The following is a 65,036-nucleotide window of genomic DNA, read 5'->3' as shown; positions in this document are numbered from 1 at the left end:
CCTCTTAAGATTCACATGCTGGAGGATTGGCTCCAAAGGAAGGGAAGGGAAAGGAAGTGAAGGGGAGGGGAGGGGAAGGGGAGGGGAGGGGAGGGGAAGGGGAGGGGAGGGGAGGGGAGGGAAGGGTCCCTATTAGAGCAACATGAATTCTGCTAAAATCAAACCAAGAACAAATATCATATTTATGGTGAGGCTTAGATGGAAGAATGGCGAAATCACTGATGCTTAATGAGACGTTTATGGGGACAATGCCCCAAAGTTATCAGCAGTTTGCAAATGGATAACTCATTTTAAGAAAGGACAAGATGGGCCCAGCGCAGTGCCTTATGCCTATAATCCCAGCACTTTGGGAGACCGAGGCAGGCGGATCACCTGAGGTCAGGAGTTAGAGACAAGCCTGACCAACATGGAGAAACCCTGTCTCTACTAAAAATACAAAATTAGGCAGGCACAGTGGTGCATAACTATAATCCCAGCTACTCGGGAGGCTGAGGCAGGAGAATCTCTGGAACCCAGGAGGCAGAGGTTGCAGTGAGCCGAGATTGCACCATTGCACTCCAGCCTCGGCAACAAGAGCTAAACCCCATCTCNAGCATTTGTGCACTTTCTGCAAAGGGGGCATTTGCAATGAAACTCCCAGTCCAACAATCCAAAACTCTGCTAATCTCTCCCTCTCTAGTCTGTTATGTAGGCAGGGAGGAGGAGGAGGCACCTAGAGTGATGGCTTTGGGTGATTTGGCCAGCTCAGACATTTCTTACTAAACCCTGGAGATCAGTGTAGATGTGCAGCTTTTGGTACTTGACTCCTCTGTGCATGGATATGAACTGCATTCAGCAATTCCACAGAAGGAGGGAAAGCAGTACCTGACACCTTGTTACACTGGGCAAGTTCACAGCTGCAAACAAGCTTGCATGATAACTCTGTTTGTGCTCGTATTAAATATTTTCTCCAAATTTCATCATGTAAGGAATGTGACTTAATGAATTTCCTGTGTAATAAAAAAAAAATGGAAACTGGCACCTGGTGTGGTGGCTCACACCTCTCATCCCAGCACTTTGGGAGGCCGAAGTGGGTGGATCACTTGAGGTCAGGAGTTCAAGACCAGCCTGGCCAACATGGTGAAACTCCATCTCTACTAAAAATACAAAAGAAAAAAAAAAAGGAGAGGGGTGCAGGCATGGTAACTCACGCCTGTACTCCTAGCAGTTTGGGAGGCCCCGGTGGCAGGATTTCTTGAGCTCAGGAGTTCAACGTAATGAGACCTTGTCTTAATTAAGCTTTTTTTTTTTTTTTTTTTTTTTTTTTTGAGACAGAGTCTTGCCCTCTCGCCCAGGCTGGAGTGTAGTGGCGCAATCTCAGCTCACGGCAACCTCTGCCGCCTGGGTTCAAGCGATTCTCCTGCCTCACCCTCCCGAGTAGCTGGGATTACAGGCACGTGCCACCATCCCAGCTAATTTGTTTTGTATTTTTAGTAGAGACAGGGTTTCAGCATCTTGACCAGGCTGGTCTTGAATGCCTGACCTCATGATCCCTCTGTCTCTGCCTCCCAAAGTGCTGGGATTACAGGCGTGAGCCACCACACCCAGCCAAGCATTTTTTTAACTTTAAAAAAAAAAAAAAAAAAAAGCCAGGCATTGTGACTCACCCCTGTAATCCCAGCACTTTGGGAGGCCAAGGGAGGTGGATCACCTGAGGTCAGGAGTTTGAGACCAGCCTGGCCAACATGGCGAAACTCCGTCTCTACTAAAAGTACAAAAATTAGCCGTGTGTGGTGGCAGGTGCCTGTAATCCCAGCTACTTGGGAGGCCAAGGCAGAAGAATCACTGGAACCCAGGAGGCAGAGGTTGCAGTGAGCAGAGCTTGCACCACTGCACTCCAGCCTGGGCAATTAGAGTGAAATCTGTCTCAAAAAAGAAAAATAATAAAAAAAAATATATATATATATATATATATATGTATGTGTATATATATATGAAAATTTAAAAAGGCTGAGCATGGTGGCTCACGCCTGTAATCCCATTACTTTGGGAGACAGAGGCAGGTGAGTCACCTGAGGCCAGAAGTTCAAGACTAGCCTGGCCAACATGGTGAAATCCCGTCTCTACTAAAAATACAAAAATTAACCGGGTGTGGTGGTGCATGCCTATAATCCCAGGTACTCAGGAGGCTGAGGAAGGAGAATTGCTTCAACCTGGGAGGCGGAGGTTGCAGTGAGCCGAGATCAAGCCACAGCACTCCAGCCTGGACAACAGAGTGAGACTCCATCTCAAAAAAAAAAAAAAAAAAAATATATATATATATACACACACACACACACACATATATAATATAATAAAATAAATGTTTGTGGGATTATAAGCACAAGTGACAGGTGGGGCAGCAGTAGAGCCTCATCAATATTCCTATTTACAACATATTTTGTACAGGGTGCCTATGAGAATCCCACTAATGCACCATTATCATCAAAGATCCTGGTGCAGCTCATAGGCAACAAATTGATACACTTCCCAAAGGTTTATAACATTAAACCTAAAATTATTTTTGTGGTCTAGCTTTCCATCATGAAACAATGGTAAGTAATACCGTTCTTTTCACCTTTTTTTCCTGCAAGCTACTATGTTAATAGTAGCTTGATACAAAATTTTAAAAGTACAAAAACGTAGGCCGGGCGCGGTGGCTCAAGCCTGTAATCCCAGCACTTTGGGAGGCCGAGACGGGCGGATCACGAGGTCAGGAGATCGAGACCATCCTGGCTAACACGGTGAAACCCCGTCTCTATTAAGAAATACAAAAAACTAGCCGGGCGAGGTGGCGGGCGCCTGTAGTCCCAGCTACTGGGGAGGCTGAGGCCGGAGAATGGCGTGAACCCGGGAGGCGGAGCTAGCAGTGAGCTGAGATCCGGCCACTGCACTCCAGCCTGGGCGACAGAGCGAGACTCCGTCTCAAAAAAAAAAAAAAAAAAAAAAAAAAAAAGTACAAAAACATGTTACAAAATTGAAAAGGTACAAAAGGTATTTCATGAAAAGTCAATTTCCCTACTTTTCATATCCAGCGACCCATTTTCACTCTCTCAAGGCAACCACTAGTTTCAGTTTCTTTTGTATCTTTCTGGTGCTAATTACACTTTTTTATGGATGGATTTTCTGTATTTTAATATACTTCCATTAAATATGGTATATTACACAAAATTTGTGGAGATGTATTCCTATTTAAAATTCCAATGGGATTTTTCGATTCCAATGGAAAATTTTGATCCCAATGGAATTGAACCTAGGTGCCCATCAGTGATGAATTAGATAAAGAAAATGTGGTGACCGGGCAAGGCTGCTCACGCCTGTAATCCCAGCACTTTGGAAGGCCGAGCAGGTGGATCATCTGAGGTCAGGAGTTCCAGACATGGTGAAACCCTGTCTCTACTAAAGATACAAAGAATTGGTGAGGTGTGGTGGCAAGCACCTGTAATCCCAGCTACTTGGGAGGCTGAGGCAGGAGAATCACTTGAACTCAGGAAGCAAAGGTTACAGTGAGGTGAGATCATACCATTGCACTCCAGCCTGGGTGACAGGGCAAGACCCCGCCTCAGGGAAGAGAAGGGAAGGGGAGGGGAGGGGAATATCCATCTCATGGAATACTATCTAGCCATAAAAAAGAACAAAATTGGCTGGGCGTGGTGGCTCACGCCTGTAATCTCAGCACTTTGGGAGGCCAAGGTGGGCAGATCACGAGGTCGGCAGATCGAGACCATCCTGGCTAACACGGTGAAACCCCATCTCTACTGAAAATACAAAAAAATTAGCTGGGTGTGGTGGCGGGCACCTGTAGTCCCAGCTACTTGGGAGGCTGAGGCAGGAGAATGGCGAGAACCTGGGAGGCGGAGCTTGCAGTGAGTCGAGATCGTGCCACTGTACTCCAGCCTGGGGGACAAAGCTAAACTCTGTCTCAAAAAAAAAAAAAAGGAAAAGAAAAAAATTATGTCCTCTGCAGCAACACAGATGCAGCTAGAGGCCATTATCCTAGGCAGATTAACACAGAAACAGAAACCAAATACTGCGTATTCTTACTTATAAGTGGTAGCTAAGCACTGAGTACATATGGACATAAAAAAGGGAACAACAGGCACTGGGGAGTACCGGAGAGTGGAGGAAGGGAGGGAGGCATGGGTTGAAAAACTGCCCATTGGGTACTATGTTCACTACCTGGGTGAGGGGATCCACACCCCAAACCTTAGTGACATGCAATTTACTCATGTAACAAACCTCTACTAAAAATACAAAAATTAAAAATTTTTAAAATTTTTGTGAATTTAAAATAAAAGTTGAAATTACTAAAAACAACAACAAAACTTGTCTTTCATTACATCTTAGAATGTTTTGGCCTTACTGGCCGGGTGCGGTGCCTCACGCCTGTAATCCCAGCACTTTGGGAGGCCGAGGCAGGTGGATCATCTGAGGTCAGGAGTTCAACACCAGCCTGGCCAAGATGGGAAACCCCATCTCTACTAAAACTACACAAATTAGCTGGACATGGTGGTGGGTGCCTGTAATCCTAGCTACTCAGGAGGCTGAGGCAGAGAATTGCTTGAACCCGGGAGATGGAGGTTGCAGTGAGCTGAGATCACACCACTGCACTCCAGCCTAGGTGACAGAGTGAGACTCTGTCTCAAAGAAAAACAAAGGTTTTGGCCTTTCTTACATTTAGCTATATATCTTTTCATGTGATTTATGCCTTTACAATTAGTTGTATTTTTTTTTTTTTTTTTTTTTTTTTTTGAGACGGAGTCTCGCTCTGCCACCCAGGCTGGAGTGCAGTGGCTGGCTCTCCGCTCACTGCAAGCTCCGCCTCCCGGGTTTAGTTGTATTTTTTAAAAAAAATCACTCCTTACTCTTAAAAAAATAATGTTCGGCCGGGCGCGGTGGCTCAAGCCTGTAATCCCAGCACTTTGGGAGGCGGAGGCGGGTGGATCACGAGGTCAGGAGATCGAAACCATCCTGGCTAACATGGTGAAACCCCGTCTCTACTAAAAATACAAAAAACTAGCCGGGCGTGGTGGCGGGCGCCTGTAGTCCCAGCTACTCGGAGTATGAGGCGGGAGAATGGCGTGAACCTGGGAGGCGGAGCTTGCAGTGAGCCGAGATTGCGCCACTGCACTCCAGCCTGGGTGACACAGCGCGAGACTCCGTCTCAAAAAAAAAAAAAAAACATAATGTTCATTGTGGCAATTAAAAAAAAAAGAGAGGTATGAAGAAAAAATCTCTTAATGAATTTCTTAATTTTGAATATTGATTGAAAGAGCTGAACTCTTTATTTTTTTATTTTATGTATGTATGTATGTATGTATTTATTTATTTATTTTAGACAGAGTCTTGCTCTGTCACCCAGGCTGGAGTGCAATGGCATGGTCTCGGCTCACTGCAACCTCAGCCTCCCAGGTTCAAGCGATTCTCCTGCCTCAGTCTCCCAAGTACCTGGGATTACAAGCACCCACCACCACACTTGGCTAATTTTTGTATTTTTAGTCGAGACAAGGTTTCACCATGTTGGCCAGGCTGGTCTCAAACTGCTGACCTCGTGATCCGCCCTCCTCGGCGTCCCAAAGTGCTGGGATTACAGGCGTGAGCCACCGCACCCGGCCAGAAATCTTTAATTTATTAAACATATTCCAGATGGGTTTAGTGGCTCAGGCTTGTAATCCCAGCACTTTGGGAGGCCGAGATGGGGGGATTGCTTGAGGCCAGGAGTTCAAGACCAGCCAGGGCAACATAGCAAGACCCTGTCTCTATGAAAACAAAAACAAAAACAAAAAAATAAGCTGAGCATGGTAATGCACACCTGTAGTCCAGCTACTCAGGAGGCTGAGGGGAGAGTTGCTTGAGCCCGAGATCGATTCAAGGCTACAGCAAGAGGGGTTCACACCACTGTACCCCAGTCTGGGTGAGAAAGCAAGACCCGATCTCAAAAAATAATAATAATAAATATAAAATAGTCCTATAATAGATACATTTGTGGGCAAAAAAATGAGCCATTAATATTTATTAATCTTTAAATGTTTTTGTAGGACCCTTTTATATTATCTATTAGGTTTCTATTGCTACATAACAAATTACCACAAACTTAGCAGCTTCAAACAACACATTTCTTATCTGGCAGTTCCCATGGGTCACAGGTCCAGGCACAACTTAACTGGGTCCTCTAATCAGGGGTTCACAAGGCTGAAGTTAAAATGTTGGCCATGCTGTATTTTCATCTGAAGATGTGACTGGGAAAGAATCTCCTTCCACACTCATTCAGGTTGTCGTCAGAATTCATTTCCTTGCAGTTGCAGGACTGAGGACTCCAGTGTTTTGCAGTTGTCTGATGGAGGCCACCCATAGATCCCAGAGGCTGCCTACGGTTCGCTGCTGTGCGACTCTCTCCGGGGCAGCTCACATGGCTGCTTCCTCAAGGCTGAAAGGACAGTCTAGCTTCCGTCTGCTAAGGAGTCTTATATAACATAGTGTAATCACAGGAGTGTTGACATCCCATTACCTTTGCTATCTCTATTGTATTGGTTGGAAGTGAATCACAGGTCCTCTCTACACTCCAAGACAAGGGCACCAGGAGGCAGAGATCACTGGGCTCTCCTTAGGGTCTGCCTGCCATACATTCTCTATGCAATTCTGATTTCTCCTTTGACATACAAATAGAGTTAGAAAAAAAAATGATAAAGAGCTTCATGACCATTTTATACCAACCTATAAAGGTCAACTGTGCTGCTTCAGGTCTGTCGCTTCAACTACAGACTTGATCAGGATTTTTAAAAATAAACATAACTTCCTGTATAAGCACTGTGCTAAAATCGCAGAAAGTAGGACCGTATCTTGGTTTTTGTGATAATGCTAGCAGAGTACACTCAAGAATAAACATAACGGCATTGGATTGTAAAGACTAGGGTGAGGCCAGGCGCAGTGGCTCACACCTGTAATCCCAGCACTTTGGGAGGGCAAGGCAGGAGGATTGCTTGAGCCCAGGAGTTCGAGACCAGCCTGGGCAACACAGAGAGACCCAATCTCTACAAAAAAGAAAAAACGTAGCTAGACATGGTGGCATGGGCCTGTGGTCCCAGCTACTTGGGAGGCTGAGGCAGGAGGATCACTCGAGCCTAGGAGGTTGAGGCTGCAGTAAGCCATAATCACACTATGGCATGCCAGCCTGAGTGACAGAGCAAGACCTTGTCAAAAAAAAGAGAGAAAGAAAGAGAGAAAGAGAGAGGGAGGGAGGGAGGGAGGGAGGGAAGGAGGGAAGGAAGGAAGGAAGGAAGGAAGGAAGGAAGGAAGGAAGGAAGGAAGGGAGGAAAAGAAAGATTATGATACCAAAGTGACACAAGTCGTGAGCTCTTGTGAGGAAAGTCATTGGCTTTGTAATTACCAAAACAGGTTTTGGAAGCACCCAGTCTTTGGTTCAAACTCCACTCATTTGCTGTGCAAACTTATTTCACTTGTTATTTGCTTCCATCTTCAGATCCTTGCACATGCAGTTCAATCGGTCTATACAAACTCTTTACCTTCATTTCTTATCTAGGTCTTCGCTCACATCTCTCAGGAAGTCTTTTCTGATCTTCCCTAGACTGTTGGGTGTGGCTAAGTTGCTCCATTACATGCTTGAAGTAAATAAACATTTGCATTCTTATTGACTGCCCAGCATCTGAACCTTCATCTGTGTTTGGGGACTCTTCACCAAATGAAGCAGCATCCATGCCCCACCACAGACACCGAAAATGCCAGATATTTGTTTTCCTACCTCCACAGCAGGGAGGAAGCTGAGATACAACCTAGACTGCACCAGTCAGTTCCATTCACAACAGACTTTGAATAAATAAGGATACAGTGAAATTAAGAAGCAGGGATAATCCATTGTAGTGAGGGCGCAGAGGTGGTAACACCCTGTTTCCAGAGGCAACAGTGTCAGGGATTTAGAACACAGCCTCGTGCCCAGTGTAGTTGGTCTGGATGCCAAATCCATGGAGTGTAGCCTAGAGAGAGCAGGAGTATTGTCATCACAGGACCAGCACCATGACTTTTAAAGGCCTTGTTCCTAACTTCCAAGCCTTGTTCTCTGGCCCTTCTGGAGTTTCATCAGCTACTAAATGCCCTTGTAATAAATTTCCTTTCTGCATATGGTAAGCCCAAATTGATTTTTGCTGTTTGTTACTAAGAATCCTGTGTGCCTGCTGCATCTGGAACCACCCCCGACACCACACTTTTTGTAATGTAATTGCTTACTCCTCTGTTGCCACACTAGACTCTAAGTTTTATTATCATTGGATCCTCAGTGCCCTGTAATCACCCAAGAAGAAACTGGTTGAGTGAATGAATGAAACTATTATTATCGGGAATAATAGTTTCTTGTTTTTTTCTTTCTTTTTTTTTTTTTTTGAGACAGAGTTTCTCTCTGTCGCCCAGGCTGGAGTACAGTGGCATTATCTCGGCTCACTGGAACCTCTGCCTTCCCAGGTTCAAGCGATTCTCCCATCTCAGCCTCCCAAGTAGCTGAGATTACAAGTGCCTGCCACCATGCCCAGCTAATTTCCTTGTATTTTTAGTAGAGATGCGGTTTCACTATGTTGGTCAGGCTGGTCTTGAACTCCTGACCTCAAGTGATTCAACTGCCTTGGCCTCCCAAAGTGCTGGGATTACAGGCATGAGCCACCACACCCAGCCAAAATAGTAGTTCTAAAGAAAGATGGTGAATGTTTTTCTAACAGGAAAGAAACTTGGACAACCTCCATCTCAATCATCTCATTTTACAAAGGAACTGAGGCCCCCAAAGAATAAATTATTTGCCTAAGTTTAGTGGATGAGTTCACAGCTGTTTTTTACTCCCAGGTCAGTAAACTTTCTACACACCATGATGCCTATAAAATATTATAGGCATCAATGTTTGTGTCTCCCACCTCCACCTTCATATGTTGCAGCCCTAGCCCCTCAAGGTGACGGTATTAGGAGACATGGCCTTTGGGAAGTAGTTAGGTTTAGGCGACATCATGAGGACAGGGTCCCTATGATGGAATTGGTACCTGTGAAAGAAGAGGAAGACACATCAGAGCTTCCTTTATCCACCATGGGAAGACACAGCAAAAGAGAAGCCATCTGCAAGGCAAAAGAGGGCCCTCACCAAAACCCAACCACATCAGCACCCTGATCCCAGACTTCCAGCCTCCAGAACAGTGAGAAATAAATGTATGTTTAAGTCACCTGGGCTATGGTATTTTGATATAGTGCCCAAGCTCAGACAAACATTTTATTTGATGATATTTTCACTTTAAGCTTAAACTTGGCCAGGCGCAGTAGCTCATGCCTGTAATCCCAGCACTTTAGGAAGCCGAGGCGGGTAAATCACCTGAGGTTAGGAGTTCAAGACCAACATGGTGAAACCTCATCTCTACTAAAAATACAAGATTAGCCAGGTGTGGTGGTGCATTCCTATAATCCCAGCTACTTAGGAGGCTGAGGCAGGAGAATCGCTTGAACCCGGGAGGCACAGGTTGCAGTGAGCCGAGATCTCGCCATTGCACTCCAGCCTGGGCAACAAGAGTGAAACTCCGTCTCAAAAAAAAACAAAAAACAAAAAACAAAAAAAAAAACAACAGAGCAAACTTAAACTGAAATATACATGCATTTATTGGTAGACAGTGCAGAAGGCAGGTTCAGGGGTTATGAATGCTAGGAAGTTTCAAGGATGGCAACCAGCATATGCATTCACGTTTGCTATGTGCGCCCAGGTGTGAGAGCCAGAGCATGAAAATTACTTCTGCTCACGGGGAGTCCACTACATACACTATTTTGTCCTCTTGGGAACTCTATAAAGTCGAAATTGTTATGCTACAGATTATTAAAACAAGAAAAAAACAGGGTCAGTAAAGGTAATTGAATTATTTTGCGTGCTGCAGCCAACCACCAAGTTGCAATGACCAAATCAAAACCAAATAAATTGCTCACTTCTGGCCCATCTCATGTCCCCATCTAAGTTACATCATTAATTTAAAATCCTGTGACATTTTTCATAATCTAGACAGGACTTTCCCTTCTTTCGTCTGTTTAAGTCTTGCCACTCTTCCTACCTCTCAGAGGGAGGAGTTCATAATAATAGGCATAGGCTATTAAATCTTCTAAGCATTTCAGATATCCATAAGTACACTGACTTACCATATTGCCATAAATAAGCCTAGGAAACCCTACTTCACAAACGGTTCCTTGTCCCTACATTAGGTAATCGGTGTGAATTTCCGTAAGTCTCTAAATTCAAAGCATTAATGAACTACAAATAGGCTTTTAACAATTGAATCCCGGTTACTATTCTAGATCTTTTCATTTATTTTCAGAGACACTTCTCATTTAAGTGGCACTTAGCAACTAAAAAGATTCACAGAGTGATTCAAAGTCGAGTATGATGTCCTCACTGTTGAAGGTTCATAGAATATTTTTTCTCTTTCCATAGTCTTGAGGACCAACGCAAACGTCTAGGGGATGTGGGATTCTTATCTGCTAACATATCTTTGGCATTAACTCCCCAAATCTTTGAATGCAAGGCACACTTCCCTGGCACTCTAAACCTCTAGTTTAGGGACACCCGCCGCAGAGCGGAATCATTCAAGGTCACTGGGGCAGCAGGTGCGGGACCTTAACCGGCGCTGCCTGGCCCGTCTCCATCTCCGAAGTCGGCTCAGTTATCCGCCCACTCTTGGGGGCTCAACGTCGCCGACCGCGACCTCGCTTGGAGACCCCGATCCGCCCGCCCTCCCGGTGGCCGGTCTTGGAACCGCGCTTCTGGAAGGTTCCTGAGTGGCTGGCAGTGGGGGCGGCTCCGGGACGCCGGGGCGGAGCCGGCGGCGGTCGGAGCTTCAGGCTACGCCTCCCTGGGCCGCTCCGCCCCGCAGGAGACGCTGTAGTCGGCGGTAGGCTGTGGCGCCGCGCCCGCTCTCGCCCGCTCGCCGGCCGGCTTTCCTCCAGCCGCAGCACCGGCGGGCCGCGCTCCGGGGGTCATGCAGCGCCTGGCCATGGACCTGCGGATGTTGTCCCGGGAGCTCTCCCTCTACCTGGAGCACCAAGTCCGGGTGGGGTTCTTTGGCTCGGGGGTGGGCTTATCCCTCATTCTGGGCTTCAGCGTCGCTTATGCCTGCTACTACCTGAGCAGCATTGCCAAGGTGAGCCGAGGGTGGCGCAGGGCCGCGGGCTGCTGCCGGGAGCGAGGGTCGCAGGCGCAGTGCGAGGCTGTGCGGCCAGGGAAAGTCGGCAGCCCAGAGGACAGGCGGCGAGCTGCTCCTGAGCGGCCGCCACGAGCGCGAGCGGGAAATCCGACAGTCCCCGCCCATTCGCCCGCTCCCTGGGGGGTCCCGGCCGGGCGGTCCTGGGAGCGCAGCCTGGACCCTGCTGACCTCCGCGCTGCGGCGCTGCCGGGTCGCTGATGGCGAAGGCGGCGGCGCACTCGGGAATGCCGTGGCGCTTTTGAAAATGACTCCCGGCAGGGCACGGTTGCTCATGCCTGTAATCTCAGTACCTTGGGAGCCCAAGGCGGGTGGATCACTTGAGGCCAAGAGTTCGAGACCAGCCTGACCAAAACGGTGAAACCCCGTTAAAATTACAAAAAATTAGCCCGGCGTGGTGTCGGACGCCTGCAATCCCAGCTACTCGGGAGGCTGAGGCAGGAGAATCCCCTGAACCCGGGAGGCGGAGGTAAAAACAAACAAACAGTTGCCTTCCCCTCGGGGCATTGGCGAAACCCCCGTTTCAGTCCTATGTGAATTATTTGCGTCAGCCCTCCAGAAAGAGATGTAATCGGAGGGAGCGCGCGCGCGAGCGACAAGTCTTTACCGGTTTCTGGTTTACGGTTGGCAGAAACTTTGCTCTGGGCCCTTCTCATACTGCTTTTCCCTTCAGAAACCCCAGTTAGTGACGGGGGGTGAGAGTTTCAGCCGCTTCCTTCAAGACCACTGTCCCGTGGTGACAGAAACGTACTACCCGACGGTCTGGTGCTGGGAGAGTCGAGGACAGACCCTGCTTAGACCTTTCATCACTTCGAAGCCCCCGGTGCGGTACAGGAAGTAAGTGAATTTCCGTTTTCAGTCATTTCTGCAAAATTACAGTTTTTTGTTTGTTTGTTTGTTTGCTTATTCCCAGTTCTTGGTTAATAGAATCTCTGCTTTAGGAAGTATATAGAACAGAAAGAGGGAATGAAAATGGAGGGTATGTCCCCGGCTCCACCCCCAGCTGCAGGAAAATACTCAAGTATTTGCCTCCTGGTCCCCGCCGTAACCCCCGACCTGATGTAAATAGTTTATTTTTAGGATGAGAGAAGTGTTTGGGGATTACTGTCTCGCAGTTTGTCATACATCTGTCAAAAAGACCCAGATCCTTTGATGATCTGCATTCATTCATTGATATGTAGCAGATACTGGGGGTGGGGGTGGGGCGAGAAGGATGCCTCTTAATTTGGGTTTTGGGCCATTGATTGGTGTAAAATGACTTCCTATTGACAGGCAAATGGGATCTTGATGATAATAGCCCTTGATGTGTTAAAGATACGGTCCAGGATTTATCAGGAACCAGATTCAAATGGTGCCTGTTATTAATTTCCCTTAGTCATTTATCCTTCTGGAGTTTATTTTGTTGCCTGGAACTTGCACTGTTTGTTTGGGAAAATTCTGTAAGTTTATAAATACTGTGTGAGAAATACTTTAAATTATTTCAGAAGAAAATCTTGAAGTATACTATACAGTATACTGTTCTGTATTATTGACTGCATTATTGAGTCCAAAGAGCTAGAGCAGTGGTCAGAGATTAGATCAGCATTTTACTTATTCAGACTTCCCTGTCGCGTTAGTTGAGTGACCTCAGTCAAACAAGGGTTGAATGCTGGGTGTTATAGTGAGTAAGTATTCATTTATCTTAATAATTCGCAGTTCATCTTTATATATGACCTTGTACGGAGGTTGCTGGAAATACTTGATGGTACTAATCTTCATAAAATCCTTCTAATGGCCGGGCGCGGTGGCTCAAGCCTGTAATCCCAGCACTTTGGGAGGCCGAGACGGGCGGATCACGAGGTCAGGAGATCGAGACCATCCTGGCTAACACGGTGAAACCCCGTCTCTACTAAAAAATACAAAAAAATTAGCCGGGCGAGGTGGCGGGCGCCTGTAGTCCCAGCTACTCAGGAGGCTGAGGCAGGAGAATGGCGGGAACCCGGGAGGCGGAGCTTGCAGTGAGCTGAGATCCGGCCACTGCACTCCAGCCTGGGCGGCAGAGCTAGACTCCGTCTCAAAAAAAAAAAAAAAAAAAAAAAAAAAAAAAAAAAAAAAAAAAAAAAATCCTTCTAATGAAAGAAAATGATATGTAGATCGAGATATGGGCATGTGTTCATGAATGCTGGAAAAATGTTATTTTTCGATGACCAAATAATGTCATGTGTTTAGAATTAAAACAGAAAATTAAGACATGACTTAAAACATGTAAATAGTAATGTCTTCTGAATTATTCCTTTCAGTGAACTTATTAAAACTGCAGATGGAGGACAGATTTCACTGGACTGGTTTGATAATGATAACAGTACGCGTTATATGGATGCCAGCACGAGACCTACTATCTTATTGTTGCCTGGCCTCACTGGAACAAGCAAGGAGTCATATATCCTTCATATGATCCATCTTAGTGAAGAATTAGGATACAGGTACCAGTAAAAGATTTCTTTTTTTTCACTTGATCCATTCCAAATGAAGTACAAATATATCTACGTGTTTGTTTCGGAAATACTTAGTACTTCTTGCGTAGAAAAGCAGTCCCTTAAGTTATTATTTTTCTCTGCATTCTTTTTTTCCTCTTTTTTCAGGAAGAGGCATAACTGAATCATCTCACAAGGGATGTCACTTAGCATAGTAGGCACCCTGCAGATTTAGGCTGAATTAATGAATGAAATTAGACTCATCAGAGCATTGACTGAGCCCTGCCCCCCACCCCCACCCCAATGGAGAGAGTGTTATGGAGGGAGAACAGCAATTACAAACCCCTGAGAGAGTACACAGTGGCCCTCATGGCACATTCTGGGGCCTGGATTCACTAATCTTGTCGCCCTGGCTCAGCTCCCAAGTGCAAAAAATATTCAGAATCAGTTTGTAGATCATCCCTATTTATCAAAGATGATCTCTGCCTCTTCTGACCACCTGAGTTTGCAGGTGCACTTGGCTAGTCTCCAGTTGATGATGCCACAGCTTTTCTGAGTAATCATTATTAAGCTCAGTCACCAGGTACAATTTAATTTTTTTGCAAGTGATTTAGCAACTTTAAGTTTCAAGTTCAGCTCTAGAATCTTAAAGTAGAGTCATTATAAAAGGTACTGTTTTTTTGTGCTGCAGACTTTTTTTTTTAGCTGATGGTAATTATTGTAATGGAACACTGTGAGTTGTATTTAAAGTAGAGTTGTATTTTTTGTTAAACTTGAAACACTTGTGTGAAAAGCTGATGGTACGTTTACCTTAAAAAAATAATTTTAGGGCCAGGCGCGGTGGCTCAAGCCTGTAATCCCAGCACTTTGGGAGGCCGAGACGGGCGGATCACAAGGTCAGGAGATCGAGACCATCCTGGCTAACACGGCGAAACCCCGTCTCTACTAAAAACACAAAAAATTAGCCGGGCGAGGTGGCGGCGCCTGTGGTCCCAGCTACTCGGGAGGCTGAGGCAGGAGAATAGCGGGAACCCGGGAGGCGGAGCTTGCAGTGAGCTGAGATCTGGCCACTGCACTCCAGCCTGGGCGACAGAGCGAGACTCCGTCTCAAAAAAAAATAATAATAGGCCGGGCGCGGTGGCTCAAGCCTGTAATCCCAGCACTTTGGGAGGCCGAGACGGGCGGATCACGAGGTCAGGAGATCGAGACCATCCTGGCTAACATGGTGAAACCCCGTCTCTACTAAAAAATACAAAAAAACTAGCCGGGCGAGGTGGCGAGCGCCTGTAGTCCCAGCTGCTCGGGAGGCTGAGGCAGGAGAATGGCATGAACCCGGGAGGCGGAGCTTGCAGTGAGCTGAGATCCGGCCACTGCACTCCAGCCTGGGTGACAGAGCAAGACTCCATCTCAAAAAAAAAAAAAAAAAAAAAATAATAATAATAATAATAATAATTTTAGGCTGGGCACAGTGGCTCATGCCTGTAATCCCAGCACTTTGGAAGGCCAAAGCCAGTGGATTGCTTGAGCCCAGGAGTTCAAGACCAGCCTGGGCAACATGGTGAGACCTAGTCTCTACAAAAATTAGCTGGGCATGGTGGCATGCACCTATAGTTCCAGCTACTGACAAGGCTGAGGTAGGACAATCAACTGAGCCCAGGAGGTAGAGCCTGCAATGAACTATGATCATGCCACTGGACTCCAGCCTGGATGACAGAGTGATAACTTGGGCAAAAAAAAAAAAGAAAAGAAGAACATTTTGATGTTTGATATAAAGGGGAAAATTCCATAATAGCTAACTCAATTTTAACAAGTTAATTCTGATCTTTTATAAATAATAGCCTATTTTGTCCATGAAGTAACATTCTCTCAAGAACTAGGATATGAAGTTCAAGAATTATATTCAAGAAATTTGCTTAGCAGTAGTAGGAATTCATCATCATTCCATGTTTAAGCACCATACAGTTAGATGTGAGGCTTGGTTCCTTTTTTTTTTGTGAGACCGCATCTGGCTCTGTTGCCTAGCATGGAGCGCAGTGGCATGATCATGGTTCACTGCAGTCTATTACTTACAGGCGTGAGTCAATGTTCCCGGCCTGGTTCCTTTTTTTTTTTTTTTTTTTTTTGGCTAAAAGTCATCCTCAGAAGGTACAGAAGATCATAAAGCCTTTTGTACATATTTAAATTACTGCTTCTAGATTTGGCCTGAGCTGTCTCCCAAGACTTAGAACTGCTTTTAAAAAACAATGTGGGCTGGGGGCTGTGGCTCACACCTGTGTAATAACAGCACTTTGGGAGGCCGAGGCGGGTGGATCACTTGAGGTCAGGAGTTCAAGACCAACTTGGCCAACATGGTGAAACCCCATCTCTACTAAAAACACAAAAATTAGCCAGGTGTGATGGCAGGCACCTGTAATCTCAGCTACTCAGGGGGCTGAGGCAGGAGAATTGCTTGAACCTGGGAGGCAGAGGGTGCAGTGAGCCGAGATCGTGCCACTGCACTCCAGCCTGGGCAACAAGAGCAAAACTCTGTCTCAAAAAAGATAAATAAATAAATAAATAATAAAAATAAAATAAAAAAAAATTGGGGCCCGGTATGGTGGCTCACACCTGTAATCCCAGCACTTTGGAAGGCTGAGGTGGGCTGATCACAAGGTCAGGAGTCCGAGACCAGCCTGACCAACATGGTGAAACCCTGTTTCTACTAAAAATACAAAAAAAATTAGCCAGGCATGGTGGTGCATGCTTATAATCTCAACTACTTGGGAGGCTGAGGCAAGAGAATTGCTTGAACTTGGGAGACAGAGGTTGCAGTGAGCCAAGATTGTGTCACTGCACTCCAGCCTGGGTGACAGAGTGAGACTCTGTCTCAAAAAAATAAATGAATAAATAAAAACAATGTGGTTGAAACTCCAAGGACTGAGTCTCATAAGCCCTGGAGTTGCCAGTGCACATACCTTTTGTCCGTTGCTTTTAAAGGTTGCCAGATTTTGGCCGGGTGCAGCGGCTCACGCCTGTAATCCCAGCACTTTGGGAGGCTGAGGCGTGTGGATCACAAGGTCAGGAGTTCAAGGCCAGCCTGGCCAACATAGTGAAACCCCATCTGTATTAAAAATACAAAAATTAGCCAGGCATGGTGGCGCATGCCTGTAGTCCCAGCTACTCAGGAGGCTGAGGGAGAATCGCTTGAACCCGGGAGGCGGAGGTTGCGGTGAGCCAAGATTGCGCAATTGCACTCCAGCCTGGGCAACAGGAGCGAAACTCTGTCTCAAAAAAATTTTTTTAAATTACAAAAGCAGAAACTGCAGGGCCTCTTGAGACCCAGGCTGAGAACTCCCACAGTGCTACTGGTCAAAGCAAGTCACATGGTCAGCCCAGAGTCAACGAGTAGGGAAATAGACTCTGCCTCTTGAAAGGAAGAGCTTCAAAATGTTTTTGCAACCACCACAGAAAGCCAGGCAGTTTTTTTTTTGTTGTTGTTTTTTTTTTTTTTTTTTTTTTTTGAGACGGAGTCTCGCTCTGTCGCCCAGGCTGGAGTGCAGTGGCCGGATCTCAGCTCACTGCAAGCTCCGCCTCCTGGGTTCACGCCATTCTCCCGCCTCAGCCTCCCGAGTAGCTGGGACCACAGGCGCCCGCCACCTCGCCCGGCTAATTTTTTGTATTTTTTAGTAGAGACAGGGTTTCACCGTGTTAGCCAGCATGGTCTCGATCTCCTGACCTCGTGATCCGCCCGTCTCGGCCTCCCAAAGTGCTGGGATTACAGGCTTGAGCCACCGCGCCCGGCCAGCCAGGCAGTTTTAAAGACCGCTAAGAATAAAAATAGATCTGGAAGTTTGGCACAAGGCTGAGTTGAGTCTTTGGGTACCAAAATGATCTAAGTCATTGGTACTGTAGCGTGGGATCTAGCAGATAACAGGGCTTGTGAAAAGCTGTGTAATATGAAGGAACGTGCTTGGGCTCTGGAGTCAAGCTGGATTCAGATGTTGGAACTGCCACTTTCTAAGGGACCCTGGACAGTTAGTTTAACATTCCTCATCACAGTATTCTCACCTACTTCACAGGGTTGTTAGAATGTGTAAAGTAGGCAGGGTGCAGGGGCCCATGCCTGTAATCCCAACAGTTTGCGAGGCTGGGATGGGTGGATCGCTTGAGGTTAGGAGTTCGAAACCAGCCTGGTCAACATGGTGAAACTCCATTTACCAGGCATAGTGGCGTGCGCATGTAATCGCAGCTACTCAGGAATCTAAGACACGAGAGTCACTTGAACTTGGGGAGTGGAGGTTGCAGTGAGCTGAGATTGTGCCACTGCACTCCAGCTTGGGAGACAAAGCAAGACTCCATCTCAAAAAAAAATAAGTGTAAAGTACTTGTTGGGGTGCCCTGCACAAAGTGGGTCTTTAGAAAATGTTTATGTCATCCAGCCACAGTGGCTCACGCCTGTAATCCCAGCAGTCTGGGAGGCCAAGGTGGGTGGATCACCTGAGGTCAGAAGTTAGAGACCAGCCTGACCCACATGGCGAAACCCATCTCTACTAAAAATACAAAGAAAAATTAGCTGGGTGTGGTGGTGGGCACCTGTAATCCCAGCTACTTGGGAGGCTGAGGCGGAAGAACTGCTTGAACCTGGGAGGCGGAGGTTACAATGGGCCCAGATGGTTGAACCCGGGAGATGGAGGTTGCAGTGAACTACTGCACTCCAGCTTGGGTGACAGAGCAAGACTCTGTCTTAAAAAAGAAAACGTTTATGTCTTCCTTCTCTCATCTATTCCCTGGCCAGGGTAGAAAATGTTTTATAGGCTGGGTGCAGTGGCTTATGCCTATAATCCCAGCACATTGGGAGGCCGAGGTGGGCAGATCCCCTCAGGTCAGGAGTTCAAGACCAGCCTGGCCAACATGGTGAAACCCCGTCTCTACTAAAACTACAAAAAATTAGCTGGACGTGGTGGCGGGTGCCTGTAATCCCAGCTACTCGGGAGGCTGAGGCAGGATAATCGCTTGAACCCGGAGGCGGAGGTTGCAGTGAGCTGACATCGCACCATTGCACTCCAGGCTGGGAGACAGAGCGAAACTCCGTCTCAAAAAAAAAAAAAAAAAAAAATTTATAATTCAAAAGAACGAGTACAAGCAAATCTACCTCTTGGGATACAGAAACATGTAGTTTCCTTGTGGGAGTACATAGATGTTACCATGTCTGCTATACATGAGCGTTTCAGTATCTTCAGTATGAATATCCCTGAAGCACAGGGAGCACTTGCCATCCTGTCCCAGTTACTATCTTGTGTAGAGGTTGAAGGTTTAGGGAGAGTCATGAAGTATGTCAGGTCACCAGGGAACTGTCAATTATTTACTGATGAGATATCAGATATGATATACGATTTAGACATTGGAGAGAACCTAACTCCCAGCATATGGTCAAAGGAGACATAGTGGTTTTTTATTAATGTTAAACCATTGCTTTTTTCCCTCTTACCTGAAAACTGACAAAAACAAAGTACTTTTCTGTTAAGGTTCTCTAATTCAAACTTCAGGATGGATGGGTTAGAAACTAGGCTTAAGTTTGTTTAAGATAATTGTGAGCAAAGGCTTTACTGTGTAAGTTAAAGGTAAATAGAATGAAGCTAGGCCTGGTGGCTCAGGCCTGTAATCCCAGCACCCTGGGAAGCCGAGGCAGGTGGATCACTTGAGGTCAGGAGTTTGAGACCAGCCTGGCCAACATGGCAAAACCTTGTTTCTACTAAAAATACAAAAAATTAGCCAGGCATCCTGGCATGCGCCTGTAATTCCAGCTACCTCAGAGGCTGAGGCAGGAGAATCACTTGAACCCGGGAGGTGGAGGTTGCAGTGAGCCAAGATCACACCACTGTACTCCAGCTTGGGCAAGAGTGAAACTCTGTCTCAATTTTTTAAAAAAGGGTAAATACGCTGGGCATGTTAGCTCACGCCTATAATCCCAGCACTTCAGGAGTCCGAGGCGGGTTGATCACGAGGTCAGGAGTTCGAGACCAGCCTGGCCAATATGGTGACACCTGTCTCCACTAAAATACAAAAATTAGCCAGGCGTGGTGGCGCGTGCCTGTGGTCCCAGCTACTCGGGAGGGTGAGGCAGAAGAATCACTTGAACCCGGGTTGCAGAGGTTGCAGTGAGCCGAGATCGCGCCATTGCACTCCAGCCAGGGATCTTTACTATTTTTCAAGTCCTAACGCAAGATCTATCTACCTTTTATGAAGCCTTTCTTAATCAGTTTTGCCCATCCTGACCTCATAGGGTTTTATTGTCTATACTACTTCTTGGACATTGAATCTTATACTGTCTTGTTTTATTACTTTGGTTGTAGTCATTCAACTGAAAATATGGTGCATATCTTTTCAATCTAACTAGATTGTACCCTCCTTGAGGCCAGGAACCTTATGTTGATATTTTGTTTCTCTACTACAGGCTCTAACGCAATCTTCAGTAAATATTATTGAATGAATAAATGAGTTATTCCAATGTTAATATTCATGTAAAGTTCTTAGAACGTGATCTGGCACATAGTAAACACTAGTAAACACTATCTGTTGTTATAGATAATAAATATATAGAAAATAAATAAATACATAAAAATTATAATTTATTACCTGAAATCAGAATCATATGACTAGCTGATGCCTGAATGTTCCTCTCATTCTACGCTTTGCTGATTATCATTTCTATTGTTACACTCAAAGATTTGGGGAATCTTAGAACTGAAATATTTCAGATTGCCTGATAAAATTACAGATATGGAAACTAGGCCTAGACAGGTACTCAAAACCCATGTAAGTTTCATTGCTTTTCTTAGGTGCCCAAGCTCAGAGTCTGCTACTTTTTTTGTTGTTTTTGTTCTTTGAGACAGGCTCTCCTTCTGTCACCCAGGCCGGAGTGCAATGGTGTGATCACAGCACCGCAACCTTGACCTCCAGAGTTCAAGCCTGAGCAGATTTGAGGCTCTCTGGTCCATCTCACTGTGACAGTGGTTCTCATCCTAGGGGCAGTTTTTCCCCCAGGGAACATTTGGCAATGTCTGGAGACATTTTTGGTTGTTATGCCTGGGGCATGTGCTACTGGCATCTAGTTGGTAGAGGCCAGAGATGCTGCTGAGTATCCTATAATGCACAGGACAGCACTGCTACAAATAATTATTTGGGCCGAAATGTCCATAGTACTAAAGACTGAGAAACTCTGTGCTATAGGTAGTCTTTTCCTTTTATTTAACCTTCATTAGAAGGCAGCCACCTGCTTCCCTGGTTAATGGGTTATCTTGTCACAGAAATTTCTTCTTACGAGATTTGTTCTTTATTTGATATTTCTTTTCTTTATATTTTGAGGAAAAAATTTATATAGTTCAAATATGTAGGAAAAATAAGCTTTGCAGAACAATTTCCCTCATATACATGCCCTTTAGAATTGTTTGAGGTAACTGTAAAAATTAATTGGAGATAGCTGTTACAGAAGCTTAACAGAGGTAGCCAGGTGTGGTAGCTCACGCCTGTAATCCCAGCACTTTGGGAGGCCGAGGCAGGTGGATCATGACATCAGGAGATCAAGACCATCCTGGCTAACACGGTGAAACCCCGTCTCTACTAAAAAATACAAAAAAGCAGCTGGATGTGGTGGCGGGCACCTGTAGTCCCAGCTACTCGGGAGGCTGAGGCAGGAGAATGGCTTGAACCCGGGAGGCGGAGCTTGCAGTGAGCTGAGATTGCGCCACTGCACTCCAGCCGGGGTGACAGAGCAAGACTCTGTCTCAAAAACAAAACAAAAACATACATGTGCATGTGTCTTTATAGCAGCATGATTATAATCCTTTGGGTATATACCCAGTAATGGGATGGCTGGGTCAAATGGTATTTCTAGTTCTAGATCCATTCATAATAGCAAAGACTTGGAACCAACCCAAATGTCCATCAGTGACAGACTGGATTAAGAAAATGTGGCACATATACACCATGGAATACTATGCAGCCATAAAAAAGGATGAGTTCATGTCCTTTGTAGGGACATGGATGCAGCTAGAAACCATCATTCTCAGCAAACTATCGCAAGAACAGAAAACCAAACACCGTGTGTTCTCACTCATAGGTGGGAATTGAACAATGAGATCACTTGGACACAGGAAGGGGAACATCACATACCGGGGCCTGTTGTGGGGTTGGGGGAGGGGCGAAGGATAGCATTAGGAGATATACCTAATGTAAATGACGAGTTAATGGGTGCAGCACACCAACATGGCACATGTATACATATGTAACAAACCTGTGTTGTGCACATGTACCCTAGAACATAAAGTATAATAAAATAAAAAATAAAAAAAACAACAACAAAAAACAACAAAAAAACAGAGGCTGGGCACAGTGGCTCATACCTGTAATCCCAGAACTTTAGGAGGCTGAGACAGGAGGATTGTTTTGAGCTCACGAGTTCGAGACCAGCCTGGGCAACATAGGGAGACCCCATCTCTACAAAAAAATTTAAAAATTAGCCAGGCATGGTGGCGTGCGCCTGTAGTCCTAGCTACTCAGGAGGCTGAGAATCACATGAACCTAGGAGGTTGAGGCTGCAGTGAGCCATGATTGTGCCACTGCACTCCAGCCTGGACAACAGTGAGACCTTATCTCTAAAGCAAAAAAAGAAGAAGAGATTAACAGACCTCTCAATGCCTTAGGAATAGTACTTTGACAGCCAACTCTTTTAGCTCAGTGTTCCCTGATGACTGTCAGGGTAGCAGAGGGGTTAAATGACAAGAGCTGGTTGCTCATTCCCAGCTGGAGTGGGAGAAAGGGCAGAATGGCAGCCTTCTTTCTAAAAGCTGTCCTCTGTAGCTGCTTTGCTCCCTCATTCTTCCTTATCTCGCTGCCCCATGTCCGAGGCTTGAAGTATACAATGATGACTGCTACTGATTGAACATTGTTAGGAACAAAGCCCTATGGAGTGGTCAGTACAATTCCTCCTCTAGCAAGAGCTACCAGAACTATGATCCACTTTCCAAAGTTGCCTGAAGGAAAACGCAAATATCCCAGTCTGCAGTTTAGAAGAAAATCCCAGATGTGTAGGCTGCTTTTTCATGAGTTTGCGGATCATCTTTTTCTTTCCCCTCACTAGTGCTCTTGCCTTCTCTCACTGGCAGTCACATGATGACATCTTGCTCCAGAAGCCATTTTAATCCTTATTTAATGTTTGTACTCTAAAGTGATTCTTTTCTGAATGACTGGGAGCTTCAAGTTTCAAGGTCATAATTAACTTTAGCACTGGTTCCTGTGTGATTTAGGTGCTTATGCAAGTAAATACAAATGGCCAACTGAAATTTTATTTATATCAAGACATCTTGCCATTGTTTTTAACAAGAAAAGATAAAGGAGTCACTGAGCCTACTCTGACTTTTCTGAATGTATTTATAGTTTATTTAAGATTTCTCTGGCCGGGCGCGGTGATGCATGCCTATAATCCCAGCAATTGGGAGGCCAAGACAGGAGGATCGCTTGAGCCCAGGAGTTAGAGACCAACCTGGGCAACGTGGTGAGATCCTGTTTTTACAAGTAACTTTTAACAATCACCCAGGCTGGCTGGGCACGGTGGCTCACGCCTGTAATCCCAACCCTTTGGGAGGCCGAGGGGAGACAGATCACTTGAGATTAGGAGTTCTAGAACAACCTGGCTAACATGGTGAAATCCCATCTCTACTAAAAGTACAAAAATTAGCTGGGCGTGGTGGCACACGCCTGTAATCCCAGCTACTCCGGAGGCTGAGGCAGGAGAATCACTTGAATCTGGGAGATGGAGGTTGCAATGAGCCGGGATCATGCCACTGCACTCCAGCCTGGGTGACAGAGTGAGACTCTGTCTCAAAAAAAGAAAAAAAAAGAAAAAAATTAACTGGACCATGGTGGTGTGCACGTGTGGTCCCAGCTACTCAGCAAGCTGAGGCAGGAGGATTGCCTGAGCATGAGAGGCTGAGGCTGCAGTGATCTGTGACTGCGCCACTGCACTCCAGCCTGAGTGACAGAGTGAGACCATGTCTCAAAAAAAAAAAAAAAATTTCTCTTAGGTGAGTCAGTAAAATGTAGTATTTCTAGCTTTCGATCAAATAGGATTTCTGAGGTTTCTAAACATTTCTCTTCTTTCAACTGGGCCTAATAAAATTTTCTATATGACTTTTCAGTTGCAAGAAAATTCCTTTGCAAGAACATAGCCTGCATACCACATTAAATGAAGGTGGTGTGCCTTGAGATCTAACCTTCCTGAGAAGAGAGTCAGAGTTGTGTATGTTCTATACAGCAGTCGGTTCATCGGTGCTTAGAACTTATACAGTGCTCAGCAGTACCCTCCAAGAAGAGATTTGGAATCTCAGATGGCCTTGATTGGTTGGATAGGTAATCAGACAAAAACAAAATGAATTTTAATTGTTATGAATATAGACCCACTAAATCAGTGAGAACCTGTGTAAACACAAATCAAGATTTTGTCTAAGGATGGTAAAAATACATATCTGGGGCTGTGGCTGCCTGAAAGTTAAATGAGAGTTAAATATTTTAAATACGAAATAACTTTTGAAACCAGCATGACACTACAACTACCATTATTACTAATAGCTAACTTTCACCGAGTACTTACTTCAGCCAACATTGACCTAAACCCTTTACATTGATCTGAGCCCATTTACCCAGCAGATGCAAACAGGATCAGAGAAAGCACAAGATCATCTTTCCTCCCTAGGTCAACTGAACAGTAAGCAGTAGCATAACAGGGCCCATCCCACCAGCTCAGGTGCCAGGCTGTTTGCAGCTCTACCTGTGATGCTTATACCTCATGTAAAATTCTGGCGTCCATGTTTTCTGAGCCTTAAGGAAACAAGAGCTGTTTCTTAGGATATAAATAGATACGTGTGAATGTTACAAATGCAATGGGTAGAAGATATATATTTTTTCTTTGTTTAAAGCAAAAACATGGCCAGGCACAGTAGCTCACGCCTGTAATCCCAACACTTTGGGAGGCGGAGGTAGATCACTTGAGGTCAGGAGTTCAAGACCAGCCTGGTCAACATAGTGAAACCCCATCTCTACTAAAAATACAGAAAAATTAGCCAGGCATGGTGGCAGGCACCTGTAATCCCAACCACTAAGGAGGCTGAGGCAGGAGAATTGCTTCAACCCCAGGAGACGGAGGTTATAGTGAGCCAAAATCACGCCACTGCACTCCAGCCTGGGTGACAAGAGCGAGACTCCATCTCAAAAAAAAAAGCAAAAACATTTAAATTTGACTTGTATTTAGAATTGTTTTAAAAACACTTATTGGAGGTCCACATATGTGCATAGGAAGAAGTATTCTAATCTTGGTAGGAAACATTAACATCAGTTTAGTATACAATTTTCTAATTTGAACCCACATGTGGAATTTAGAGAACTGGAATTTTATTTTAGCGCATTTAGATGAAATTGTCAAACATTATACCTGTAAGACAGATTTTTAAAATCTTTTAGTGCTGTAAATCAGTGTCAGTAAGATTAATATTATATCATGAGCAAGAATCATGTGTAGAAATAACAAAAATTGCTTTCCTGGTTTTTAGATGTGTGGTTTTTAACAACAGAGGAGTGGCGGGGGAGAATCTCTTGGTAAGTAAATTTAAAAGACAACAGTCTTAACTTTTTAAAGAATCATTTATAGTTTTATAACAAAAAAGCATATTCTTTTTATTTAAAATAACTCTTTGTTTACATAAGCAATACAAATTTATCATACAAAAATACAGATGTGGAAAAAAAGGAAATTTACAAGACCCATAATTACATAACCAGGGAAATTCCCTTAGTCTGTGTTCATTCAGATTTCATATATAAATAGAATTTATGTAATATATTTCTATTTTTATAAAATTTAAGATTCTATTTTGTAACTAAACTTTTGTATTTACTACATTTTAACATCAATAATTATTCACCTACATCATTTTTTTTCTACCCTCTCAACCCAGCTTTTCCTGACTCTGGGAAGAACTGGGAAGAGAAGGCCTCATTTTTAGTGCAAAACACATTTTCTTTAAAAATTAACCAATGCAAAACAAATTAATACAGTGATTTTTTTTTCCACTTACGAAATTTACATTTGTTATGAAACAATTTTGTATGTTATATTTGTGTTTTGCCAGCTGAAGTTTACATGGTGGAAATGTTATTGAAACCTTTTAAAATTTATACCAGGTCTTTTTTCCCCCCGTCTAATTCTGAGGTTTTGCTAGGATAGATCGTTCACCTCTTAGAAAATCACTCTATCTGATGTTTAAATCCGTGAGTTGGAATGAGAAATATTCCACTCGCTAAAATTTTCTTCAGCTTTTTAACTTTTTACAATCTCAGCAGGTCAAAGGCAATTCTACTAGGATTGAAAGAAACATTTTGGGGGTCATTGATAGAGAATGACATTAAGACTATAAATAATTAAGTCATGCTGGAAATAAAAATTTACAGTCAGGTCACAAATGTCAACACTTTATAAGAACTTGGGAAGAAAAAACCTCTTGTACTTTGCTTTACAGTGACTTAGGCACTGGAGGAAATGAAGATCAATACGATTTCGAAAGCAAAAGTAATAGAGTGTTATGGTCTCACTTAAGTGCCTTGTAATAAATAGTTTGATGTGAAGGTTCACATTTCCTCATTCAGTCCAGCCCTTTAGGAACCTCGTAGACAGATAGTACTCTAAAGGGGAAAGATTTGAATGTGTCACTGTGGCCCTGGCCCAGACAAATCGTTTTGAACAGCTCCTGTCTGCTGTGCATTCTTCTAGGACACAAAGCGGGGGAAGACATGGTCTGAGGCTCTCAAGGAGATAATGTGCTGCAAAGCCGAGCTCGTTAGTTCTTTATGAAGTGAGGGACAAAGATCTGTTCATTCAGCAAAGCCATGGTGTGTGCCTGTTAAATAAGACACTGTGCAAGGCAATAGGGTGAAGATATACATATTAATGAGACACAGCCCTGATCTTTAGGAGCTCAAACTTTAGTTGTGGGAGAGAGAGTCAAGTCCATAAAAATATACACAGTGCTAAGTGTAACAGTAGCCTTTGTTAAGGCTACAGAGCACAAAGGGAAAGAGTAACAAAGCGCCTTGGGGAGGTGGGAGAACTTAGAGAGGAGGTAGCATTCTGAGTTGGATCTTGAAGGCTGTGATATTGAACCTCCAAAGGGGAGAGAGAGGCTCTCTCAGCGCAAAGACCAAGGTATTATAAAGTGCATGCAATAGCAACTACTTACTATGGCTGGATGATGATGATAATTTTATCTAATATTTATGTAATCTGTAGAATGTATCAGTTATGTCTTTTCCTATTTAATCTTCAGAAATAGAAACAGCCCAATGATTTAGGTAAGTATAACCCCCATTATCCCCCATTTCCTTTTGGAGACAGGGTCTTGCCCTGTTGCCCAGGCTGGAGTGTAGTGGCACAATCACGGCTTACTGTAGCCTCGACCTCCTGGGCTCAAGTAATCCTTCCATCTCAGCTTCCCAAGTAGGTGGAACCAGAGGTGTGTGCCACCATGCCTGGCTGATTTTTTATTTATTTGTTTTTTGTTTGTTGTTGTTGTTGTTGTTGTTTGTAGAGATGGGGTCTCACTCTGTTGCCCAGGCTGCTCTTAAACTCCTGGGCTCAAGCGATGCTCCCACAGTGCTGAGATTCCAGGTGTGAGCCATTGCACCTGGCCCTGTCCTGCGTTTTACAGATAAAGAAAACAAGACACTGGTAGGTTAGGAACTTACCCCTCCCAATCAATGGCAGAGCCAGGATTCAGACCCAGATGATCTAACTATGTGCTTATGTTCTTGACCATTATGCTGTATGCTTTCTTACTATTCTGGAAGTGGCAGGAATTTTTCTAGAAGGGTAGGGCCAGATTTTGAAGAATCACATGTAGAATCCTAAGAAACCTGGTAGTGAATCATTGATATTTTGAAGCAAGGGCATAATTTGATCATGGTCATGTTTTAGAAAGAGAACCATGGCAGTGGTGTGTAGGAAAGAAAGAGATGGAGGGGAAGGAGGCTGGAGGCTGGAGGCTGGGAGGCCAGTTAGAAAGCAGTTACTACAGACCTACATGGAGTTTGGAGTTTGAAAGCAGATGGAAGGGGAATAAAGAAGAAAGAACAAAAATGAGTAGTATTCATGGGGAAGAAAATAGTGTTAGCTGTATTGTGGGAAGTAAAGACAAGGGAGTCAAAGGTAATATTTCTAGCTTGGCTGGCTGATGGAAGATGCTGGTATTTGAAATAGGAAATTAAGAAGAATTTGTAAGATTATGATGTAACAAAGATAACAGAGTCCGTTTTAGAGGGTTAGGGTGCTTTTAGATCATCTCGGTGGAAATTTTTAGTAAGTTTGTGGATGTACTGGACTGGCTTTCAGGAGAAAATAGGCAAGCAAGAGAGAGACAGACTGAGATCAGTGTGCAGGTAGAAGCTCAAGAGTAGTTGACATTAGTTAGGGCATGTGTAGAGTAAAAGGGGAGACTGATGGTTAGAAGCTTAAGAAACAACAGGCTGGGAGTGGTGGTTCACACCTGCAGTCCCAACACTTTGGGAGGCCCAGGTGGGAGGATCACTTGAGCCCAGAAGTTGAAGATCGGCCTGGGCAACATATTGAAACCCTGTCTCAAATATATATGTGTGTGTATATATATGATATACATATAAGATATATTGTGTATATATATTATATATAATATATATAATATATAGTATATATTATATTATATATAATATATTGTGTATATTATATATTATATATATATTTTAAAAAGAAAAAAACAAATAGGAAGGAAGAGAGAAAAAGAGAAGGATGCTTTAAAAACATTCTCTCCTTAGCATTTAAAGTTAATTAGAAATTTGCTTTGAAATAGTATAGCAACCCAGTAATTTTCAGCCCATAAGCTTTAATTGTATTTTTGAAAAACCTCCAAGAAGAATTCACTGAGTTCTAAGTAAGATAAGAGTAGCTGGGTCTCTGGAGTCTTACACAGTATGTCAGTTAAATTTTGATTAACTAGTACCCCCCAGCAAATATGTGTCTCAGAATAGCTAATAACACACTAAGCTGTTAGAGTTACAGTCTGGCAGGCAGCTTGGGTTTGTGTAGCAGAAAGGACCTTGGACTCAGTAAGAAGTCCCAAGTTCAAGTTCTGTTGTCACCACTAACCAGCTATAAGTGGTAAAGTACAAGTCAAATAACCTTTCTGTTTCTCTTTTTCTTAACTGAAATATGATAATAATGTGTACTTGCCACCTCACAAGGTTGTTTCAAGTTCACGTGAAATAATAAACATGAGGCTGAGCACGGTGGCTCACACCTGTAATCCCAGCACTTTAGGAGGCTGAGGTGGGAAGATCACTTGAGGCCAGGAGTTCGAGATCAGCCTGGCCAATATAGTAAAACCCCATCTCTGCTAAAAAATACAAAAAATTGGCCGGGCGCGGTGGCTCAAGCCTGTAATCCCAGCACTTTGGGGGGCCAAGATGGGCAGATCGTGAGGTCACGAGATCGAGACCATCCTTGCTAACACGGTGAAACCCCGTCTCTACTAAAAAATACAAAAAACTAGCCGGGCGAGGTGGCAGGCACCTGTAGTCCCAGCTACTCGGGAGGCTGAGGCAGGAGAATGGCATAAACCCGGGAGGTGGAGCTTGCAGTGAGCTGAGATCCGGCCACTGTGCTCCAGCCTGGGCAACAGAGCGAGACTCTGTCTCAAAAAAAAAACCAAAAAACAAAAAACAAAAAATTAGCCGGGCATGGTGCTACATACCTGTAGTCCCAGCTACTTAGGAGGCTGAGGCAGGAGAATCATTTGAACCCAGGAGGTGGAGGTTACAGTGAACCAAGATGTCATCACTGCACTCCAGCCTGGGTGACAGAGCAAGAATCCATCTCAAAAACAAACAAACAAAAAGAAAGAAACAGTAAACTTGAAATATCTTGTAAAATAAAACTTTTTAGGGCCGGGCACAGTGGCTTATGCCTGTAATCCCAGCACTTTGGGAGGCTGAGGCAGGCAGATCACTTGAGCCCAGGAGTTCAAGACCAGCCTGGCCAACATGGCGAAACCCCATCTCTATTAAATTTAAAAAATAATAAAAAACAAAAACAGGCCAGGCACGGTGGGTCACGCCTGTAATCCCAGCGCTTTGGGAGGTCGAGGTGGGTGGATCATGAGGTCAGGAGTTCGAGACTGGTCTGGCCAACATGGTAAAATTCCGTCTCTACTAAAAATACAAAAATTAGCCGGGCATGTTGGTACATGCCTGTAATCCCAGCTACTTGGAAGGCTGAGGCAGGAAAATCACTTGAACCGAGGAGGCGAAGGTTGCAGTGAGCCCAGATCGTGCCACTGCACTCCAGCCTGGGTGACAGAGCGAGACTCTGTCTCAAAATAATTTAATTAATTAAAATTAAAATTAAATAAAGTTTTTTATAACTCAAGGCATAATTGCTACTGTATTAACTCATTAGATCATTAGGGTATAAGAAGTATACATTTAATTAATTTACTTCCTTGAAATTCTTTTTTAAAGTACTTGTTCTAAAAGGATATAATTATAATTACCTTTGGTCATTCTACATCCTTATTATTCTTTTTTGAGTTGGATCAAAAAATGAGATGTTAATATTGATTATTAGAGTTAGCATTGATATTTAGATCTCTTGATAATCCTGCTTCTGTCTTCAAGCTAAGAACAATTACTGTGTCATACTAGAGGAACTCTGATGCTTATTTATACCTCACCTTGTTCCAGAAAGAATTTAATGTAGCTCAGACCCAGAGTAAGCGAGACTTTAGGGTAGGCATAAAAAAGAACAAAGATGAATCAGCAGAGATCAAACAGGAAGGAACTGTCTCTAACAGAAATTAGCTCACAGGAACTAGCAAAGGTGAAATGAAATTTAGGGTAAGCAGTTCTCCTAGGAGTGGAAATGTTAGAGATATACTTAGAATTTACAGCGATTACTATGGCTCCTACAAAGGAGAATAAGGAAGCGGAAATTTTCCACTGCCATTGTGTCCTCATTTCCAATTAGTTATTGTAGGATTGAGGAAAAGCCAAAGGCCTTTCTTACTAGGAAATGAGCATCGTGTACTAACCTTTTCTCCTTGGGTCTGTTTCCTACAGTAGACAGACACCCGAGTCTCGGTAGAGCAAACCTCAGATATCCCCGTCGGGTTCTAGGAGCCTTGGAATAGATGGGACTTTTTCTTCTGCCCTGCAGATTGGTTTTCAAGGATAGGAATCCAGGTTACCCACAAATTCCCTGATATTGTTGATTACTTTGTGAACTTGTTTAGGAATGGCAACTTACAGATAACTTAGCCAAAATTTGTTGAAAGCTCTTTTTAGTTATAGGATCTATAACTAAAAGCTGTAAATTTAGTTGTACATCCTATAACTAATATTCAAAATAGGCAAATATGTAGACACAGAAAGCGATTTTTAGTTACAGGATCTTGGGTTCCCTATTTTTAGTTATAGGATCATGCAGACTTCTGTGTTCCTAACCCAATAAGAAAAGCATCCTAGCCACTTTGGAAAATAGTCTGGCAGTTCCTCCAAAAGTTCAAATAGAGTTACCATATGACCCAGAAATTCCTGAAATGAAAATATATGTTCTCACAAAAACTTATACATGGGCCAGGCACAGTGGCTCATACCTGTAATCCCAGCACTTTGGGAGGCCGAGGCAGGAGGATCACTTGAGTCCAGGAGTTCAAGACCAGTCTAGGAAACATAGTGAGACCTACCTTGTCTCCACAAAAACAAAAAATAGCCAAGTGTGGTGGCATGTGCCTGTTATCGCAGCTCCTTCGGAGGCTCGGTGCAGGAGGACCGCTTGAGCCCAGGAGTTTGAGGCTTCAGTGAGCCATGTTTGTACCATTGCACTCCAGCTTGGGCAATAGAGACCCTGTCTCTAAAAAATAAAAATAGGCCAGGCGCAGTGGCTCACACCTGTAATCCCAGCACTTTGGGAGGCCAAGGCAGGTGGGTCACAAGGTCAGGAGATCGAGACCATCCTGGCTAACACGGTGAAACCCCGTCTCTACTAAAAATGCAAAAAAAAAAAAAAAAAATTAGCCAGGCATGGTGGTGAGCGCCTGTAGTCCCACCTACTCGGGAGGCTGAGGCAGGAGAATGGTGTGAACTCAGGAGGCGGAGCTTGCAGTGACTAGATTGCGCCACTGCAGTCCAGCCTCGGCATCAGAGCGAGACTCTGTCTCAAAAAAAAAAAAAAAAGGAATGAAGTCTTGAATGCATGGATGCACTTTGAAAGCATTATGCTAAGTGAAGAAGCTCATCTCAACAGACCACATACTGTATCAGTCCATTTATATGAAATATTCAAAATAGGCAAATCTATAGACACAGAAAGTAGATTAATGATCACCTAAGCCTTGAGGTGGAGAATGATTGCTAATAGTAGGAGGTTTCTTTTTGGTGTGATAAAAATATTCTTAAATTTTGATGGCACAATTCTGAATATATGAAAAACCATTGACTTGTACCTGAATTATGGTATGCAAATTACATCTCATAAAACTTTTAAAAAGAAAATCCTCCTTTAAGTGCTTTCTAGTTCAAGTTAGAGCTGGCTCAGCAGTTAAGGGAGGGCCAAGAAAGTCAAGCAGAAGCTGGAAAATAATTTAAAGCGGCACTGCCCAAAATGTGGCCTGTGGACCAACTCTGTTCCTCAGGGTACCTGACTCCAGCCCCAGACAAGATGAGGAGCTGAGATGGAATGTAAGCCAACTTAGGGCCGGATGCGGTGGCTCATGCCTATAATCCCAGCATTTTGGGAGGCCAACGCTGGTGGACCACTTGAGGCCAGGAGTTTGAGACCAGCCTCGCCAACGTGATGAAACCCCATCTCTACTAAAAATACAAAAATTAGCTGGGTGTGGTGGCGCATGCCTGTAATCCGTTACTTGGGAGGCTGAGACAGGAGAATCATTTGAACCCAGGAGGCAGAGGTTGCAGTGAGCCAAGATCACACCACTGCACTCCAGCCTGGTCAGCAGAGTGAGACTCAGTCTCAAAAAAAAAAAAACAAAACCCCACCTCATTCCATAGATGAGGACACCTCTGGAGAAGTGGGGTGACAGTCAGAAGTCATAAAGCTGATTAGTGGTCTTATGGCAGGAACTCGGGCTGTGCAGCCTAGCGTCTTGACTTTTCAATACTGGCTTCCAGTCAAGTCAGCCTGAAAATCTGGGAATAGACGGAAGGAGGGTTTTCAGAGAGAGGATTATCCCCCTAACCTCAGATTCTTTGGAGTTAAAGACTCAGGTCTCGAGAAATCTGTTCTTGTTTCCTATTAGCTTTTCCTCCTTAGCTTTTCCAGGGAAGCTAGTAGTGTAGGAGGGACTTAGAGCTCTTCCCCCACCCCATCACCCCAGCTCTTCCACCCCACCCCACCATAGGCCATTTCCTGAAAAAGGCATTTAGAAAGGATTAAGGGACCTCCCTGATAGCCTGAGGAAGGAGGAGTATAGAGGTCAGGGCCGGCCAGGGCACAATTCAGTTTCAAACTTCTACTTTTAGGCAGTGCCTTTCTCACAGTACCTCCCTACTGGACATACTGTTCCACCCAAGTTGGCCCTTTCCTAAGTGCTTCAAAATAACCTGTCCCTGCTCCCCTTACCTTCATCTATGTAACAACCCAAAAAGGCTGGTCTCAGCCAGGTGTAGGTGTGAACACATTTAATCCTTGAGAATTTTCTCCCAACATTGATGGGTCCAGTCCAATAATAACAAAAATTTTAAATGTAGAAGATTGGCTGGGCACGGTGGCTCAAGCCTGTAATCCCAGCACTTTGGGAGGCCGAGATGGGCGGATCATGAGGTCAGGAGATCAAGACCATGCTGGCTAACACGGTGAAACCCCGTCTCTACTAAAAAATACAAAAAATTAGCTGGGCGAGGTGGCGGGCGCCTGTAGTCCCAGCTACTCGGGAGGCTGAGGCAGGAGAATGGCGTGAACCCAGGAGGCGGAGCTTGCAGTGAGCTGAGATCCGGCCACTGCACTCCAGCCTGGGCGACAGAGCGAAACTCCGTCTCAAAAAAAAAAAAAAAATGTAGAAGATTGTGGCCAGACGTGGTGGCTCACGTCTGTAATCCCAGCACTTTAGGAGGTCAAGCCAGAAGATCACTTGAGCCCAGGAGTTGGAGACCAGCCTGGGCAACATAATGAGACCTTATCTCTACAAAAAAATTTAAAAATTAGCTGGGTATGGTCATGGTGGCATGAGCCTGTAGTCCCAGCTACTCAGGAGGTTGAGGCAGGAGGATCGCTTGAGCCCAGGAGGTCAAGGCTGCAGGGAGCCATGATCATGCCACTGCACTGCACCCTGGGCAACAGAGCAAGAACCTAGCTCAAAAAAAAAAAAAAAAAGTTCAAAATAAAAGAGAAAGAATGTTTTGTTGAATAATGGAAGAGTTTTAGAAATAATAATTTAATAGCTAGCTGTCATGCTTAATATGTGTCAGGTGATCCTGTAAGAGATGAGATGTTTGGAAGTACTTCCCCATATACTTCAAGGAATCCAAGAAGTTCAGACACACATAGAACTAGATTTCCCTTCTCCCAAGTCATTCCAGATAGGTTTTATCATTTTTACCACTGCAGCAGCCTCCTCTTGGCTTAGCTCTCACCCTACTTATTCTCTTGGTGCAGAGGTTCTCAACTCTGGCCTCCCATTAGAGTCCCCTGGGAAGCACTGAAAACTACTGCTCCCTGGTCAGGAGTTGGGGCTCACACCTATCATCCCAGCACTTGAGAGGCCAAGGCGAGTGATTGCATGAGGCCAGGAGTTTGAGACCAGCTTGGCCAACATGGTGAAACCCCTTCTCTACTAAAAGTACAAAAATTAGCCAGGCATGGTGGCGGGTGCTCTAATCCCAGCTACTCAGGAGGCTGAAGCAGGAGAATCGCTTGAACCCAGGAGACGGAGGTTGCAGTGAGCTGAGACTGTGCCAATGCACTCCAGCCTAGGCGACAGAGCAAGACTCTGTCTCACAAAAACAAAAACAAAAAAACAGCCGGGCACGGTGGCTCACATCTGTAATCCCAGCACTTTAGGAGGCCAAGGTGGGCGAATCACCTGAGGTCGGAAGTTCCAGACCAGCCTGACCAACATGGAGAAACCCCATCTCTACTAAAAATACAAAATTAGCCAGACGTGGTGGCTCATGCCTGTAATCCCAGCTACTGGGAGGCTGAGGCAGGAGAATCGCTTGAACCTGTGAGGCGGAGGTTGCGGTGAGCTGAGATCGTGCCATTGCACTCCAGCTTGGGCAACAAGAGCGAAACTCCATCTCAAAAAATACTGATCCCTGAACCCCAACCCCCAGAGATTCTGATTCATTTGGTCTGGGGTGGAGTCCAAGTATCTGTAATTTATTTTAAACACTCCTTGGAGAGTCTAATGTGCAAACAGGGCTGAAAATCCCTGGGAGGTGATGAGTAGTCCTGCATGTGATAGCCTCCATGACCCAGGTGAGTCACGAGATTTGCCTCTTAGGAGCCTGGACCGAAAATAACTCCTGGCTGACCTGCTCTAAGCCACTAACAAAACTGCTCATTTATTGGTGTAGCTTGTACAACATGACATCATGAGCATGTACGGCAGCCATCTGGAGCGTTGGCAGGAATGTGGCACAGAGGCCAGCCTCCAAGCTGGCCAGGATATTTCCTGGGGCCCTTTGTTTTATGGTTAGTTGTTTTTAAAAATTAGCAAACTCCCAGGCAAATTTAGACAGTTGGTCATTTAATATGTCTATCAATGACTGGGTGAGATGATTGTTCATTAAACTGCTGATTTTACTTATGTGCAATTAATTTTTCTTCTCTCTGACTCCTTAATTAATTAACTCATATTCCAAAAATAAAATCAATTTTCCTAGGGACAACTTAGGCAGTTTACTAGGTACTGGACAGGGGATGGGTGAAATGAAAAACACGTTACACTGTAGAGATCAATTATAGAGTGTAATTAGTCCTGTTTTAAAAGGATTATTCATTCTGGGGAGGCCCACAACCACACAGGAATCACAGAGTTCATTTAAATGCATCTTATCAAATATTTGAGTACAGATCATTAAGTACTTGAGAGAGGAATACACAACGAAATGCTCTGAGATCCTGATGATCATCAGACATTACAGTTAAGTAAATATGAAACGTAAATGATTTTTTACGAGGCATTCATGTGTCTTTTTCAGTTTTCACTTTGCTGGACAGAAAACTAAAATTCTAGATAGCTTAGTTCAGCGTTGGAAGTGCGGTAACCCCAGCCCTGAGAGAGAAGGATTCTGAGTTATGGCTTCCACAACAGATTAGCAAATTAATCTCCTCCAAGAATAGCTAGGGAGAGTCTGGCTACCTGATTAACAGAGGGAATTTTAAAATTTGAGTCTAGGTCAAAAATTGTTTTTTTAATGAAGAGAATTAATTCTAAAACAGATTTTCTAAATCTGGTACAAGAAAATTGTCTTTCAGGTTAGGAGAAATCAGTTTGTCAGCTTTTAAGAAGCCTTAGTTGATTAAGAAGGATAAATTAGATGTAGTCCATAGGTAAATAGAAAATATATACTTTATTGTTTTTCTTTTATATATGAATAATAGTAATTATGTTTCATTCTCTTAAGTGCATTTTTTAAAACTAACCTCTTTCAGCCATTAAATTACTGTTGTTGGCCAGGCATGGTGGCTCACGCCTGTAATCCCAGTACTTTGGGAGGCTGAGGCAGGAGGACTGCTTGAGCCCAGGAGTTTGAGACCAGCCTGAGCAACATAATGAGACCTCATTTCTATAAAAAATAATGATAATAAATAAATTACTGTCATTGCTCTCTGATCATAGTCACAGTTGGATAATTTAAACAACCTTGGTTTGTAATTATTATCAAACTATTCTAACTTATTGAATGTTTATGTCCAAATATCTGCTGGAAGTGATATATCTTGTGGATTTTTCACATTTTTCCCATCCTCACCCCACCCAGAAGGAGTTTCACCACCCAGCAGAATCCTCCCAGGTCTTCCTTCATCCCTCTTCTGATTAGATGTGATTTCATCTACCCGAAGGATAGCTGCCAGTTGCATTAGTAGCCCGAGTAACAGAATTTAACCAGAGTCTTTTGTCTAAAAAGCTTCCAGTTGTATCTTCAGGCCTGAAGATGGTTTCTGCAGAGCCTGCCGATTCAATTTACTGCCCCTTAACTGTCTTTGCTGTGTGTTCTGAGTGAATCTTTAATGGGTCCCAAGTTCTGTAGGCTCTGCTTATTTCTAACTTCAGATCATGTGAAGAAGGAAGGCAGATGATGTTTCCTGTTGGAACCCATCAAGTAGCAAGAGGCTGTGTGGTAGAACTGCATAGTTGTGCATATCAGAACTTATTAATTGGTCTCCTCCCTTTTAGTCCTGTGTATCAGTTCAGTTTGACAAGGGTTTATTAACAGAGCTAGAGGTGAAAAGACAGTGATAGAGACTCACGTGGGACAGGGCATGGAGCAGGCTGGACAGGGCAATTAGGAGCAGGATTGAGAACAGCTGTGAGATCCTAAAAGACAGGGGCCAAGTCTCACCTATTGTGACATTTATTTATTTTTTTGAGACAGGGTCTCACTCTGTCACCCAGGCTGGAGTGCAGTGGCATGATCTTGGCTCACTGCAACCTCCGCTTCCCGGGTTCAATCTATCCTCCCACCTCAGCCTCCCAAGTAGTTAGGATTACAGGCATGCGCCACCATGCCTGGCTAACTTTTGTATTTTTTGGTAGATGGGGGTTTCACCATGTTGGCCAAACTGGTCTTGAACTCTTGACCTCAAATGATCTGCTCTCCTCAGCCTCCCAAAGTGCTGGGATTACAGGTATGAGTCACCATGCACAGCCTTGTTGTGGCATTTATTCCATGCACAATTTCAACAGGCAGGGTTGACAGCGAAGGACTCCAGGCAGGTGGAGGTCACACAGGTGGCAAGGATATTAAGGGGCCTAGCAGGCAAGAGAACAGTATCCCATTGGTCTGTGTCTGTACATTGGAGAAATAATAAAACACAGAGCTGGAAGGGTTGCTCGGCATCATATTGTGGAAAGTCTTGAATGCTTGGCAGAGGCTTCATTCAGTAGGCAGTGGAAAGCTAATGAGAAATTTTAAGCAGAAAGACCGTCATGATTACAGCTGGAAGCGTTCATTAGGAAGATTAATCTGATAGTGCATTGAATGTGGGATTGTGAATGATTATCAGGAAAATCTGGGAGTTAACCAGTTAAGAAGTTTTGTGGCAGTCCAGGTGAGGGGCAAAAAGGCCTTGTAGCAAAGACAGCTGGTGCTACATCCTTACCCCTTGGCACTTACCATTCCCATGTATGCCTTTTTGAGGGCTTCCTGCATCTCTGTGACTGGGGGCCTTCTCTAGCCACTGGAGCTGCTGGAACTAAGTTTAGGGCAGACAAGAAGTACCGGGGAGTTAACATCCTCCAGGATAGCCTTCAACCAGTGGCTGAAAGGGAATTGGTGGATAAATAGCTCACTTGCCACTGGTGCGGATCTTGTAAGCCTTGTTCGACAGTCTCCCAGACTATCTCAGGGAGCTTGAGTCCCAGTTGCCCACAGCCATAAACTGCCTGGTATATTTTTCTTACTGACTTCCTGCCTTTCCTGACTCACTCTGCCACTCTCCTGCGGGTGCTTCCTGGTGTCGCCTTCCAAATGAACTGCTGGCACTCACATCCTTGCTTCAGGGGCCCTTTTGAGAGAAGCCAACTTACCAGCCCTGTACTAGAGTGGAGAGGAGTTTCCTTTCACTGAAAAGGAAGAAGCTACAGGATTGGGCAGTTTATCAGCTATGCGGTTAAGGGAGAGGGAGAAGGCCATGTCGCCCACAATTTTAACTAAAAAAATGTAAATGCTGTATATAGGGAAATGGGAAGTTAGGAGAAACGTTGGGAGTTTTCATGAAGACGAAAATGAGTTAATCTTTGTGCATTTTGAGTCTGAAGTACTGGTAGAACATTATAGGGCAGCTGCCTGCTGGAACTTGGAAATTTGGATCTGGAGCTGAGGATGAAAGTGACAGTGGAGGTTTAGGTTCAGTCACTGAGGAGAGGTGGTTGATGAAGATATGGGAGTAGATGAGAGCTTCAAGAACTGGGTATTGACCAGAAAATAAGCAGATATAAGCCTAAGATAAAACCTTTGAGAATGAATACCTACCTGCATTTGGGGTTGGGGGAAAAGTGACAGTGACTGGGTAGGAAATGGAAAGCTAGCAGAGCCACCGGGGAAGCCAGGGGAGGAGCTAGCAGGAGGCTGACTATGATGGAAAGGTTCCAGATTTGCTGAGTTTCAGAGTTCTGGAAACTGTCAGTCTATACCATTGGATCATTATGTATTGAGGCATAAGGAGCTTTATATAGTTTATTTATTCATTTTGAGACAGTCTCAATCTGTCACCAAGGCTGGAGTGCAGTGTCATGATCACAGCTCACGGCAGCCTCTACCTCCCAGTCTCAGGTGATCCTCTACCACACCTGGCTAATTCGTTTTTTGTTTTTTGTTTTTTTTTTTAAGAGACGGGGGTCTTGCTGTGTTGCCCAGAGTGCTCTCAAACTGCTGGGCTCAAGCGATCAGCCCATCTCAGCCTCCCGAGTAGCTGGGACTACAGGCATACGGCACTACACCTGCCTAGCTTTACATATTTTAACATTTTAAGTGTCTATTGCAGTGTAGCACAGCTGGGGCTATATGGCTATACTATTATAAAAGAAAATAATATATCAGATTGTATAGTGCTTTATCTAGAATGAAGGCAGTGCCAGAAATCCACACTCCTTCATTGGCAATATCATCAGTATTGATCTTAATGCAATCTATTTGGAGAAAAACATTTAGGGAAAAATCAGTCCCTGTATCTGAGGGTACCAGATATTGATTGATTCACTCTATACCTCATGGAACCCTGGTGCTTTACAAGAATTAGGTTCTTACTACAAACATATAATGCAGCCTCTGCTAATTTGTGACCTTTGGCAAATTACTCAACCTTGCCGGGCCTTAATTTCCTTATGTACAAATAAGGAACCAAGTGACATCTATGGTCCTTTTGACACAAAGATTCTGTGATCCTAGCAGTTTTCCTTAGGGCATTTTTCTTATGCCCTAACTCTGTATGTGTCTATATGTATGCATTCTTACATATACACATATAGTTAAAGCCTGTATAATAGCAATATATGTTGGGGACTATTCATAAGTAATTCAGAAATTTTAAAGCTGTGCAGTGTGAATAGACTCACCTGTAATCAAAATGCTGAGTAAGGATGATTTCATCACCCAGGTTCTCATGACAAATTCTGAAGTCATTATGAATGAGCCTAGTATAAAATATTTTCTATTTAGATTTTACATTGAATTTGTGCTCCCCTTTGTGATTGAAGTGCATTCAATCACAAAGTTTTTTTTTTTTTTAAAGTATCTGAGCATAGTCACTTATTAGCTGTTAAGATGTTACAGGAGTTATTTAACCTCTCAATTCAGTTTCCTCATTTATAAAATAGAAACACTGGAGTCTTCCTCAGGGTTTTGTGGACACAAATTTAATGTTTCAATAAATGTTAGCCATGGAAAATATTGTCAGGTTAACGTTTTTCTTTCGGAGAGTCACATATTTGCAGATATCAAAAAGATGCCAGTAGGGAATAGGCTGTGTTTTAGGGATGAGTTTAACTGAGGCAATTGTTAAAAATTATAATTTTCTCAGGCTACTCATTAGTGATTGAACATTGGGTAATACAAAACCTTCCTGGTATGATCATGGTTTATTGACATAATGAAATTGGGTGGTGTAGATAACTAGTTTCCATGTTTTCTTAAAGTAATGTTACCAGATTCCCCTCCTTGTTATTAAATTTCTGGTTATTTTTTCTGACATATACTTAATTCTTCTTTTTTTTTTTTTTTTTTTTTTTTTTTTTGAGACGGAGTCTCGCTGTGTCACCCAGGCTGGAGTGCAGTGGCCGGATCTCAGCTCACTGCAAGCTCCGCCTCCCGGGTTTATGCCATTCTCCTGCCTCAGCCTCCAGAGTAGCTGGGACTACAGGCACCCGCCACCTCGCCGGCTAGTTTTTTGTATTTTTTAGTAGAGATGGGGTTTCACTGTGTTCACCAGGACGGTCTCGATCTCCTGACCTCGTGATCCGCCCGTCTCAGCCTCCCAAAGTGCTGGGATTACAGGCTTGAGCCACCGCGCCTGGCCCCACATATACTTAATTCTGACACACACACACTCACATGTATTCTACAGAGAGGATTGCCCCCTCCTCCCAGATCTCAAGTAAAGTATCCATGATGCTTTTCTGCTCCTCTGCTACAGAGCCCTTATTGATAACGTTCACATGAAAACCATTTGTTTAAATGCATTATATATTGCAGCATGATCAACTTTACATATTTTAACATTTTAAGTGTCTACTGCAGTAGTACAGCTGAGGCTATCTGTATATACATACTATTAGAAAAGAAAATATTTGGCCGGGCACAGTGGCTCACGCCTGTAATCTCAGCACTGTGGGAGACTGGGGTGGGCAGATCATTTGAGGTCAAGAGTTCCAGACCAGCCTGGCCAACATGGTGAAACCCTGTCTCTACGAAAAATACAAAAACAATAGGCCGGGCATGGTGGCTCACACCTGTAATCCCAGCACTTTGGAAGGCTGAGGTGGGCAGATCACTTGAGGTCAGAGGTTCAAGATCAGCCTGGTCCACATGGTGAAATCCCATCTCTACCAAAAATGCAAAAATTAGCTGGGCATGGTGGTGGGTGTCTGTAACCCCAACTACTCAGGGGACTGAGGCAGGAGAATCACTGGAACCTAGGAGGCAGAGGTTACAGTGAGCTAAGATCACACCACTGCACTCCAGCCTGGGCAACAGAGCGAAACTCCATCTCAAAAATAAATATTTTTAAAGTTACTTTGGGCCAGGCACAGGCTCATGCTATAATCTGAACACTTTGGGAGGCCAAAGCAGGTGAATCGCTGGAACCCAGGAGTACAAGACCAGCCTGGACAACATAGCAAGACCCCCTGTCTCTACAAAACATTTTTAAAAAATTATCTGTTTGTGGTGGCCTGTACCTGTGGTTCCAGCTACTTGGGAGTTTGAGGTCAGAGGATTGCTTGAGCCTGGGAGGCCAAGCCTGCAATGAGCTGTGATCATGGTACTGCAATCTAGCCTGAGTGACAGTGCAAGACCCTGTCTTACCAAAAAAAAAAACAACAACAACAACAACAACAAAAAACAATTATTTTTGGCTTTGGGGTTACAGGTTGTTCTTTGTTTAATAGAAGCATAATTCCCTGGTTTTTTTCCTAAACTGCTCTGGTTAAGTTAGAGACACATTTGCGTATGGTAGTAAAATTTAAGGTATTTGTATTGGTCTTGCCCCATCTGCATCAAGCCTTCCTTGCATGTTCATGGTCTTTTTGTTAGTGCCAACTCTAACTGTGCTGACTTTAAATGGCATATATGTGCACTGCAAGACAGGAAAATGATAAATTATTAATACTACAGTACGTGCAAAGGTTATTTTCTCATATGTATGACTTCTTGCTCCTGTTTACATTTCTGCATTTTACAAATCATTAACCTCACATTCTAATTTTTGTGCTTTACTTGTCACTACTTCCAGACGCCAAGGACTTACTGTTGTGCTAACACTGAAGACTTGGAGACAGTTATTCACCATGTACACAGCCTGTACCCTTCTGCTCCTTTCCTGGCAGCAGGGGTTTCAATGGGAGGGTAAGGTTTTCCCTTTCTAAAATAATCTCTGAGAGGGAAGCTATTTTATTGGCTGTCTCTTTGAGAGGACTATAAGCTAGCTATATGGACACTTTTTAAATACGTGTCTGATTATGTTTATCGTATTTTATTTATTAAATGCGGTTGAATGAATGAAGAAAGGAAAGAATTAATTCAGGTGAATTTTAATATTTTTCTTAACTACGGGTCTCTGTGACTGCGGATTTTGTGAGCCTGAAGGCTTGTCCGAAGCCCATGAAGTCGATTGCATCACTCACCGGCTGCCGTGTTGACCTTCTGATTCCTGACGCACTCCCAGCCATCCCTGGAGCTGCGTTTTGAAGCTGAACTTGTAGCATGACTTTCATCACTCCAGTTACAGAAATAATCACTTATTGCTCTCTCCAGCTGCAGTGGCCTTCAAAATTATTTTTCCCCAGGTGGTATTTTGTTTTGTTTTGTTTTGTTGCTGGGCAAATGGACCTACTGTGGAGTGCGCTCCTAGAAACTGAAGTTTTGTTAACCCCCTACTCCAGCTGCTATTTTAAGCATATGGATATTGTCATTTGTGCTGCTTGCCATTACTTTGGGGCTTATTTGGAACTTTTCTATTTAGGCTTATTTCTACTAATTGTTTTTGGGGTTTTTTGTGGTGGTTCTACTGATGGTGAGCTTAAGGAAATCCAAAATTTTTATTGTCTGAAATTTTACTATGCTTTTCGATTCCCGAAGCCATTGTCCAAAACTAGTTTTTTAAATCAGCAAATACTTAAGATAGAAAATATTTTTTTCATAATTTTATAATTGGTTTATCGGTCATTTCAGTTTTTAGAACATCTTAGGAGTTTATTCACTTGAAAATGAACAGCATTTTTCTATAGCCAGTGGCTGTGAAAAAGAAAAAAAATTAATTTTTTTAAAAAGAAAACAGCATTTATAAATGATAGACTCTAAAAAACAGGCCTTTAACCACGGCTTTTTAGATTCTGATAAACTTAAAACTAACAAGAAAAGAATACATTTCTTACATTAGCATGGAAGGTCTGACTTGACCTACTAAAGGAAGAACTCTCAGTCAATGGAGAAAACCCAAGCAGAATCTCTGAATTGTGCTTAATGGACAGACTTTAGCTTCTCTTTCCTTTCCCCCATAATGTGAACCTTAAAGGACAGGGTGAGAGCTGAACTTTTCCCTTAATCATATAAATGCTTGGCTTTTTTAAAGGCCAGAACTTAAATAAACAGGTCCAGATTCTCTATTCAGACACTCGTGGGAAATGTCTGTTGATGCCGCATTGAAGCCTCAGTGCCTGAAGGCAGAACTTGACCATTAGCCTTTACAGCTGGTTGAATATTAATGTCTTGTGAATTGTTAGACGGAAGCACCCCTTCTAGTTGCCTAGCACTGTGACACGATCCCAAGTGGGCTTACCACTTAGGGATGTGTTTTATATCTTGACACATTTTTTCTTATGGAGATACAACACACAAAAACAGTCCGTGGACGATCCTTATGCCTGGTGCCCCATGGACTGGGGTACTCCCTGTGATAGAGTCCGTGATGCCCCTGGGGCCAAATGCCAGCAACTCATGGATCATCTCGTTTCATCAGTGTCACCCCTCCTTTCCCTCTCAAGTCTGATTATTGTGAGCCAAATCCCAGACATCACTTATAAATAGTTGATATCTCTAAAAGGTGGGCCAGGCATGGTGGCTTACACCTGTAGTCCCAACTCTTTGAGAGACTGAGGCAGGCAGACCACCTAAGGTCAGGAGTTCAAAACCAGCCTGGTCAACACGATGAAACCCTGTCTCTACTAAAAATACAAAAAATTACCAGGGCGTGGTGATGCATGCCTATAATCCCAGCTACTTGGGAGACTGAGGCAGGAGAATCGCTTGAACCCAGGAGGTGGAGGTTGCAGAGGGCTGAGATCACACCACTGCACTCCAGCCTGGGCGACAGAGCGAGACTCCGTCTCTCACACACAAAAACACACACAAAAAAAGGCCAGGCGCAGTGGCTCACACCTATAATCCCAGCACTTTGGGAGGCCAAGGCAGGTGGATCACCTGAGTTTGGGAGTTCGAGACCAGCCTGACCAATGTGGAGAAACCCCGTCTCTACTAAAAATACAAAATTAGCCTGGCATGGTGGTGCTTGCCTGTAATCCCAGCTACTCGGGAGGCTGAAGCAGGAGAATCTCTTGAACCTGGGAGGCAGAGGTTGCAGTGAGCCGACATTGTGCTATTGCACTCTAGCCTGGGCAATGAGGGCAAAACTCCATCTCAAAAAAAAAAAAAAACCAGTGGAGTTTACCTTTGTTGTTGTTGTTGAGACGGAGTCTCCCACTGTCACCTGGGCTGGAATGCAGTGGTGCGGTCTTAGCTCACTGCAACCTCTGCCTCCTGGATTCAAGTGATTCTCCTGCTTCAGCCTCACGAGTAGCTGGGATTACAGGTGCCCACCACCATGCCCAGCTAATATTTGTATTTTTAGTAGAGAGGGGGTTTCACTATGTTGGCCAGGCTGGTCTCAAACTCCCGACCTCATGATCTGCCTGCCTCAGCCTCCCAAAGTGCTGGGTTTACAGGCATGAGCCACTGTGCCCGGCTGGAGTTTATCTTAAAAAACAAGCAACAACAACAAAAAAACCATATTACTATTATTACACCTGAACAAAATTAACACTAATTTCAAACTATCATCCAGTATTCAGTAAGTGTTCACATATCCCAAATAGTCTGTTGCCTTGTTTGGTTTTAGTTTAGTTAGGAGCCAGAAAAAGTCTATACATTGAGATTGGTATGCCTTTTTTTTTTTTTTTTTTTTTTGAGACGGAGTCTCGCTCTGTTCCCCTGGCTGGAGTGCAGTGGCGCGATCTCGGCTCACTGCAAGCTCCGCCTCCCGGGTTCCTGCCATTCTCCTGCCTCAGCCTCCCAAGTAGCTGGGACTACAGGCGCCCGCCACTGCGCCCGGCTAATTTTTTTGTATTTTTAATAGAGACGGGGTTTCACCGTGGTCTCGAACTCCTGACCTTGTGACCCGCCCGCCTTGGCCTCCCAAAGTGCTGGGATTACAGGCGTGAGTCACCGCGCCTGGCTGGTATGCCTTTTAAGTCTCTTAATCCAGGGGTTATTTCTCTCTCTCTCTCTCTCTCTCTTTTTAGCTTGTTTTTTTCTTTTGGTGAGAAATAGGGTCCTTTTCGTATAGAAGTAAAACAGTCTTTTTGGGGATAACATCTTGGCATCATTTTGTTTCTGAGTAATAACCAAGATATATCCCACCTGCTTGGTCATATCTACTTCTGAATCTTCCTAGTCATGAGTTTCCCTTCAAGCCCTTCGAATTTGTGCATTTTACCAGCCTCCCAACAATATCTAACCTCCCATCAAAGAGTAGGGCCACCAAAACTAGGACTCTAGAATGAACCCTTTGCAGAAGAGTAAGCATTGTCCTATATATGGTTTGGTGAACCACAATACTGTGTACATTTAGTTCAGTTGTTGTGAAGGATCATTTTCAAAAGCTAAATGTCCACTTTCCATCTAAAACTTCATCACATTCACCCCTGCAAGTCATTTGGACTGGAAAAAAGAATGAGGGAGAATTTTAACCCATTTCTCCTATTTCAAAACCTGGACAATTGAAGAAATCAAGTACAAAAAAATATAATGAGAAACAATTAGGATATCATCCTGTTACTTGGCAGCGTTAAACTTTAGATTTTCAACATTGTTTATGTAGATTAGACATGATTATGGTCTCTCTTACCAAAATAGAATTAGCCTAGAATCAAGAAAATTAATAGAACAAAAAGAAAAGAAGAAAATATGTGTTAGGAAATAAGGACAAATAACAGGAATAGAAAGAGAAAACAAGTTACTTACAGCTCAGAAAGTCTAGACTAGAGAGCGATTTAGAAACTTGCCACAGGGTGCAAGGATCCTTGGCAGCTAGGGTAGCGATCCAGACCAGTTAACTCACAATCTCTCAGGGTGAGACCCAGACATCAGTAGTCATTTACAAACTCCCCAGGAGCTAGATAGAGACCAGCCTGAGCAAGATAGTGAGACCTCATCTCTATTTAAAAAAAAAAAAAAAAAAGTTCTTTTTTTTTTTTCATTAGCTGGGCATGATGGCAGACTCATATAGTCCCAGATACTGGGGAGGGTAAGGTGAGAGGATCACTTAGCCTAGGAGATCAAGGCTGCCCTAAGGTGTGATTATGTCACTGCACTCCAGCCTGGGCTACAGAGCCTATCTCAAAAAAAAAAAAAAGGAGAGAGAGAAAGAAAGAAAAACAGGGCCAGGTGCAAAGGCTGTAATCTTAGCACTTTGGGAGGCCGAGGTGTGCAGATCACTTGAGGTCAGGAGTTCAAAACCAGCCTGGTCAACACGATGAAACCCTGTCTCTACTAAAAATACAAAAAATTAACAAGGCGTGGTGATGCATGCCTGTAATCCCAGCTACTCGGGAGGCTGAGGCAGGAGAATCGCTTGAACCCAGGAGGTGGAGGTTGCAGAGGGCTGAGATCACACCACTGCACTCCAGCCTGGGCGACAGAGCAAGACTGTCTCAGAAAAGCACACACATACACAAAAAAAATACTCTGGGTGATTCCAGCATGCAGTCACATTTGAAAACCTCTCTTAGGGTGGATTTCTCTTATGTTTGACTTCATAGGATCCATATATAAGGAATAACTATGATTTGTCCCATTCACCACATAGTTGACTGCAAGACAAATAAATATATGAATATAAGGAAAGAATGAAGATGTTTGCATGCTTTTCCATGGTAGAGGACTTAAACACTAGTTTATATTTTTCTTCTCCATAGTTAACATAAAGTCTATAGTTAGAAATGGATGTCCTGTGTGATATAACAAATTAATCACTGAGTTTCCTGTTTCTCCCCATTTTAGAATGCTGCTTCTAAATTACCTGGGCAAAATTGGGTCTAAAACTCCTTTGATGGCAGCTGCAACTTTTTCCGTTGGTTGGAACACCTTCGCTTGCTCAGAGTCATTGGAGAAACCACTGAACTGGCTGCTTTTTAATTACTATTTGACAACCTGCCTTCAGTCTTCAGTTAATAAGTGAGTCATCTTTAAAATCTGTTATCTCGCCAGGCGCGGTGGCTCATGCCTATAATCCCAGCACTTTGGGAGGCCGAGGCGGGCGGATCACCTGAGGTCGGGAGTTCGAGACCAGCCTGACCAACGTGGAGAAACCCCGTCTCTACTAAAAATACAAAATTAGCCGGGCGTGGTGGCGCATGCCTGTAATCTCAGCTACTAGGAAGGCTGAGGTAGGAGAATCGCTTGAACCTGGGAGGTGGAGGTTGCGGTGAGCCAAGATTGCACCACTGCACTCCAGCCTGGGCAACAAGATCGAAACTCTATCTCAAAAAAAAAAATCTGTTGTCTCCAGGGCTGGGCCCGGTGGCTCACACCTGTAATCCCAGCACTTTGGGAGGCCGAGGCGGAGGGATCACAAGGTCAGGAGATCAAGACCATCCTGGCCAACATGGTGAAACCCCATCTCTACTAAAAATACAAAAAAATTAGCCAGGCATGGTGGTGCACGTCTGCAGTCCCAGCTATTCAGGAGGTTGAGGCAGGAGAATCTCTTGAACCCAGGAGGCGGAGGTTGCAGTGAGCCGAGATCATGCCACTGCACTCCAATCTGGGTGACAGAGCAAGACTCTGTCTCAAAAAAAAAAAAAAAAAAAAAAAATCCTGTTGTCTCCAAATGTTTTGATTACGTGCCCCAACAATAAAAAAGTTTAAAGCATAATACTACCAATATATGTATATGTATTTATACACTGAATAAATTTACTACTGTACCAAAATATTATCTTTGTTGTAAATGCATATAAATAAAAAATGTAAGTATAAGTTAAAATTTAAGCATAAGTTAAAAATATAGCTAAAAGTTGTAATGTTTCCTTTGTGAACCCCAGTGGATTATCTTATACAAGCCCTAAAGTATGTGTCCCATTTTTAGTGAAGACACACTATTGAAGGTTACTATTCTAATCACCATTTTAAATTATTCTAAAAGACTAAAAATGTTAGTATGGAATGTGTTAAGTGTGTGATGGGCTGTTTCCCTGGATTTCTACTTGTTGCTAATCTTAATAATACCTAAGTCTTTTCTGCATAATAAGTAATGTATTAAGTACTTTCATTGTACTTTCATTGCTGAATAATACGGCTGCTTAAGGGTATGCTTATGAGCATAGTATGTTTTAGAGACAGGAGAATGCAGTTCACTTAGATAATCTCAGCCCTCACAGTTCTTATACTACCAAAATACTGTCTTTGCATTAGTTTTCTCTGGAATTGTTTGTGTATTTTCTTTTTTCTTTCTTTCTTTTTTTTTTTTTTTTTAAGACAGGGTCTCTCTCTGTCGCCCACCCTGGAGTGCAGTGGTGTGATCATGGCTCACTGCAGCCTGAACCTCCTAGGCTCAAGTGAGCCTCCCATTCAGCCTCTCAAGTAGCTGGGAGTACAGGCACATACCACCACACCTGGCTAATTATTTTATGTTTTGTAGAGACGGGGTTTTGCCATGTTGCCCAGGCTGATCTCGAACTCCTGAACTCAGGCAATCCATCCACTGCAGCCTCCCAAAGTGCTAGGACTACAGACCTGAGCCCCACGCCCAGCAGAGATGTTTCTGTTTGCTTATTTCTTTATTTAATTTTTTAAAATTTTTAATTTCTGTGAGTACATAGTAGGTGTATATATTTATGGGGTACTTGAGATTTTTTGATACAGGCATGCAATGCACATAATCTTTTTTTTTTATGAGCTGTTACACATACTTTTAAGTGAATTAATAAATATAAACTTGAAAAGTACTGTTGATTTGCACATGACTTACTGAAAACCATAGTTATCCTGGAAGTTGACATCCAACACTGGATTAGATTTTACCAGGCCAGGCAAGGTGGCTCATGCCTATAATCCCAGCACTTTGGGAGGCCGCAGAGGGTGGATCCCTTGAGTCCAAGAGTTGGAGACCAGCCTGGGTAACATGGCGAAACCCTCTCTCTACAAAAAATACAAAAAAAAAACCCAAAACACAAAATTGGTGGGGTGTGGTGGCACACACCTGTAGTCCCAGCTACTTTGGGGCTGCAGTGGGAGAATCACTAAAGCCCAGAGATGGAAGGTGCAGTGAGCCGTGATCATGCCACTACACTCCAGCCTGGGTGACAAAGCAAGACCCTGTCTCAAAAAAGAAAAAAAAAAAAAAGTACTTGAAGAAAATATCTTCAGCACAAACATTATTATACTAATCTTGCCATACCTGATTAAGCAAATATTTATTGAGTGCCAACTTTGTGCCCTGTGCTAGGCTGTTTAATAGTTTGTTTTTAAGTCTTTTTAGTATGATGGAGTTGGAATGACCTTGATTTTTACTTCTGAAATTCTTTCGTTCCAGGCACCGACATATGTTTGTAAAACAAGTTGATATGGATCATGTCATGAAGGTAGGAGAGAAACTTTATGTAATACTTTTATTTCTTCTTTTGGGGCAAGACTAGATATAATTTGTTTTTGTGTTTCAGGCTAAATCCATCAGAGAGTTTGATAAGCGATTCACTTCAGTCATGTTTGGATACCGAACAATTGATGATTATTATACTGATGCCAGTCCAAGTCGTAGACTGACGTCAGTAGGAATTCCAGTATTGTGTCTAAATTCTGTGGATGATGTTTTCTCACCCAGTCATGGTAAAATTAACATATTTCTATATATTTTGACATGAATTAACTTTTAATATATTGTTCTTTTTAAGAAAATATAGTAGTAAGAAAATGTGTCATTTCCGTTACTTAAAAAACTAGATACTCGGCCGGGCGCGGTGGCTCAAGCCTGTAATCCCAGCACTTTGGGAGGCCGAGACGGGCGGATCACGAGGTCAGGAGATCGAGACCATCCTGGCTGACACGGTGAAACCCCGTCTCTACTAAAAAATACAAAAAAACTAGCCGGGCGAGGTGGCGGGCGCCTGTAGTCCCAGCTACTCGGGAGGCTGAGGCAGGAGAATGGCATGAACCCTGGAGGCGGAGCTTGCAGTGAGCCAAGATCACGCCACTGCACTCCAGCCTGGGCAGCAGAACGAGACTCTGTCTCAAAAAAAAAAAAAAAAAAAAAAACTAGATACTCATAACATAGTATCTAAATGTCTCAGATCACTTAAATATTTTCACAGACCCTTATCTAGTCCGTTGTGAGAAGCTCAGAACAAATTATGACTCACTGTTTTGCTCGTTCTCATTTTTATAACCTTTCCTTCTTATCAAATACGCTGTTCTTTGGACAGATTATGTTACAGTCTTTTTGCCTCAAGAGAATATTGTCATCACTTGCATCTTCTTCCTGAGGTTCCTATACAGAAAAATTTGAAGTTTTTCTTCCCTTTTAAGCTGGAAAAGAACTTGAGACTTTATAAACACAGTGGCTTTGATTATCTCAATTAGTGAAGCATATTTGGACTAGAAGGTCATATTTGAAGAGAAACATTCTTTCCTTTTCCCTGGAATACTGTATAAAAGAAAATTAATTAGCTGGGCATGGTGGTGTGTGCCTGTAGTCCCACATACTTGGGAGGCTGAGGTGGGAGAATCACTTGAGCCCAGAAGTTTGAGGCTGCAATGAGCTATGATCATGCCACTGCACTCCAGCCTGAACAACAGAGTGAGACCCTGTCTCTTAAAAAAAGAAAATTATTCAAAAATAAACTTTCCTGCTTTCTTTCTCACTCTGTCGCCCAGGCTGGAATACAAAGGCATGATCTCGGCTCACTGCAACCTCCACCTCCTGGGTTCAAGCAATTCTCCCTCCTCAGCCTCGCAAGTAGCTGGGATTACAGGAACCCGCCATCATGCCTCGCTAATTTTGTATTTTCGTAGAGACAGGGTTTCACCGTGTTGGTCATGCTGGTCTTGAACTCTTGACCTCAGGTGATTCGCCTGCCTGGTTCTCCCAAAGTGCTGGGATTACAGGCGTGAGCCACCACACCCAGCCTAAACTTTACTGCTTTCTTTTTTTTTCTTTTTTGAGATGGGGTCTCGCTCTATCACCCAGGCTGGAGTGCAGTGGCAAAATCTCTGCTTACTACAACCTCTGCCTCTCGGGTTCAAGCAATTCTCCTGCCTCAGCCTCCCAAGTAGCTGGGATTACAGGTGCCCGCCACCATGCCTGGCTAATTTTTGTATTTTTAATAGAGATGAGGTTTCACTATGTTGGCCAGGCTGGTCTTGAACTCCTGACCTCAGGCGATCCACCCACCTCGGCCTCCCAGAGTGCTGGGATTACAGGCATGAGCCACCATGCCTGGCCAACTTTCCTGCTTGCTTATGCCAAGAAATATGAAATTTGATGACAAAGATAGGGAGCAGCCTGGCCCATACGGTGAAACCCCGTCTCTACTAAAAATACAAAAAGTAGCTGGGCATGGAGGCACGTGCCTGTAATCCCAGCTGCTTGGGAGGCTGAGGCAGGAGAATCGGAGAATTGCTTGAATCAGGAGGTGGAGGTTGCAGTGAGCTGAGATCGTGCCACTGCACTCCAGCCTGGGCGACAGAGCAAGACTCCATCTCGAAAAAAAAAACAAAAATTTTTTTCTCTCTTTCCTTTCAATACATTAAAACCATTTTCCCCAAATACTTCATTTAAAAAATGATTCTAACTATAAACATAACACATATGTTGTGAAATTTTCAGAAAATCCCCAATGTGTGTATATATATGTATATATTTTTTAATTACCTATTATTTCTCTAGAAGATCCTATTTTATTGTGTGATTTATGATTAATGACAAATAATCTTAGAAGCTGAAACTTACGGCCTTGACCACAATTTAGAAAATGAAACTGTGAACTTTAATATCAGTTGACTTACATGGTGATTGTTTTAGCATATTTTCATTGGATTAAGGAAGTCTGGTATGTCTCTACCCGTTTTTATATTTCACTGACCTTTTTACCAACAAAAAATTCCCAACATTTTAACCTTACCCACTTGGGTGAAGTTTGAACTCATTATTTTCTATTCTTTCCCAAGCCTTTAAAATAGTCTTGCCACATTGAAATAGTGGACAATTGTCTGCAGTCTGAGAGAACAGGCAGCTAGCATCTTTCACATGACTCAAATGTGGCCCAGCCTTTTGTTCTTCTGATATGACTGTAATTCTCAGCGTTAGAAATTTCTGAATGTATCCAGAATGTGAAGTTTAGGCTCTTGATAATTCCTTTAGAGGCAAATGAAACACTCTAAATGTTTGGTGAAAAAGGAAAAGCAAAAATAGTATCAGCCATTCCCCCTTAAGTTCCCACACCTGATCCCAAGATCGATGTTCACTTTTTTCCTTGGGACGGATGTGGCTAGCTAAGGACATGAAGTCAGGACCACTTTTTGATAAGAATTTAGCTTTTTGAGCCTTGCTTTAGGGCTATCGGTTTATTCTTTCGAGTCTTGCGAAGGGTCAAATGTAGAGCATTGTCTAAACAGTCAGTTTGTAGAAGACCCCAGTTGTCTTACACTGAATTTTAGCTTCCTTTTTCTTCTTACAAGGGGGTAGGGTAGAGAAGCTGTTACCTTTAATTAGCTCATTTGCCCCTAAAACTCAGCCCAAGTTGTGAAGTTGTAATTATTGCATCAATCACATTTTATATATATATAGTTTTGGACACAGGATCTCGCTCTGTCGCCGAGACCAGGGTCCAGTGACACTACCATAGTTTACTGCAGCCAGGCCGAGCGAAGTGGCTCACGCCTGTAATCCCAGCAGTTTGGGAGGCCGAGGTGGGTGGATCACCTGAGGTCAGGAGTTCAAGACCAGCCCGAGCAACATGCTGAAACCCCATCTCTAGTTAAAAAAAAAAAAAAAAATACACAATTAACCGGGCATGGTGGCACGCACCTGTAATCCCAGCTACTTGGGAGGCTGAGGCAGGAGAACTGCTTGAACTCGGGAGATGGTGGTTGCAATAAGCCAGCCGAGATCGCACCATTGCGCCTGGGCAACAACAGTGAAATTCCATCTAAAAAAAAAAAAAGTTTAACTACAGCCTTAAACTCCTGGGCTCAAGCTGTCCTCCCACCTCAGCGTCAGCTAGGACTATAGGCGCATGCCACCACACCAGGCTTTTCTTTTTTTTTTTTTTTTTTTTTTTAACATTTTTTTTTGTAAAGACATGGTCAGTCTTGCTATGCTGCCCAGGCTAGTCTCAAACTCCTAGCCCCAAAGATCCTCCCAAAGTGCTGAGAATACAAGGGTGAGCCACCACACTGGCCTCAACCATGTTATCATAATTAGGGAGATAAGATTTGGCAGTATCTGAAATCAAAACACTTCTCATGACAGGTTTTGATCCATTAGAGACCTTATATCATAACATTTTCACTGACCTCTAAGCATGGGAGGAAAAAAAAAAACTTTAGTTCATATCTTTTAAAGTTTATACTCAGGCCAGATGGGTGGCGCACGCCTGTAATCCCAGCACTTTGAAAGGCTGAGGCAGGCAAATCACTTGAGGTCAGGAGTTCGAGACCAGCCTGGCCAACATGGTGAAACCCCGTCTCTATTAAAAATACAAAAATTAGCTGGGCATGCTGGTCGGCACCTGTAATCCCAGTTACTCGGGAGACTGAGGCAGGAGAATCGCTTGAACCCAGGTGGCAGAGGTTTCAGTGAGCTGAGATTGCACCACTGTACTCCAGCCTGGGCCACAGAGCAAGACTGTGTCTCAAAAAAAAATACAAAATAAAAAAGATAAAAATAAAGTTTAGCCAGGCACGGTGGCTCATGCCTGTAATCACAGCACTTTGGGAGGCCGAAGCAGGCGGATCACGAGGTCAGGAGATCGAGACCATCCTGGCTAACACGGTGAAATCCCGTCTCTACTAAAAATACAAAAAATTAGCCGGGCATGGTGGTACACGCCTGTAGTCCCAGCTACTGGGAGTCTGAGGCAAGAGAATGATGTGAACCCGGGAGGCGGAGCTTGCAGTGAGCCGAGATGCGCCACTGCACTAAAGCCTGGGCAAAAAAGCAAGACTCCGTCTCAAAAAAAATAAAAAATAAAGTTTATACTTACTCAAGGTAGATTTATAGAGCATATGAAAAGACTGTCGAGGCCATGCACGATGGCCCACACCTGTAATCCCAGCACTTTGGGAGGCCGAGGCAGGCAGATCATGAGGTCAGCAGTTCAAGGCCAGCCTGTCCAATATGGTGAAACCCTGTCTCTACTAAAAAATAAAAAAATTAGCCAGGTGTGGTGGCGCACGCCTGTAGTCCCAGCTACTCAGGAGGCTGAGGCAGGAGAATCGCTTGAACCAGGGAGGCGGAGGTTGCAGTGAGCCACGATTGCGCCGCTGCACTCCAGCCTGGGTGACAGAGTGACACTCTGTCTCAAAAAAAAAAAAAAAAAATAGAAAAGACTGTCTTACTGGTGAATTATATTAAATACAGCAACTATGTTTTTGTTTTTGTTTATTTGAAACAGAGTCTTGCTCTGTCACCCAGGCTGGAGTGCAATGACGCAATCGTGGCTGACTGCAACCTCCGTCTCCCTGGTTCAAGCGATTCTGCTGCCTCAGCCTCCCAAGTAGCTGAAATTACAGGTGCCTGCCACCATGCTCAGCTAATTTTTTAATATTTTTAGTACAGACAGGGTTTAACCATGTTAGCCAGGCTGGTCTCAAACTTCTGACCTCAAGTGATCCACCCCACCCATCTCAGACCCAGAGTGCTTTAAGCACAGGCATGAGCCACTGCGCCCGGGCAGCAACTAGGTTTTGTTTTGTTTTGTTTTGTTGTTGATTTGTTTTGTTTCATTTTGTTTGAGACGGAGTGTTGCTCTGTCGCCAAGGCTGGAGTGCAGTGGCGCAATCTCGGCTCACTGCAACTTCTGCCTCCCTGGTTTAAGCGATTCTCCTGCCTCAGCCTCCCGAGTTGCTGGGACTACTCACCACCATGCCTGGCTAATTTTGTTTTTGTGTTTTTAGTGGAGAAAGGGTTTCACCATGTTAGCCAGGAGGTCTCGATCTCCCAACCTCGCGATCCGCCTGCCTCCGCTTCCCAAAGTGCTGGGATTACAGGTGTGAGCCACTGCACCAGGCCACAACTATGTTTTTTAAATACTTTTCCTTTGTCTTTACCATAAATAGAAATTCAGAGAAGGAAGAAAAGGAAAAATGCACCCATGTTTCATTGCCCAAAGATAAACACTGTTACCATTCAAGAGAATTTCATTCGTTTTTGTTGTTATCCATATGTTTTTATTATATAAATTATATTTATAGTTTTGAATCCTTAATACAGCCATTAATTGGCCTGAGGAATCTAACATTATATACAGTTCATTCGTTTGTTCTTTCTTTCTCTCTCTTTTTTTTGTTTGTTTGTTCGTTTGTTTTTGAGATGGAGTCTTGCTCTGTCACCAGGCTGGAGTGCAGTGGCGCCATATCAACTCACTGCAGCCTCGGCCTCCCAAGTAGCTGGGATTACAGGCACGCACCACCATGCCTGGCTATTTTTTGTGTTTTTAGTAGAGACGGGGTTTCACCATGTTGGCTAGGCTGCTGTTGAACTCCTGACCTCATGATCCACCCGCCTTTGCCTCCCAAAGTACTGGGATTACAGGCATGAGCCACCGCGCCCAGCTTTTTGTGTTTTTTAGACGGAGTCTCACTTTGTCGCCAGGCTAGAATACAATGGCACAATCTCAGCTGACTGCAACCTCACCTCCCAGGTTCAAGCGATTCTCCTGCCTCAGCCTCCCAAGTAGCTGGGACTACAGGCACACGCCAGCATACCCATCTAATTTTTGTATTTTTGGTAGAGACAGAGTTTCATCGTGTTGGCCAGGATGGTCTCGATCTCTTGACCTCATGATGCACACACCTCAGCTTCCCAAAGTGCTGGGATTACAGGCATGAACCACCGCGCCTGGCCTCCCTCTTTCTTTTTCTTTCTCTCTCTCTCTTTCCTTTGTTTTCTTTTCTTTTCTTTCTTTCTTCCTTTTCTTCTTTTTGTCTTTCTCTTTCTTTCCTTTTCTTTTTCTTTTTTTTTTTTTTTTTTTTTTTTGAGACGGAGTCTCGCTGTGCTCCCAGGCTGGAGTGCAGTGGTGATCTTGGCTCACTGCAAGCTCCGCCTCCCGGGTTCACGCCATTCTCCCGCCTCAGCCTCCCAAGTAGCTGAGACTACAGGCACCCGCCACCACGCCCGGCTAGTTTTTTGTATTTTTAGTAGAGACGGGGTTTCACCATGTTAGCCAGGATAGTCTCGATCTCCTGACCTCGTGATCCACCCGCCTCGGCCTCCCAAAGTGCTGGGATTACAGGCTTGAGCCACCGCGCCCGGCCTCCTTTTCTTTTTCTTTGCTTTCTTCCTGTCTTCCTTTCTTTCTTCTTCCTTTCTTTTCTTTCTTTCAAGATGGAGTCTCACTATGTTGCCCAGGCTGGTCTCGAACTCCTGAGCTCAAGTGATCCTCTCACTTTGGCATCCCAGAATGCTAGGATTACAAGCATGAGCTACCATGCCAAGCCACATCATGTAAAGTTGATCAAAATAATAGCTAATGAATTTCTAACTCTCACAAAGGTGCTAAGCTTAGTTGTTTTCCCTGCTGTAATGCCTCAGTGGGAATTTTATAGCATATTATGAGGATTCACCATTCCTTGAATTGTCTTACTTTAATTTCTCAAAATAAGACTTGACGTGTACTTTTGTGTTATGATTAAATCTTGGATTGGTTCTTCCCAAAATGATTGTGCAAGTATATGACCATATATATGAACTGTTATAAGAATATAGATAGTTGATATAAATTAGACTCATTCCATTTAACTATGCTCATTACATATATTTATATAATGGTGTTTTGATTTCTGTTTATTAGACATGATAAAGATATATGCTTTTCCTAACAAAAACTTAATGATTATATTTTTCTCTCTCCTTCTTCTCTCTTATTGCCACCCTGTTTGGGCTGAAGCTATTCCAATAGAAACTGCTAAGCAAAATCCTAATGTTGCTTTGGTCCTTACTTCTTATGGAGGCCATATTGGTTTTCTGGAGGGAATCTGGCCAAGGCAATCCACTTACATGGATCGTGTCTTCAAGCAGTTTGTGCAAGCCATGGTTGAGCATGGACATGAACTCTCTTAACATGTAGTTCTTCGGGTGCATTTTGTCTGAACCACAATTGTGAAGGCAGCTCAGCTTAGTGCACAAATTTTAACTACTGTATATAAGGCAAATAAGCCAGCAGATGGGTGAAGAGGTCCAGAACGATATGCAAAAACTACTTTTTAGAGAAACAAAACAACTTTGTAGCAACAAATTAAATATAGTATTAGATTGTTACTTATGTAGATTTTATTTTTACTATGCCTTACCAAGTACATCCTTAAAGTAGTATGTACATGAAATTGCACTTAACCAAAACTATTGTGTAAAAAAAATTTTAATTCCTCAGGGTTTTAATTTAAACTAGTATTTTTTTTAGATTATTCGTTTTAGGTGATTTAATGGTACTTTAATAACTGCTGAGAAATGTTGGCTATTTGAATGTAAGTTATAAGGTGGTACATTCCAAAGGGTATTTATAGTTAATGATGATAACATGGAAACTGAAATAAAATACAATGCACTAAATCTTTTATGTATTCTAACTTTAAAAGACAAGTGCAACAATGTTAGACTGACTTCTATATGTGCTCTTTTACTCTGATAATATTAGGGCTAACTTATGTTTTATAATGATTATAATTTACATGCTTATTTTTAAAATAGTATATGTGGACGCATATATATCATTATATTAAAATAAATTCTACCATTTTAAATTGGTCTTTTGTGAGTTTTTATCTACTAAAAGGTCCCAGAAAGTAATCCCTAGAAAGTAATTTATGATAATTTTATTAATGCATTAGTAAGAAACATTAATACTGTTTTGCTTTTCTCTTTCCAGAATATCGGGTTCACACCACTTGTACCAATTAAGAATACTTTCAGCTGCAGGAAACCTAACAGTGCCGTAAGGAAAAATTGTATCTAATTAACTTGTATTATAAGAATTCTCCTGGTGGGTAGGCCAGAGCTGGTGCAGAGGCTTACCAGTGTCATCAAAGACCCAGTCTGTTTCTATTCCATCCTTATCACAGTGGCTAGTTATCTCCTAAACACAGGGTGGCTGCTGCAGTTCCAGATGACACATTTGTGTTCAAAGAAGGAAAAAGGAGGAGTGGGACCAGACACATCTGCCCTTTTAGAAAAGTGAAAGCTTTCCCGGAACACTTGCACTTACATCCATTAGCCAGACCCCTGTCACATGGCCACCCAGGTGGAGTGAGAAACTGGGAAAGCAAGTAATTTGCCAGTTACATACTTTATCAATTACAGTGAAGGCAGGCAAGGGAAAGGGGATTGGCAATGGTTATTGGGCTAGCCAGCCAATAATAATAATTTCCCCATTATTCAACATCTTTTCCCTCCTCAGTACTTCAGCCTGTTTATAAAATACATATATTTTTTCCTCGGGTATCACGTTGAGAGAACCATGTACAAAAAATACATATTAACATAAAATTATTTACTAAAAATGCCACCATTTGGAGAACTCCTGATGATGTGCTTGCAGACTCCCTCAATACTGTATCTAAGATGATAGCAATGATAATACCGGTGCTTTTTTGTCTGTACAGAATATATTCTGATTCAATCATAATCATTCATTCAGTCTGTATGGATGAGGGGGCTGATCCTGCTTTTCAGAGTTATCTTCTAGACTTTTCAGGAGAATATCATGAAGGACACTCTGGGTTTACAAATCTTAAGGACCATGGACTTCTGGTTTGCAGGGAACCAAAAGGAAAGAAGCAAGAGTCCTAAAGCCTTTACATAAACCTCTGCTTCTAGTCAGGCCAAAACCTTTGGACTTCCCAGTTATAAGAGCTAATACATTCCTTTTTTCACTTTAAGTTGATATGCTTTCACTCACAACTCAGAATCCTGCCCAGTATATTTAGGAATGAAAGGTGTGAATAAATTACGCCTAGATGAGAAAGCTCAGTTGTGAGCCTGTGGAAGGTGAGCTCTGCACCTCATATATTCTATGTCTCAAAGCATTTACATAGTGCTTTGCAAACAGCTCTCTGAAATTATGGATTTTTAGGTACATGGATGCTGGCTGGCCTGAATCATATTTTTTAACTTCTTTTTTTTTTTTTTTGAGACAGAGTCTCACTCTTGTTGCCCAGGCTGGAGTGCAATGGTGTGATCTCAGCTTGCTGCAACTTTGCCTCCCCGGTTCCAGCAGTTCTCCTGCCTCAGCCTCTGGAGTAGCTGGGATTACAGGTGCCCACCACCACACCCGACTAATTTTTGTATGTTTAGTAGAGACAGGGTTTCACCATGTTGTCCAGGTTGATCTTGAACTCCTGACCTCGTGATCCGCCTGCCTTGGCCTCCCAAAGTGCTGGGATTACAGGTGTGAGCCACTGCGCCCGACCTTAACTTCTTTATTGAGATGTAATTCACGTATAATAAAATTCACCCATTTAAAATACACAATTTGGAGCTAGTGCGATAAGCGTGCACCTGTGGTCCCTGCTACTCGCTACTCGGGAGACTGAGAAAGGAAGATCACTTGAGCCCAGGAGTTTGAGGCTGCAATGAGCTATGATCACACCTTTAAATAGCTGCTGCACTCCAGCCTGAGCAACACAGCAAGACCCCATCTCTAAAAAAAAATTAAAGTGCATAATTCAGTGGTGTTTGTTCACAGAGTTGTGCAGCCATCACCATAATCTAACTTTAGAACATTTCAGGCCGGGCGCGGTGGCTCAAGCCTGTAATCCCAGCACTTTGGGAGGCCGAGACGGGCGGATCATGAGGTCAGGAGATCGAGACCATCCTGGTTAACATGGTGAAACCCCGTCTCTACTAAAAAATACAAAAAACTAGCCGGGCAAGGTGGCGGACGCCTGTAGTCCCAGCTACTCGGGAGGCTGAGGCAGGAGAATGGCATGAACCCGGGAGGCAGAGCTTGCAGTGAGCTGAGATCCGGCCACTGCACTCCAGCCTGGGTGACAGAGCGAGACTCCGTCTCAAAAAAAAAAAAAAAGAACATTTCATCACCCTAAAAAAAAGACCCTCTACCCCTTTAGAAGTCACTAATCCCTCAGCCCTAGGCAATGCTAATCTCTATGTCTATAGATTTGCCTGTTCTGGGCTGTTTTATGTATATGGAATAAAACAGTGTATGCTCTTTTGTGACTAGCTTCTTTCACTTAGCATAATGTTTTAAAGGCTCATCCATATGTGGCATGTGCCACCAGTTGTTGACGTTCTTTATTTTTGAAAAGGAGTCTCGTTCTGTCGCTGGGCTGGGGTGCAGTGGCACAATCTCGGCTCACTGCAACCTCCGCCTGCCTGATTCAAATGATTCTCCTGCCTCAGCCTCCTGAGTAGCTGGGACTACAGGCACCCGCCACCACCCCTGGCTAATTTTTTGTATTTTGAGTAGAGATGGGGTTTCACCATGTTGGCCAGGATGGTCTCCATCTCTTGACTTCATGATCTGCCCGCCTCAAACTCCCAGTGCTGGGATTACAGGTGTGAGTCACAGCGCCCAGCCTCATGTTCCTTTTATGGATACATAGTATTCCATTGTGCAGATAGAGATCAAATTTTGTTCATCAGTGATGGACATTTAGGTTATTTCTTTTTTGCTGTTATGAATAATGCTGCAATGAACATTTGTATATAGTTTTTGTGTGGGCATATTTTTAATTTCTCTTGGGTATATACCTGGTGATATGGTAATTCTACACTTTTTGAGGAACTACCAGGCTTTCTCAAAGCAGCTGTACCATTTTACATTCCAACCAGCCATGTACGTGGGTTCTAATTTCTCCACATCCTCACCGACACTTACTGTATGTTTTATTTATTATAAACATCTTAGTGAATCTGAATTATAAGTTTTAACCATGATATTCTACCAAAACCAAAATATGAACTAGCATTCATATTGAAGATAACCACTAGTGTAAAACAAAAATAAAAATAAATACAAAAACAAAAATAAAATACAACTATACATGCGTGTAATTATATACTTGTTATTTATAATGAGATGAATATTTTCAAGTACTGATTCTTGTACATCGAGGATAGATTATTCTCCCCAGCTGTTTCTTCACACGCTAGCAAGCTCTGAGAAAGAAAGGCTGTGTTTTAATTATTTCTTACATTGCAAGCCATTAGCATATTGCCTAAAACACAGTAGGTCTTAGTCAAAATTAGCAGAGTAATAGTGGTATAAACATGAAAATACAATTTTGTGAGCTGGCGCTTCTTTTGAAAAGTTCATTTTAAGCATATCATGGAATTTTTTTCTAGCTTCCATCTCATGTTTCTGTTTATTGTCATTATCAAATATTTATCCAGTCTTATCTATATAGAGCATTGTATTCAGCACTAGGGATGAAAATAGATAGTTTTTTCTTTTTTTCCGCCAGGGGTGGGGTGGGATGGGGGGTGGGTGGGGGAGAAGCCTCAAACATTTTTTACACCTTGGACCCAATAAATAAACACACCTTTTTTTCCCCCCGAGACAGTCTTGCTCTGTCACCCAGGCTGGAGTGCAATGGCGAGATCTTGGCTCACTGCAACCTCCATCTCCTGAGTTCAAGCGATTTTCCTGCCTTGGCCTCCTGAATAGCTGGGATTACAGTCTTGTGCCCCCACACCCAGCTAATTTTTTGTATTTTTAGTAGAGATGGGGTTTCACCATGTTGGCCAGGCTGGTCTTGAACTCCTGACCTTATGATCCGCCCACCTCGGCCTCTCAAAGTGCTGGAATTACAGGTGTTAGCCACCACTCCCGTCCAATAAACACACATTTTATAGAACAATACTCATTATGTGCTATACATTCTCATATTTTCTAGCCCATCCTATTCTAGTCTGGTCTATTTTATTACTTGAACTACCCTGTTTGTTTGTTTTTCTTTTTAAGACACTGTCTCACTCTGTTGCACAGGCTGGAGTGCAGTGGTGCAATCTCAGCTCACTGCAACCTCTGCCTCCCAGGTTCCAGCGATTCTCCTGCCTCAGCCTCCCAAGTAGCTGGGATTACAGGCACCTGCCAACAGGCCTAGCTAATTTTTGTATTTTTAGTAGAGACGGGGTTTCACCATGTTGCCTAGCTGGTCTCAAACTCCTGACCTCAGGTGATCCGCCCACCTCGGCCTCCCGGAGTGCTGGGATTAGAGGTGTGAGCCACCACAACCATCCCCTGTTTTCATTTTTAAAATGAAAGTGGGCCGGGCGCGGTGGCTCAGGGCTGTAATCCCAGCACTTTGGGAGGCCGAAACGGGCGTATCACGAGGTCAGGAGATCGAGACCATCCTGGCTAACACGGTGAAACCCCGTCTCTACTAAAAAATACAAAAAACTAGGCGGGCAAGGTGGCGGGTGCCTGTAGTCCCAGCTACTCCGGAGGTTGAGGCAGGAGAATGGCGTAAACCCGGGAGGCGGAGCTTGCAGTGAGCCGAGCTCCGGCCACTGCACTCCAGCCCGGGCGACAGAGCGAGACTCCGTCTCAAAAAACTAAATAAACAAAATAAAATAAAATGAAAGTGAGGCCGGGTGCGGTGGCCCATGCCTCTAATCCCAGCACTCTGGGAGGCCAAGGCCGGGGGATCGCCTAAGGTCAGGAGTTCAAGACCAGACTAGCCAACATGGAGAAACCTGTCTCTACTAAAAATACAAAAACTAGCTGGGCATGGTGGCACATACCTCTAATTCCAGCTACTTGGGAGGCTGAGGCACGAGAATCGCTTGAACCCTGGAGGGAGGTGGACGTTGCTGTGAGCAGAGATCGCACCACTGCACTCCAGCCTGGCTGAGGGAGTGAGATTGACCTTGTCTCTAAATAAATAAATAAATAAAAATTACTGTAAAAATGTATTTTTGAGACCTACCAATGGGTTGCAACCTGCAGTTTGAAAAACACTGGGATTCTAGAAGTTACTAGAAGTTAAGGAAATCACTATTTTATCTGGCAGTTATCACACTTACTGATAGCTTCTTTATTTACCTGCTTTCTCCAGCAGACCATGAGCACAGTGAGGACAGGTAACATGCCTTTTTTGTTCTCCATTTTTTCCCCTGGGGCCAGGGTAGTGTCTGGCTCATTCAATATTCTTAATAATTATTTGTTAATAATAAGAATACTTGAATGTGAGGCCCTGACACTGATGGAAAGGTAGGACTTGCAAATCAGGAGTGGGGAGAGGAGGGATTTTTGCAACTTCTCTCTGAAGCTGAGCATCTGTTCAAGCATTCTGTTTCCCCTGCAGACTTCAGAATCAACATGGTAATTTTAAAAATCTCACAGTTACTCTGAACCTAATATAGCACTGATCAGTCACAAGGTAAGCACTCAACTTTTTAGAACTTAATTTGGAGTTGATGAGGACAATTTGCAAGGTCAGGTGATAAAGAATACCTAAGAAATGTGCTATTTTAACTCGAGATCTCACTTAAAAGACAGTTTTTTGGCTCTCACCTTTTCTCTTTTTTTTCTTTTTTTTTCTTTCTTTTTTTTTTTTAATACGGAATCTCACCCTGTCGCCCAGGCCGGAGTGCAGTGGCGCAGTCTCAGCTCATTGCAAACTCCACCTCCAAGGTTCAAGCTATTCTCATGCCTCAGTCTCCCAAGTAGCTAGAACTACAGACATGCACCTCCACACCCGGCCAATTTTTGTATTTTTAGTAGAGACGGGTTTGACAATGTTGGCCAGGCTGGTCTCCAACTCCTGAGCTCCAGCAATTCACCCACCTTGGCCTCCCACAGTGCTGGGATTACAGGCATGAGCCACCATGCCTGGTCTATTCCTATTTATTTATTTATTTATTTATTTATTATTTTTTTGAGATAGAGTTTCACTCTTGTTGCCCAGGCTGGAGTGCAATGGTGCGATCCTGGCTCACCACAACTTCCGCCTCCTGGGTTCAAGAGATTCTCCTGCCTCAGCCTCCCAAGTTGCTGGGATTATAGACATGCACCACCACGCCCGACTACTTTTGTATTTTCAGTAGAAACAGGGTTTCTCCATGTTGGTCAGGCTGATCTCGAATTCCTGACCTCAGGTGATCCTTGGCCTCCCAAAGTGCTGGGATTACAGGCGTGAGCCACTGTACCCGGCCTCCTTTTTATTTCTGAATGGTATTCCACCGTATAGATATACCACACTTTATTTATCCATTCACTGGTTGAAGGATATCTGGGTTGTTTTTAATTCTTGATGATTATAAGTAAAGCTGCCATAAACATTTGTGTATAGGTTTTTGTGCAAACATAAGTTTTTCTTTCTTTTGAGTAGATATCTAGGAGCAGGATTGTTGAGTTATATGCTAAGTGTATGTTTAACTGTGTAA

General features: G+C 43.6%; 1 protein-coding gene and 1 non-coding gene across 4 annotated transcripts; both read left to right on the top strand.

Moving 5' to 3' along the window:
* Positions 1–6,808: 6,808 nt before the first annotated feature.
* On the top strand, positions 6,809–6,978 carry LOC112611775. The gene has a single exon (XR_003116747.1). It is a non-coding gene; the product is annotated as a small nucleolar RNA SNORA81 (small nucleolar RNA).
* Positions 6,979–10,898: 3,920 nt separating this feature from the next.
* On the top strand, positions 10,899–58,436 carry ABHD3 (abhydrolase domain containing 3). Of its 3 annotated transcripts, XM_025365640.1 has the most exons (9): positions 10,899–11,180; positions 11,914–12,077; positions 13,520–13,702; positions 25,276–25,321; positions 42,435–42,547; positions 47,477–47,650; positions 50,010–50,058; positions 50,137–50,302; positions 57,580–58,436. In XM_025365640.1, the coding sequence occupies exons 1-9, from the start codon at positions 11,019–11,021 to the stop codon at positions 57,750–57,752; spliced, it is 1,230 nt and encodes a 409-aa protein (XP_025221425.1). In that variant the 5' UTR covers positions 10,899–11,018; the 3' UTR covers positions 57,753–58,436. The 3 variants fall into 3 exon arrangements, with proteins under 3 accessions (XP_025221425.1, XP_025221426.1, XP_025221427.1); XM_025365641.1 differs by lacking the exons at positions 25,276–25,321; positions 42,435–42,547; XM_025365642.1 differs by lacking the exons at positions 10,899–11,180; positions 11,914–12,077; positions 13,520–13,702; positions 25,276–25,321 and having other exon boundaries at positions 41,957–42,987.
* The last annotated feature ends 6,600 nt before the right edge of the window (positions 58,437–65,036 follow it).

This window comes from Theropithecus gelada, chromosome 18 (assembly GCF_003255815.1).
Source record: "Theropithecus gelada isolate Dixy chromosome 18, Tgel_1.0, whole genome shotgun sequence".
Classification (NCBI taxonomy): Eukaryota; Metazoa; Chordata; class Mammalia; order Primates; family Cercopithecidae; genus Theropithecus; species Theropithecus gelada.
The sequence above is the reverse complement of the archived record's forward strand: the minus strand, read 5'-3'. Positions and strand labels throughout refer to the sequence as shown.

What these genes read in the sequence shown, in the direction of transcription:
- ABHD3 (XM_025365640.1), top strand. Translation starts at nt 11,019, where the DNA reads ATGCAGCGCCTGGCCATGGACCTGCGGATGTTGTCCCGGGAGCTCTCC. An exon ending in CCCCCGGTGCGGTACAGGAA is followed by an intron (nt 12,078 to 13,519) that starts GTAAGTGAATTT and finishes TATTCCTTTCAG; the next exon opens with TGAACTTATTAAAACTGCAG. An exon ending in TGGCGGGGGAGAATCTCTTG is followed by an intron (nt 25,322 to 42,434) that starts GTAAGTAAATTT and finishes CACTACTTCCAG; the next exon opens with ACGCCAAGGACTTACTGTTG.